This window comes from Anser anser, assembly GCF_964211835.1.
Source record: "Anser anser genome assembly, chromosome: 8".
Taxonomy (NCBI): domain Eukaryota; kingdom Metazoa; phylum Chordata; class Aves; order Anseriformes; family Anatidae; genus Anser; species Anser anser.
In genome coordinates this window covers 31,042,930-31,112,682 of record NC_139728.1, presented here as the reverse complement: position 1 = coordinate 31,112,682, position 69,753 = coordinate 31,042,930, and the positions used below count along the sequence as shown (strand labels likewise).

The window sequence follows — 69,753 nt, the reverse complement described above, 5'->3', positions numbered from 1 at the left end:
TGGAATTACACAGAATTTTAAAATATTTTCAGTAGATTCAGGTTTGCTTCAGTCGTTTGGGATGTGTAATATGAATATAATTAGGTATTTTAACTAATTAAATCTCAGCATAACTGTGGGGTTGTATTATTAACGTCCTTACCTTTGTTTCAGATGTTTTAGCTCTGATTCATCTGTACTATCACTGTCCCCAGCTTGTGGGACTGCGGTCAAATGTCTTGAATCCACAAGAGCAACTCTTGCATTAGGCCACAAGAAGAGAAAATTTGGACTGAATGATCTCCCGCACTACAAAAACAAAAAACAAAACAAACAAACAAAAAAAGCCTCAGTGTAAACTCAATGAATTTTATCACAAAAAATGGCCATAGAATGCTACAACCAAGTTCAAGACAAAATGTAAGAGTTTATTTTGTAAAGTATTAATGATACAGATCCTTCCCATTACAGCTACAGCTCCTGTATCAATACAGATCCCCTGCAGTAGCAACTGCCACAGTTACCACTGCCTTTGGTAGTGGCATTTTATTATTCATCATGTTTAATTCAAAGCAAGCAAAGAGGCCTAGTACACTTACTGGCAGCGTGAGTAGCCCACACAATAACACAACTGGAAAAGACGTGGTTCTTAGTCTTTGAAAACAAATAGCATGTGCTGAACAAAAGGCAGGATTGGACCCTCTGACTGACATCTTCAGACCACGACCAGTTTTTTAGAATTTGTTCTATGTTAGCTGCAGACCAATTTTTCTGCAATCACATCTTGTGATGCATTTTTTCCTTTAAAATTAGTTAATGTAATGAGTCAAGTTAAATGTCTACAAACAGCTTTCATTGTTTTAAAAATGAAAGTGCCATGAAATCTGGGCAAAGTCTCAAGTCTATTACCAAACCCATTAACCTTTATGATACCCTCACCATAACGTAACTTTCGCTCCCGTAACAGCCACCAATTACTACGGTTATTTTGGGAACAGCAGCACAGGCAACGGCAGCCATCATGGAGGCCTGGGCTTTTAATCTGTTGGAGTGAGCCTCTGCCTGAAATGAAAATAAAGATTTTAGTTCTGCAAAGTCTTTCTTCTAGACTCCTTACACTCTCACCAAACTTACAACCTGTTTCTAAAACATATATTACTTTGCAATTCTTTATGATCATTTCTTCCAAAACAGTAGAACAGCATCAATAGGTTAAGCACCACAGACCATTATAACACTTACTTTATGATGTAAATCAGCAAAACAATTATAAACAGTGTGCAGAAAGAAACCTACGATACAGAGCAACTCTAGCTCTCCCAGGCATTAGCAAGCTTAGACACAACACAGTTATGCCAGGCTTTGTCTTAAGCGGTGGTGCCAGCTGGGAGGAACAAAGCTGCAGAAATAGTAAAACCTTTATTAGGTTCTCTCAGCAGAGACTATGAGGCTTTCCAAAGCCCAGGACAAAACATACTGTACTTTAATGCCTTCACTTTTAGAAAAGAGAAATATTTATTTTCTGTGGAGCACAGTGGTATCAGAAGAACCAGTAGGCTGTAGTTCAACGTAAAAAGCACTACAAATTCCAAGTTTTACAGCTTGCATTGCCAGCTTGACAGCACCATTTTAGATAAGTGTACATGCCTGCTTAAAATTAGAATAAAATGAGAAGATTTAAAAGCAAAGTAATTACGAAGCTTCTTGATTTAACTATCAAAAGTGGATCAAATAATAATTTTTCTACTAATTAATAGTTTTCAAAATGTAATGTTAGGCAAAACAAGAACTAGGAAATTGCTTGAATTAAGCACGTCGAACTAAAACGCCATACCTGCGAGATGCTTGTTGGCTCTGCTGCATGGGGAGCAGTGTTTTGGAAAAAGAGGATGGGAATGCTCCTGTGACTGCACAGCTGTACGAAATGGCTGCCCTTGAGAGAAGCATCATGAGTAAGCTCCCCATTGTTAGCCACCACTCCCACCAAGTGCCTACAAAACAGACACAGGAACATTTTCCCCAGAAGTTATGAAAAGACAGGACATAACGTTCAGAAGGGTGGAAACATAAATGGGTGGAAATACACACATAGATGTGCCCTTTTACAGAAATCTAGGCTATAAAGGATGCAATTACGCGTATCACTTCACTCAAGGAACCTGCTATACGTAACAAACAAGAAGTCTTAGAGCAGTCCCTATACATAAAGCGTTGAAGTATTAACACGGAAAACACTCAGGAGGCAGGTAAGGTTACAGATGGCCTGCTACAGTTCACAGTGCCAGACAAGGTGCCAGAACTCTGGATGCTCTCCACTTCCCGTAACATACAATGCAACAGTCATGCTGAGAAGTTTATACTTTCAACCAGAGAGTCTCTAAAATATTTTTTACTTCTTTTTATTTTTAATTAAAGATTTGTCTGGAATGTCGTGTGCTTACGAATGCGTTAGTTAGTCTGCGCTAGTTAATGGTCTGAACTACGCATGGTTTTATCGTATGGCTATTATTCCATCTCCATCATGTGGGAGATGGGATAACTTTTGACTCAGTTCGGGAAGGAACACTCCAAGATGTTGTTTTTTATTTCTTAAAGAATCTGCTGAGACTTCAAAGTCCCAGCTGTTCATTTAGTGACTTGAGTGACCAAACAAATCATTTCAAAGTCATGAAAACCATTCAATTGTAATCACTGTTCTGCTATCAGCCTGAAACACAATGAATACAGAACTCAGAGATAAAAGATCAGGCTTTCTAGAAGTAGTTTATCACCAGTTCTTGACTGGTTCAGAATTCCACAAATACTGTTACTAGAATACTGTAAAACCTGATAACGGTACAAAAGCTATTTAGACAAATATGTCCATGCATATTGATAGTGAAATCTTATAGCCCTACCCTTCCACGTGGCCAAATCCTGTCACTAATGTTGTTCCATAGTCAGCCTTGAATTCCTGGAATCTGCTTCCATCCAGCAGACGGCTCAGAATCTGCAAAGAAACATACAATTTTTCCTACAGAAATCTGAGGGAAAAAAGGATAGTTCTGCTAAAAGATGTGCTCTGTTCCAATAGTAGGGAGACCTGTATTATGCAGGAAGTCAAAGTAAATGATCACAGTGGTCCTTTTATGTCTTACACTTCGCTAAATACTCAATATGCACAAAACATAAAAATTGTGTTTGATTACCAACCATATATTTTGAGCCAAGTTCAACTCCAAGATTATTTCAAAGTTACAGAGCACAGTTGTTCATATGCATAAAAACCTTCTAAAAAATAGCATGTGCAGTTATAGTTTATGTGCCTAAAAATACTCAGCGGCATATTGCTCACACTTTTTTTAAACACAGTTTTAAGTGCTGCCTTTCAAAGCTACACTCTTACTACAGTCAATCCCCTTAACTCCAGGAATTTACCACTGGCGAAGATACTGGATTCGCATCCTTAGAGAAACCAAACCTCTCCAAAAACTACACGATAAAAATAGTGCCATGCAACTCCACATGCTTCTGCAGAGATGTCTGTCTCAGCCTCAAACAAATTCAGTTTGACCTTCGTTGTTTTTTCAGTCTACATTTGCATTAGGCAGTCAAGTTACAACATAAAGCCTTGACCCCTTAAAAAAACAAAGGAGACAGGAGGAAGCCCGTTTCTAAAGGGATGCATGTTCTAAAAGCAGCCAACACAGTACAAGACACACTGATGTAAAAGCATCTCAAACAGTGCATGGAAACAGATGGGGATCAGCTGGCATAATCTGTAATTATCTTATCTCTAGCAGGTTTTCGGTTTAAATATTTTCAACAGCTCTGCAGACTTGTTGCCATTCTGCTTTGCTGCGGCTAAAGACTGCTTGGCAATGATTAGGCAATCGTATGAAAATTTTCAGGTACTTCACTTCTCCAGAAGAGAATAGCCTGTTGCCTGTCAACCTGGAGATACTAGACAAAGCAGACCAAAAGGATGAAAGGATATAGTACCTGCCACCTTACCAATTTCACAGGAAGAGTACACCTATAATCCCGCGGTGCCAGCCCCAAGAGCTCGTCAGAGCTATACAGAGGACCGTCGTGTTCTGTGACCTCGTCTGGCAGAGGCTCGTAATTCAGCGTTGAGATAACATTTCGAACACACTCATAGGCTTCCTTTTCTGAAGATGCAAAATGGTCACTGCAGCCACTGACTCTAAGAGAGAGAACAACATTACATAGTATTGAATTAATGAAATCTGAATTCTGACAGGACCCAAACTGAAGGAAATACCTTCACCTGTACTATGAATCTCTAAACTCCCTGAAACATTGTGCAGTTTTATTCCTGTACGAATGAGCTCAAACCAGTACATCAGTGGAATTTCTGTGCAATCCAAAGTAAAACCAAATTCACAGTAGAGTGAAGTCCTTCCTCATGACTTTTGTCTCTACCTATATGAAAGAAAGGCCTCTACTTTCACGATGATGTTGTTGGAAACAATAAAGGTAAAACAAACTTTAAAAATTACATCACAGTAGCAGCACTTCCGGCTTTGATATAAACACAGTAACTTAATATATAAAACACAGCTGACTGTCACACTAATATTTGCTTTTGTGAGAAAGGTATGGAATTTGTTTCTGCATACAAAGTATTGAATGCCAGAAACAAATAAGCAAATCCACCCTTGTCCCCTGTGTAGAAGGGAATAACTATTTTGACAACTACAGAAATTTCTGACATACAAAAAAATAACATTAAAGAAATAGTTACATAGCTACTACTGTCAGGTTTATTTCCTCCTTGCTCTTCTCCTGCTATGAAGCCCTCATCAACAGCAGTGGCAGACAGGTTTTCTTTTTTCTTCTTTGCTACAGATACTTTTACAAGCATCCAGATTCTTCTCTGCAACGAGTTACTCTAGTGTCTTCAGAAGCAGACAAATGCAAAGAAGTTATGCCACCTCTTCCATGCATTAGTTTAGGGCAGAAAAGAAAAAAAAAAAGAATTTCTTATGCAGTTTCCCATCACCACAGTATCTGAACACTCTTTTTTTTTTTTAACATATGTAGCCTGACAATGTTTCCATGAGGAAAAGAAGTGCTATCATCCCTCTGATATAGCCAGTCCCTCTGAGGCACAGAGGAACTAAGTTGCCTGAAGTTCAGAAAGCATGTGGGAGAACGGGGAGCCAAATCCAGGTTTGTCTAGCTCATGCTTAACCCCATGACATCCCTTCAGTTTTCTTCCATTTGACTGACCTAACAAAAAATGGTAACTGAGAAGGAAAGCAAACAGTGCAGTAACAGATCCCACTTCTGGCCCTGATCCTGACCTCTGTACTTAGGTGAGGTTTCTATCAGAGTCAAATACATTAACAGCCAAGAGCTGGAAGTGGAAAGTTCCTGTCTACAGTATTAAAGCTAAATTACTATGTTGTGTTACCTTCTTCATTTGAAAGAGTTGTATCTAGCCCCACGATATTCCCACATATACAACAGAATATCAACAACTTCTGTAATAATTCGTGTATCATTTCTACCATTTTCCACTGCATGTTTTCCCATCCTTGAGGACCATAGTACATCCAATCACTGGAAACATCAAAAACAGTCACATTAACTTATAACAGAATGATACGTTCTTTAAAGCTAAGTGTGCTGAGCTCTCTACAACTTTTGAGAATGATTTCACATACTTAGAGTGAAGTTTTGCTCCTCCTAGGTCCTCAGGAGAGACATATTCTCCAGTAGCAGCTTTTACCAGGGGTGGGCCAGCAAGGAACAGAGTGCCGATTTTATCTATAATCACAGCTTCTTCGGCCATGGTTGGAACGTAGGCACCTCCAGCTACGCAGGAGCCACACACTACTGCCACCTGAAGGACACAAACAAAAAAAAAAAACACAGTGCTGCAGTGGGAAGAATGGAACAGCAAAGCCATTACCTTTATTTCAGAAATGTTTGAGAGACTAAATTGCAGCCTGGAGAACCACGAAGTAAAGACACAAATACCAGCATGAACAATGTTGCTGTTCTTGACATCACAGAGCTCAACGTTTACCCTGAAACCACCCAATGTTTTGATGCTTTCCATCCAGATCAGTCAGTAAGCACCTGGATGATCCTTAAGGTAGAAGTATTCTTGTCTGTGAGATACCACTCGCATCTCCCCACCCCACAAACAGAAAAGGTCAGCTGTCAGAAATTTCTTGCATGTTTGACAGCTGCTCCTAGAAACTCTATTAAGATAAAACTTTTTTTTTTTCAGAACTCTATTTATCACACGTATTACACTTGTATTCGAAACGACGCTGTACCTGAGGGATTTTCATAGCAGACATTATTGCTTCGTTGTAGAAAACTCTGCCACCGTGTGACTTGTCAGGAAACAGCTCCGACTGCCAGGAGAAAACAAAGTGAGTTTCAGTATTAACTGTAAAAGCCAGCACTTCCTCTTTACTTCATTCATTCACAAAAGCATTGCAACTGATTCTGAGGTCACCACTAACAAGCATTCCAGAAACTTCTACATGCAGCATTCTCCGCTGTATTTGTTACCCTTACACATTGTACAATTCCCCAAAAGCACCCATGGCCATCAATGTTTCAAAAGCAGAGAAAGTCTTCTGATGTTTTGTGAAAACCATTTGTTCTAGACAGGCTTAAATTGTAAACGTGGGGAAGTGGAAGCTCGTGTTCATACTTTATCTGTGAAACGACTTCAGGACAGTTTCCCTTTTTACTCTAGTTTTCGGGTCAGCTCTTGAATTTGTATAAAACCTTTTTCTACGCATTTGGCTTCAGTCTGGAGAGGGAATAACTCTAGTCTCTGTGATAATGTGACCTCTGAGCACTGGAAAGTAACCTGCACAAGTTTTTCCACTACAGCAAAAATTTTAAAAACTACATTTTTAAAGGCCATGGAAGTTTGTGCATTACTGTAAGAGACTTCATAACAAAATACGGAGTCATTTTAAAGGTTCTGAAATTGAAAATGGAAACTTCAAACAATGTTCTAATTTATTAAGCACACCAATGTGTTTCAGCACATTGAGGAGTATCCATGATACCTGCTTGGTCAGCACTTTCTTCCCAACACTGATATTCAAGCTTTTAAACTTTGATCAGATGCTAGATGCAAGATTAGTCAAAGTCATCACTACTGTTACGTATCTTCAAATCATGTTCTGGACTCAGATTTGCAGGCAAAACTCAATTTAAGTATACCTTATATTGAATGAAAATCAGGCAGCCAAGAAAACAAAACATAAATCTGAGATTTATTTCTAGAAAATGCGTATGACTAAAACAAGCAGTAGGTATTTTCCTCTATGAACTGGTTCTGGTGTTACCTGAAGTGGTAGGAACGCTCCCCCGCTGTCAACAAGGTACACAGACAGCAGCCTGTTCTGCATGGCTATTTCCTGAGCTCTCAGCTGTTTCTTCACCCCAATTGGATATATGGTTCCTCCCTTTACAGTTGCATCATTTGCCGTGAAGACGCACCAAACCCCACAGATTTTTCCAATTCCTACAAGTGATACCACAGATGTTTATCAGGACTCTCTAAGATACCAGATATGAAACAAGGAGGCCAAATTTTAGCTAGGATGTCATTTTGGTGATATCAATAAGCTGCAAATTAAATGGCAAATACTACATAGGGAAGAAATCTATAGCTCTTCTCTGGAATAAGAAAATGAAAGCTAACGACACACACACACACAAAAAAAATCTAGATGACAGAAGGCAGAACTTGAAATACAACTTATTCCTGGTATCACTATAAGAGAAAAAATACATAGTTTGACTTCCAGCTCTTGGACTGAGCTAACAGGGAAGGCAATTAAAAATTACGTACATAAAACTGAAAAATGTCTGTGACTGAAGAAAAGACAGGATTTCACAATCCATTCCTCCAGTTGTTTTTTAAACTGGAACTGCTTTTTGAAGTGCAATGAATTGTTCATAATTTGAAAAGCATTACAAAATAAATGTCTTAGTGCCTGTGTCACACACTGACTTGGTCCCCTTTCGTTCAACAGGCATCAGCTTATTTGACACATCGTTCTAAATTTTTGAGACAAAAATCAGTAACTGGTATGTCAAATAAATTACTAAATCAAGAAGAAAATAAAACATTATTTTCTTTAAAGGTTTCCTCCAGATTTCCCAGTGAAGAACAATGGAAAATAATACATCAGTGGCTGAACTCTTCCATGTTGGGAAGAGTCCAAGCTCCTCCATGTTATATTCCATAAACCTGACTACACGTATCCTTCTTCCTTTCCCAGTAAGAACCAACACCTTAACTTCGGAGAGGAAGGCTAGATGCTTTAGGAAGGTGTGCAGCACACGCAGACCACAACCAACATACACTACCTACAACCACGTACTCATCAGTGCACCCAGACAGCACCTCTCAAATTATGTTAAGGATCACATTGGCCCCAAACCCTTCTTCCTTCCAGGCTGCATCTCCAGCGTGGGCTGCTTCAGACAATACCCTCAGCCCATATGCATCTTTAGATCTAACTTGAATCATATTTAAAGATACAAACAATTAAGCAAACGAACTTCGTGAATTTTCCATAACATCTAACATGAAACTTTCCAGCAATTACCAGTAAGGCATCCAGCAGCAGGAACATCACCATAAGGCATATTGAGGCCTGCGAGAGGAGACAGTTCGAGAAAAGACTCATCATCAAGAAGCAACTTCAGGCGTTCACGAACAAACAGCTTCTTGTTTCTCTGAGTATGACGCAAGATGGCATTCTCTCCCCCTCCTTTACTGACCAACTCTAGCAATTCTGAGTATCTGATTTAGAAAAGAAAGTTTCAATTAATGAAAGCCACCTTAATTACAAGTTGATCTTTCATAGATTTAGCACAGGACTTGAATGTATTGCACGGCTTTCATACCAATGACACGAGAACAACATTAATTCACATTTTTGGATTATTGTTTGTGAAAGGAACTTGTTCATGACAGTTAAGGACTGCCTAACAGAGCACACAATTCAAAGGCATAAGTTTTCTTCCAAAGTGTAACAAAAAGCAGAGATACGCCATTTTAGTTTCATTATTCAGAAGTCACATTTCCAAGCCCAACAAAGACACCCCAAGAAGAGTCAAACAATATAATATAAATTAATTATATTAGAATTATACAGAAATAACACACATACAGAAATAATATAATTCTATCTGTAGCTTTTTGATCATAGTTAGGAGACATTATTAAGTCCTGTCCCTCCCAGGTGTTGCCTTCATGCATCCAACGCAGCATCTCACAATATATGACCCTACTTAATCACCGTCAGCAACCCCAGGAATGCAGTACTGAGAAGGGGCTGATCATCAGCTACTGGAGCAGACTTTGAGAGATACTGCTCTACCACAACTTTAGCCTATAAACTTGCAAATATTAATAAGGCTATCATAATTTGCTAGTCCCAATTCAGCACGGACAGTTATTTCCAGGTTCCAACTACTCTAGGGAAGAACCCATTCAATGGTTTCCTCCTCTGCTCCCCCTCAACATGTTATGAAAGCTTTTTTGACAGGCCTTACGTATACTCAACAGCATGGAAGATGAACTTTAACAGAGTGAATACTGCAGTGTCACTACAATCATCAAAAAGAGAAATTGATTACCATTTGCTATTATCAGGGCAGCATAAAATACAGATAATGAACTGAGCAAAACTGGAAACAAATGCGGTACCTTATATAACTTTAGTCTTAAACAACAAGGCTGTACATTTATTTTAAGTCAAATATTTTTCACCAAGATGCATCATCTTTAAATAAAAATACCATCTGATGTAACTATTTACAAACCACTCTGTGCGTGACTCCATTACTTTATTATGGCTTCCTGCAGACTGTGGAGGTTGAAAAACCTCAGGAGAAAAAAGCTAAGGATTTTAATAGTGTTGTAAATGCCACCACAGGAGGGCACAGTGTGTTTTCCATAGCTGTGCTTCCAGCTCCTGTATCATTCCTCTGAACAAAGGCCTTTGAATTTTTGCCATCTGATCCTTAAGGCCAAATGCATAAAGCACATTTTCCCGTTTATCAGCGAACCATGATTAATTTCAGTAACTGTCACCCCCTCTTTCAGGAGCAATCTTTAAAGTGCACGGGTCACCATTTATCTCTTTACATTCAAAATCAAACCTGAATAAATTTTACGAAGGCCTAAAAATAATTCTTGGCAATAGGTGCAGAACAATGTCACACGACAGTATTTTAAATACAGTCTGCACCTAGGTTCAGGCATCTCAGTCAACAGAAACTGACTAGGAAACAGCAAGGAAACTAACTAAAGCTTCAAAGTGGTCAGAAAAAATTACTAACAGGCTTTTTTTTTTTTTCTTTTTATCTCTGGAGTTTTTAATTAGCAATCTTCCTGGGTTAAAAGTTGCTAAAAGCATCTGTAAGTAACGCTCACATCATCTCACACGTACCAACACTTGAAAGCATCACAAAAAACAGTCATTACCTTTTAACAACAGCCTCACTGTTCCTTAAATTTTCTTCAAACACATGTCGATATACGGACAGGACGCGTCCATCTAAAACAGGGTAAGTTTTTGCATACCGTCTATATTTTGCTTTGCTACTTACTAAACGACTGGGAAGCATGCTGCATGTCCTTTTCAGCCCTTCGTTTTGTAGTGTCTGTGTTGATTGTTTACTGTTACTGAAGAAGCCCTTACACTTTCCTTTGAACACATGGTTTAAAGTCAGCAATCTGGGAAGCAGCAATGGTGCGGAGTTAGGGGAGAGTTTGCAAATGGAGCAGAAAGTGATATTGTTCCACATGGCCCTAGGAATTAAAGAGAGAAGAAACAGCATTTACAAATTAAAATTCAGGCTCCCCAGGCTGGAAAAGGCACCGATTAATACGCAGAAATTAGCGAGGTGGCAGTTTTTACAGGAGGGAGACCGCGAATGTCTGAGTTTCCACTTATAACAGCTTGCGTAGCGCCGTTACAGCGGCGGAGGCCACGAGATTCGCTCCCAAATCCTGCGTTACCGCTGCTAACGAGCAAACCGGGAGCTGCAAGCACGACCTTCGTGCTCCGGGACACCCTGCCCGCAGCCCGGCCGGGGCTGCCCTCGGCTCCCTCAGCGGCCTCGCTCGGCCCGGGGCAGCCGCGGGGCCTGCGCGGAGGCCGGGCGGGACGAGCCGCGGGGCCCCGCTCCGCCTGCCCGGCGAGGCGGCTGGGCTCGGCTCGGCTCGTCCCACCGCCTCCTCCTCCTCTTCTCCTCCCTTCTCCTCCCCCGCACCCGCTGCGGCCTCCCCCCCTCCTCCGACCCTTACGCGGGCAGCCGCCGCCGCGCCGTCCGCTCCGGGCCCGCCCCGGGGGCGGCTCCGCCACCGGCACGGCCCCGGCCTCGGTCCCGGCCCCGGCCCCGGCCCTCCTGCCTCCCTGCTGGCCCCGGGCGTCCCTTGCCCCGGCCCCGGCCCCGGCCCCGGCCCTCCTGCCTCCCTGCTTGCCCCGGGCGGCCCCGGCCCCGGCCCAGCCCTGCCTCCCCGCCGCCCCCGGAGGCCTCGGCGCGGCCCCACGCTGTCCTTGAGGAGCGCCCGGGCGAAACGGGGCTAAAACGTTGGGGGTGGACGGCATCTTGGAGTGCCGGTGCCGCAAAAGTAACGGGAACGGCAAAGGAATTGCTAGTGTCGGCCATAAGCACGAGCATACACGCAGCGCGTGCGTTTGATTTGTAAACCGCACGGGGTTTACGGAGTGTTGCCCTACGGTGGCCTCAGAAATAACACGCTGGGGCCTCGCTCTCCATCAAATACAGAATGGTAAAGGAAGGATGGCCGCAAAGTGCCTGGTCTTCCACGTCCCCCCTTCATGCAGCGCGTTACGTGGAACCACAGAATCACCGAATCATCTGGGTTGGAAGAGACCTCCAAGACCATCTAGTCCCACCTCTGACCTACCACCACCAAGTCCTCCACCAAACCATAAAAGGCTGCAGATCGCTGGAAATTCACAGACTTTGTAGTGACATTTGCTGTCCCTAGTTCTCCATCGTTCAATGCCGCAACCGCTCAGCTGAGATGTATAAACGCTTTCTAATTAAGCGTATAATTAAAATATTAAAATGAATTTGATTTCCTTGCCTCCATACCTCACACTGTTTCTGGGCCGCTGTAGTCGGTTTGCTGTTGTTAGTCATGGCATAACCTCCGAGAAATTACAGCTTGTTGCCTTGCAGCGGCTTCATTAAAATGCGCTCCTGCCAGAGCGCTCTCAGCCATACATATTAATAAGGCTTCGCAGGGATAATTAAGCAATGACTAATACATTGGCGAATGTAAGAATCCAGCGTAGGCAGGGGAAAGATTTTGTAGGTAAATACGTTGTATATGTTAATAAAAAATCTTGACAATAATAATTAAGATTCGATGCGCTATAGCAATTTAAAATAGTCCCTGTTTTTCTTTTATGCTGGAAGCGGGTAGGAGCGTCTTTGATGTTCTCCCTCGTATTGAGAGTGGGATTGCAGGAAACCGCTCCCATCGCCCTGCCGGGCTTCAGCAAAGCCGGGGGTGTTCAGGAGGCTCCCTGTGGGGGCCTGCCCCTCTGCAGGTGAATCGGGTGGCCTGGGGACGGCAGGGAGACCCCTCGGGGGCTACGGAGACGTTTCAGGGGTAGAAGAGGCGATGCTAAAAGCGGGGTGGGTGTTATCTGCGCTTCTAGAGAACCCCCCCTAAAGAAATTAGGATCGCAGGTCCGGTTTGCACTTCCCTAAAATGCTCATTAATCGGCCGGTCAGAATGAGGTGAGCGGTGGACGTTTGCTACTGAAACTGTTGAACAAAAATCCCGGTCAGGAAGTTTGTTGTAGGCGCTGGTGCAGCCACGGAGGGGTTCCTGGTATAGCCCACGAAGGAAATGAGCAGCCTGATACGCTCTTCAGGCTGATCTGGGGCATTTCTTGTGGGGAGCTTTGATTATTTCGGTTCACATCATCTCTCTTTCCACGCTATAGCCAGAACTCCCCTCTCCCAACGTTTTGAGAAGCTTCTAAAGCGCCGAAGGTGAGGGACAGAAGACACTTCGCAGCTTTACGTGGGGCTTTTGTGTTTCCTAGGGGATTTTAGGTGAATTTTTGAGCTCTTTGTGGAGCAGGTGCTAATGGGGAAGGAAAGAGTGGTGACAGAAATTTATGTAAAGCAGGAGAATGTATCTGAGGTCAGAACTTCAAAGATGTGTTGATGGTAGTGACAGTGCTGGGTGCTCAGCTTTCTGAAGAGGGAATTGCTCATGGAAATGCCTGAGGATCTATTTAAAGTGAGATCCTTTTCTTTTTTCTTTTTTTTTTTTTTTTTAAGTTGACCCATATATCATTTCCCTGGATTTTTTTAGTACTCTTTTCTGTGAAAGTATTAGAGGGACTACTGTTCAGGTATGATTTTCATGCTTCTTATTTCATTTTCCATAATTAAGTGTTAGACTTTCATTATCTCTAAATGCTGTTGTTGCACAGTAAGTTCATTTTATGTGATTTTAATTTGTGGAGTTTTTTGTTTTTTTTTTTTAAGAACATCATTCTCAGTTAATGTGTTGGCCTATTTCACAGGTTTCCCAGAACCTGTGTTCACAGTCAGAATATATTCTGTATGTAATACAGGTTGCTTTTACTCGGATTTAAAAGGGGATTAAACATTGTCGTGCAAGCCAAACGCTGCTTGCTCAGAGTAACGGATAAAGAAACATTTTCTCTTCATTGCCTTCAGCCTTGACGTGTATCTGAGTGACAGTTTATCATGAAGATATGGCATCAGTCACCCTTTTTTGTACTGGGAGGCAGCCGGGTGTGAATACCAAATCCTGTAATGAGGAGCTGATAGATTCTAACTTATTTTTGCTAGCCCTCAAGCTGAAATCTAGCCTTACTCTATTGTCATAGCGTGGAGCATCCTTTGGTTAATGAACACGGAAGGTAACTTGAGTGAAGTGGTAAAAAATAGCTTTTCTGAATGGGTGCAGCCTTGTGCAAGTGTTTGCAGTTGTTACTTCAAGTGCTTATTTTAGAGACTTTTGAATGATGAAAATTTAGAATATATAGAGCAGCATTTTGGAAAAATGTTAATGTGGTTGCCTACTTTAACATGAACTGCAGCTATGCCAACAGAGAAACATGCCATTTAAGGAACACTAAAGCTTTGAGTTAAGCTTTTACTCAACTTTATTTAGAAACTTGCTGGAGTGCACCGGATGCTGGGGGAAACCAGAACACACTTTTTAGATTGTCAGACCAAAGGCAGGAAGGTTCCCACAGGGCCCTGCTCCTTATGTAGCTTCTGTTTCTTATTTAGATTTTGTTTCTTAATACTGAAAAGCTTTTAGTGGCATTTTGACAATTGCGGCCTGGAAATTCATCTAAATTAAAGCAGGTTTTGTTTGTTTACTTATTACTACTAAAAGACTCAAGACAGCCCCACAGCATTTTTCAGGGCTTACATCATTCTGAAATGGGTTCAACTGATTCAAAACAAATTTGACAAAAAGTAATTTTCTTTGGCCATTTGGAGTATCTGTATATATACAAAAGGAATGGCTGAGCCTTGGCTGGTTTGCTCAGCACGGTATCTGGAATTGATATGAAATATTAAAAAGCTTATTTTGGTTGCTGGAAGATAGGAGAGAACACAGGATTTAAACGAACTGGTCTGAAGGTGTGAGGCTGAATGCAGGAGAAGTTAGAAGCCAGATCCCCAGCTAATGTAAGTACATTTAAGGACATTCGGTCCCTCCCGTTCCACAGAATGCATCAGGTGGATGTATGGCTGGTCCCATGCTGTTTAGCTTTTTATTTTGGATTATTTGGAGTTTTATGAATTCCCACATAGAGAGTGTGACCAAATGTGGAGAGCCAGGTATGCCATCATAAGTCATGTGAAAAGTTGAGGCTGTGGTGATCACTTAGTCATGGATGGGATGTTTTCTTATGGGGCAGCCGTATTAAAACACCTATAAAAGTTACATATTAGCATCATACCCTTATTCACATTTATTTATTACATAAGAAAAAGCAGAATCACTGGTTTTTAACTCCAGTTTGTCCTTCCCAGACTCTCAGTCCGTCCCTAGGAAAAGCCCATGAGCACATAAAGCCAGAAGGAACTGAAAGCTGTGAAGAGAGGAAGGTACTTGGCAGCCCGGGACCACTAGCTGTGGTACTTCTGTCACTGCTGCATTTTTGAGAACAGCTGCATTAGCTCAGGAGGCACAAGATGTCAGCTCTCACAGCCACGTAGGCAAGTGAGCTGGTAAGGAGAGGTCTGGATGCTCCTGGCCTGCTCTGACAGCTCAGGAGGACTAACCTCCCTCCATCTCCTCTGAAGTCCCAGGAGAGGGAGCAGAAAGCAAGGTAGCCAGCGACCGGCATGTGGAAATGTCCGTTTCTGCACTGACTGCAGAGGGAGCGTTGGGAGGTTGTTCTCGTGGAGCTGCAATCAGCTTTTGAAGGTAGCCACCTCTTTGTTTCTCATCTGAGAAATGTCATCTGCTGTTACTGGAACGTCACGTGGCAAAGTGGCAACTCAATTGAAGGAGGAAGACAGCAATTTCGGCAAATGAGAGATTTTAGGAATTTGTTACTTATCTTGCAAGCTAAAAGACTATTATGTAGGACTACATGTGTATTGGGAGCATTTTAAAAAAGAAGTTCCCAAAAGAATGAAGTCCTATGCAACTCAGTTCATACGTGGAAGCTCTTCTGCCTCAAACTGCCCCTCTCATAGAAGTGCTGGGAGACTGAATTCCTGGGGGAGATTAAAAGAGATGAGGGAGAGTTGTGACAGTGGCAGTCAGAGGCACGGCAGTTGGACTGGGTACTTGTTTCTTGCCACAAATTACTTACAAAGCCATGAATAATTACATAATAATTATAATTATAAAAACACAGCTCATGTGGAAAAGACAAGGAGTGTGTGCGCTTGCTGCATTGATGAAAAATGCAAGACACTGATTGTCTTATCCCTGTAAAATGCAGGGAACTAAGGAGGAGAACTGTATATCTAACAGCACATCCAGTCCCAGCTGCAGGACTCGGTTCTGTCCTGAGTGGCGCTGATACAGGCTGATGAGAAGAGAATTCAGTTCTGGGAGTCCACGTAGCTGGTGATAATAGCCAGAGGAAAAATAAATTTGACTTCCGTGGTTTGGATTGGAATGGCAGAGTTGGCAAATCTCTTGCTGATTTTACCCATGTACTTATCTAAAATCATGGAATGGCTTCTGAAAAACTCTTTTATAGTTTCAATATGCAGCAACAACTATGTGAAGATCTACTGCTTCCTCCATTTTAAAAGCCTAATCGAGACTCTTCTGAAGTCATCTGAAAGCTTTTTATTGTTTAGAGGAGACGGAGATTCAGTTCCAGACAGCTAGGTTTCTCACTGGTCTTTTATTCTGGGCAAGAGCTGACTGGTTTATTTTCCTCTGCAAATGTTTGCTGATGAGTGGTGACACCAAAGCCTCAGACCGCGTTGGGCTGTTTACAGTCTCCAGAACATGGTTTTGTAAGGCTCTTTCTAGCTAGTAATTGGTAACTGGATGTGGTTGGGGTAGTCAAAAAAACATACGGAGGAAGAGGATGAATCATTAAGAAAATACAATATGGATGCCGTAGGAAGTGCTGATGTACAGTGCGTGTGCGGCAGATAAGACATACCTGTCTTCTGTTGTCAGGAAAATGTAACCCGAAAGAGGAATTGCATCTAACTGTGTAGTTCCAGTTCTGCATATCCACACCTTCTAGATGCATATGTTGTTCCAGCTTAGACTCCTAACCACTTACCAGTTTTTAACATGCACTACTTCTTCCTACAAACCCCTTAGAATTTGATCCAACAGTCTGAGGGCAGAGTAGAGAAGTATTTACACTGCTGTAAATATCAGTGCAGCTGCATCATCATTAAGAGCCCCTAAAGTAGACGGTCTGCATTATTGTGAAAAGGCATTTATGGCAGTAAAGCAGTATGATATTTGTTAGCGGAGCATATTGGCATTCTCTGTCAGCAGTGTTCGTGCCCACATAACATAGAAAGTGCTAAAAATACCATCTACTGTGATTTGGCGCCACAAAAAGAGAAGAGAGTGATACAGTATAAAAATCGCTGAGAAGACCTTCAAGTAGTTTTCTCATCTCTTTTGCAATATTTCAGGATCTTACTAGGTACCCTAAACCTGCAGAGCCTTACGTTTCTGTCGGCACTTGGCCTGGAGCCGTCCCACAGGGCAGCCTGGTCCCCCCTTCCCTGGCGGAGCCGTCAGCTGCACCGGGAGGGAAGAGGAACCGAGGAAGAATGGCTGATGGCAACATTCGTGTGCACCCCAGTAAAGGGTCTGTCCATTCCTGTTCACAATGTTGAGGATTTAGCCATTAAAAAAAGCCTGATTAGAAGACAAATTAGATGTTTGATTTCCCTGTTGCAACTGAGTTAATAAACATACATATGTGATAAGTACATATATATATATATATGCCAAAATGAGTGCTCCAAGCCCCTGGTGTTTATTTTATGTGCAGTGAAAAATCTTTGTTTAGAAGGAAGATCAAAACTTATTTCATGTGTGATTGGTACACTCCATTCGTGTGTGTCCAGGCACATGCAAGCGTCTCATTCACAGTTTCCAGTCCCAGCTCCCAAATGTCCGGTCCTGCTCTGCCACTGACCGTAGCCATAACGTAATCCTCAAAAACTTGCAAAGTCCTCAGAATTTTCTTTCTTTTCAGAGCCTTAAAAGTAACTCTGTTCATTCTCTCAAAAAGCTAAAATTTAGCTTCTCAGCAAAGTTGGATTGTTTTCAAGTCACTGAAGACGTTTTTCAAAGACAAAGACATGCCTTAGTTTTGAACTCTGCATGTTTTGTAGAATATCTCTAACTTGAGTTTTGGTGCAAAGTGTTGGCAAGGGACTGAATATTAAACAGCAATACATAGAAAATAAGGTAAGATACTGCAGTGATACCATAAAATTCTTCTCCGGTTACTGCTTTCCCAATCCGCATGCCATGAAATGTTATCTTGACTCCTAGTTAGTATTGCCATAAAAACCACAGGGGGTTCTTTTTGCTGCTACTTGTTTTTGTTAAAATCCAGTAATTGGTAACATGTGAATTAACATTTTGAAATAGCAGAAGAACAGAGTGCACAAAAGTCAATACAAAGTGGTGCTCTGAAAAGTCGATTTAACATTTAAATCCATGGCATGCATCAGCACTAGAAAACCACAATCTTTAGGAAGTAATGAACTTACGTATCGAATAGGTCCTGGTGGAAACCACCTGTGTAAACATTTACAAGTAAAATGGAAACATGATAAAAAATTAATAGTCATCTCAGATCTTCTATTTAATGCTTATATTTTGGTAAATCTTCACAGAAAATTATATTGTATCTTCCTAGTAGAAGTGTTTTAGACTTGATTTGAATGCACTCCCCTGCAATATTATACACTGGTACACTGCTTGGTTAGAATTTTATTTGCTGGTAGCAAGTTTAGCTTAGTTTGGTGCACTACAAATTATGTATGTGTTCCATGACATTGATTGTGAAACAGAGCGAGCAACTAGCATTACCAGAAAGAGGTTGGAAAACAGAGTCAGAACAACTTGTGAAATCTTAAAGTGTGTTTAAAAGATCGGTGGAACGGCTTTGAATTCTCCAGCCTCCCGTGGGTTACTGCTGCTGTACGGGTTAGTGACTTGGCTCGTCTTCTGCCTGGCATCCTTGACTCACTGCACTGTGGTGTGAGAAACATTTGTTCAACAACTGCAGGCACCGATGCTGCGGGGGAGCTCTTCGGCTGGGCTGGGAAGAGAGGACTGCAGGATTCACAGAGATTGTTCAATACAGCTGTTAAAGCACAGCAAGGGATAAAGCCTTCTTGAAACCTCTGTGTAAGTCACTGGGTGCGTCTTTTGATCTGGAATCTTTTTGAACTACGGTCACCTGTGGTTCCTTTGCAGCTCTCAGGCTCCCTGTTGCATAAAAAAGGCCTTCAAATGTCACCCATTTTGCCTGACACGATCCCTTCTTCAGCGTTCATCCTTCATGACCACAATTTAAGTGTTCAAGATGACAGAAACACCTAACAGTGTGTTTTCAGTTCTGATGGAGTCTTTTTTTAGGTGTTATTATTGGTAATAAAGTAAAAAAAGAACACAGGCTTTCAAATCAGAAGCACCCTTGTAGTTTTAAGAAGCCATTCTGGATAACTGAATGAGCAGAGCTAAAGAATTTGAAGGAAAACTAAACATTGTCCTTGCAAGACACTTCAATCCAGTCCTCCTAGCAACGCTGTAAAATCAGGATTATAAGAGAAAGAGCTCGGTAACTGGAAGCAGAAACCTGCCGGTTCCAGAGCCGGTCCTTCTTTGTGACCAGAGGCACGTCGCCTCAGCATGGTGTCTTGGCTTACTCTCCGAAGCTGGGGTGAGAAGTACGTATGAGTAAGGCCTAGCCTACCCATGATGCTGAAGAGAAGAGGTGGTTATTCTAGCAGGGAGGATATTCCAGAAAGCCAAGAAATATGCTGTGTACAGCAGAGTGAATTTTTCCACAGAAACTCAAAGATTTCCAGTTATAATGTTTATGGCTTTGAAAATGTAATCCAGCTTTTTTATTTTTAGGTCTCTGACCATTATCCTCTGGTCTCAACAGAAGAACAGCAGTATATTTAACAGCTCTGTTAATGCCAGAGTAATAATTACCTAACACAGGAGTGGCTATCACACTGGGAATTTTTATACCAGAACTCCCGGAGCATTATGATTCTTCAGAACTCGGGAACAATGTTCATTAAAGTACAAAATTAGTGAAAAAGATTCTGTAATCTGAGCCTAAAACTATATCCTTATATTAAAAAAAAAAAAAAAAAGAAAATGAGAGACTGTCAGCCCAGCAAAGTGATCGGGTAGTTCCAGCTGCTCGGGATAAGTCACAGTCCATCCACTCCTGGGAAAGACTAAGGCAGAAGTGAGAGCTGTTGTCTGGTCTGAGGAATTCATCCCCGGGAATGGCTTACCCTGCGAGTCCGCCTTGTCTGCACATAGATCTGAGTTGTAGCAGAATGCTGGTATATTTGAAGCGATGCATTTTCGTTTCTCCCCTCGCTGCAACGTGATTCACAAGGTGAATTTTTTCAATGTGATATTCCGAACTGTTTCATATTTATAATTGGCCAGACAATCCAGATGCTAGTTGCTGTTTTCTCTGTGATTATTTATGACTTATATTTATTACATTTATATACAAAAGCAATATTTATTCTCACAATTATACTAGATTTCAAAACATGTGCATGACATTAGGAAAACTAAACAATTACAGAATCTTGTGGTATTTGCTGCTCTGTTAATGTCTGAGATTACAGTGAATCACAGGTGGGAGAAACAGGCCAGCTGTCACATTTCCGTCCTCCTGAAAGCACAAAGAGGCACTGGTGCGGGGGTGCTCTGCGAGGAAGTTTGCTTTTAGAGAAACTCAACCTGGGGGAGAAGTTAGTGAGAGTGGCAGTGAGAGATGTGAGTCTTTGCACGTACCTAACATCTATTTTCATCTTAATTATAAGCATTTGAAACCTTACCATTTTTTTCAAGCATCAGCATACTGCGATGATGTTATTTTATAGCAAGTCCTGTATAATTATAGTTAGCATTGAACCGCTCATTTTCAAATAATCCCTTGGTGCCTGTTGAATCAGTAGGATCCCTTACTGACTAAGACCGGGGTGAGTCTCTGCAGTGTAGCATTGCAGAGCCTTCCTGCCGGTCTACCTCTGTTAGTTCTCATTTGAAGGAGACATTGTAATGTGGTATCTCGTCCTTATCTCGCACGGCAAGAAGGGTGGGGACAGGGCGCGGGGCTTGGGGCGGCTGCGGTGGGAGCACCCTCACACCCTCACACCCTTGCACCCTTGACCTTTCCCGTCTTCACCCTCCACCCATCTCAGTTTGCAGCCAGCTGGTCTTTGTGCTCCCGAGATCTTGCCTTCAACACCGCGTGTGTGTTTCCCTGCAACCTGACTAATTAGAGCTGCAGTTGTGGACGCAGCGTGAGGTGTTTCTCTGCTCCCCGCCCGTGCAGCACACAGACCAGACCAGTAAACGTGGGCAGAGCAGAGCGGGCTGAGCGGTTTTCACGCCCCTGTCCATTACATCACTTCAGTGCTGCATGCTGGTTATTTGCTCTCTATATCACTTCCCCCCAGGGGGCTCAAAGAAATCAGCAAAGCTCCCCCGGCAGAGCTACGAATACCCAGCGCAATTCATTCAGGCGCAGCAGGAAGGCCGGGGATTAATCGGAGGGGGAATGCTGTGAATTCCAGCGAGCTCTTTCTTTCCCTGGCACAGCTGGTGGCGGGGATAGTGCCACATGAAAGCCGCGCTGTCACCATCCATCATCGTTACTTGTGCGGCTGCATTCCAGGGAACGAATTGGCCTCATTTGGTAGCTCTGGTGCTGCTTCCTTCTGCCAGGTTGTATGCAGGAGGAATCCAAATTCAAGTGCACCTCGGTGTTCCAGTTTTCAATCTATTTTTAGGAATTACCAAATTCTCTAAGACAAAATTAGGGTGGATGTATTTTTGAACGTTAGACCACAGCATCGTAGACACCAGGGATGGGAGAGTTTATTAACAGCCTGTCTTCTTTCCGCTTCAGAGCTGATCTCTTTCTGATCTTAAATTTCCTAAACGAGGTTTCTGTGATGTAGCAGGAAAGCTGTTCTCAAGGAGGTTTTATTTTATGGGAAATTGTTTTCTGTAGGATGTCATTGTTCAGGTACGACTTATTATTGTAGTTCTTGATATTGGTAAAATATCAACTAATAGAGCTGAATTTTTCCTTTTCTTTCTTCACAGAATCCAACTGCACATATTAATCATATTCTTTTCTCCAGTCCCACAGTCTTTGCCCATATGTATTACTGTTACCTAGCTGTGCTGCGATTGTATGTAGGAGTCACTGGGTAGCACCCATGCTGCTAGGAGTTGTTTATTGTAGCATATTTATCATAAGAGTACCCTACTGAAATGCAAACAGTGAACAAGTATCAGAAGTAGTGTGATAAATGAACACTAGAGCAGTGTGACAAGAGGCACTGCCCAGCAGCCTCCCTACTGGGCCTTACCATAGAACCGGGCAGTGGTTAGGCTGCAGTGTTACTGCACGGGAAGTTTTCCTTCCAGGTTTTCAGGCATTAAGGCAGCAATCCCCAGAATTTCCCCGCTGCGCTGGCTGCAAATATTTAAATATTTGGGATTTGGGGAATCGTTTACAGTTTAACATATGTAACTCCAAGAATCTTCATTCTCTTTCAGATTCTTTATTTGCTTTCTGCCCTTCTGCAACTGTATATATGTTTTTTCTTTGATTTCAAAGGATCCTTGGTTCCAAAGGGTTCAAAGCATTTCCTTAAGACTTCGAGGAACCAAAGGCAATCAAACACAGTATGTGACTGCAAGCAGTGCGGGCCACATCTACCATCTTGTTTTTATCAGAAAAAGGCATTAATTTGGATCAGGTTTCCATAACGTTATTATGCCAAGAATAAGGAGAATTAATTTTCCTTCAGATGCTTTGCTAGGTTCACACTTCATAGGATCTAGGTAGACCTTAGGTGCTTGAGAGCAAAGTCTTGTGATTGTCATTTTCCGTCAGGACCGAGAATTGATTCCTAAGATAAGATTGCAGTAAATATTTATTTTTGGTAGCAGTGTTAGCATAAGCAGCTCCTTCCTCTTGCACACACATTCATGCCCTCACGTTCTGCCGCCGGCGAAGCCAGCGCAGCGCTTTGTGTCGGTAGGGGCTGGCTGCAGTCCTGCAGGACGTCGGGGGGGGTTGCAGCCACGGGACCTCCCACATCCAGCTGTGTCTGTATGGCATGGGGCGACGTGGCTGGGGGGGAAGCAGCTGGAGGTGGCAAGGGGATCATACCTCAAGCCAGTGCTGCCACCGAAAGCTCTCACGGAACCGCAACTGGGGGCCTGGAAGAGTGAGCATGGGGATGAAGATTAATGACTCGGGGGAAGAAAATCCTAAATTGGTTTCGCTGCTGGAAAAAAAAAATCATACTTGTCTGCCTTTCTATTGTAACCTCTTGTATGCCTTTCTACTGTAACCTTGTGTCCTCAGGCCTCTGAGCTTTGGCTGTGAAGAGCCGAGCAGGCCTTTTTGCTATTCAGTCGCTTTTCGTGCTTTTCTGTGATTCTCTGAACATACTGATCTTGTACACGCGTATATAAAAATCTCTTATTTTAGTTATTGTTTTCCTTTCTGACCTAAAGCTTGTATTCCTGCCAGTGAATGCTTGCTCGGGACCGAGCAGGCACTGTTTAAACACTTCCTGCCGCGCTCTGCTGGAACGCTTCAATCCGTCTCGGTGAAGAGAAAGAACGGTTAATCATTCCCGGGTTTTTTAAAGAACACCTGACTCTGGCAGTGAAAGCAATTTGTGTGGATTAACTGTGATTAACTGTGATCAACACTTTCCTCCTGTTGATTTGAGTCATACTATCTTATTTTACCCAAGTTCTTAGAAATAACTCTCTGAAAGGTTAACCTTAGTTTAGCAGTTGGGATTTTTTGAGGTTGGTAGGAACAACCCAGTTGCAAATAATGGACTGGGATGGCGTGTCATCCCAGGAAGAAAAAATAACTCTGCCATTTCTCTCCTTTCCTCTAAAATCTCTCCAGGGCCTACCAAGGCCGGAGGTCTCGGCGTGTGCTGCTCCCCCGGTTACCCCGTCCGAGAGGCGAGGGGTGAGCAGCGCTTGCCTGACTTCTTTCCGCGCAGGATGGCTGAGCTGGGGGTAATAATTTACTGCAGATACAGACCAACAATAAATTAGTACGCCCCCAAGAGTCTGGAAGAAACAGAGGAGGAGCAGTGACTCAGAAGTGAGTCACAGAGCCTCCCCGGCCTTACCCGGGGATGAGGTACTGTGCGCACCACTCCTTCATCTGGTCTGCCTCGAAAGGACAGGCGAGCCCTGAGCAGCCCTGAATATAACTGTGGAAAAATAAATGTTAGCTAGCAGCAATCATTCCTTGGCAGCAGCAGACTTTACAACGTTCTGTAAGATCTTCCCTGTAGCTAGTCAGTACTGTTCTGATAAGGGGAAGGGATCAGTCGGAGGCCCCGAGCTGGTGCAGTGGCGGCAGCAGGGCGGCAGGGCAGGAGGCCTTACGGCGCTTTCCTTTCTCCTCTGGGTTTCCTCTGACGGCTCTTACTGCTGAGGCAGTGCCCTTGTATGGCCCAACAGACAAGGAATCTTAGGGCTACTTAATGATTAAAAGATGTTCAAGCTACCTTCTTGTCACGATCCCTGTTCTTTGCCAAAGCACAAGAACGGAGTGGCTGCAAGTGTGGACTTTGGCAAAATCTTCTTACGGGACTGGGACAGCGCTGGTTCATCATAACCTTGTCAGGACTGCTTGTACCGTGTTTCACCACAGGGCTGTGGCTGCATTTGTCTTACTAGGCACCAAAATCAAGATTTGAAACTCTGTTTTTAAAAGTGGGTTGATGGCACTGCAATACCTTTGCAGCGCTGACCACTCCGAGCTGCCGAAATAACTGTGCTAGTTGGACTGGGGCCTATTTGTTGTTAATTCTTACAGATTTTTCTTTTTACAGCTGACAGGCGTGCAGAGACTGTTGTGCGATTTGATGAGCAATCTAAGGAGAGGATGTTGTATTCCTTCTTTTTTCCCCCTTTCCTTTAGTCCAAGCATTCTGCTCCTGCTTTGTCTCTATTGCTCCAAATACAACACTCATTTTACCTTTTGGTGAGCTGATTTAACTTCCAGTCTGGCAAGAAACTGTCGGCTCTGTAAGATAAAAATGTGCTTTCTGCTTGGTTGGCAATTGTAGGGGCCCAACAAGTATGTGTGATAAGCTTGAGGAATGCACGGCTGAGGGAAGGGGGAGCGGTGCCTCCCCCTGCGGTGTCAGGAAGCTACCAGGGCAGCTCGCTCCATCTCCTGTAACTGCACCCAGTGCCTCCCTCCAGGTGCCAAATTGGATCAGTCAGCTGGTTAAGAAAAAGTGAACGGGCTCTCAAAGCCAGAGGCTGGTGCAGGACGAGGGGACCAGCAGGATAAAAACAACAGAATCTCGACTGCTGATGCCAGCGGGTCAGGAGAGTTCCCGTTCCTCCCCGACAGACCCCTCTTGGCTGGTTGTATCTATTTCCCTGTTAAAGTTCCACAAATAATGTGTCTTATGTACATTAAATTTCAGATGTTTTGGCAGGGGGTTTTCATAATGATTGTTCAGTCGTAAAGATGATGAATGTCCACTGTAAAAATTCTTCCCTTCTTCCTGTTGACTGAGATAGGTCCTGATAACAGCCTCAGAAGATAAAGCCTTCGGTCACTAAACGGTTATAAACATTAAAAATATATGTAAAGAAATAATTTTCCCTTAATCCTATTTCTTGCATACACATAAAATGATGGTATAAAATGAGAGGTTTGGATTAAAAACCAGTGCTAAGTTTGATTTGAGAAGAGCTAACGAACTGACTATAATGGACGTGCTGAACCAAGCAGGGTCAACAAAAGTGAACACACCTGGACAGAAATGCAAATTTCTTTAGAAACATCATCGCAAAAGGACTATTTCTTCTCTGTGACCTTTCTGTCTGGTATCGGATGGGCACTGTTCCACGAACAGCTCCTGGCTTCCCGCTGCGCGAGCAGCATTCCTTGATGCAGGGGCGTGGGCAGTTCTCATCGTCCCAGCAGGATGGGGCAGTAAGAAGCTCTCAGAAACAACCCAGGAATCTAACTGAGCATCACGTGTGTACACGTATTCACATAATTTTATTAACCACAGCTGAGGAGGCCTGCCTGCCTTTTTTTTTTTTTTTTAAAAAAAAAAAAAAAGTGAATCCAAAAGAAGTTTTGCCGCACCTATAAAAAGCAGCAGTTACAGACAGACTTTTAGATCAGACCGTTAGGTGCGACGTTAGACTTGTGATCAATATCTGCGAGAGAGTGTTGCTACAAATAGTCCTGCCATGGTGAGTGTACGCGGCGCTCGCTTCCTGCTAGCTCAGAATAGTTCGTGCCCCAGTCGTTCTGCAACGTTTGTGTTGGATTTTGTTTTCAAATACATATAAAAGAAGCAAAGTCACTCAACTCAAAGAACAAGAAGGAAAGAAAAAAAAAAAGCTCCAAGTTCATAGATTGCATAGCAGCGTCGTTTACTCTCTAGAAGGAAATGACCTTTAACTCTGCCTTCGCCTTATGAAGCAATTTTCATTCCAAGAATGCTTGTGTTTATGCAACTATAAATCAGCAGATTAAAAACAGGGGGAAACTTTGCCTGTGTAACTGCTCCACAAAACGTATGGGTTTTCTTTGTTTGTTTTGGTTTTGTTTTTGTCGTTTGTTTGTTTGTTTGTTGTTTTGTTTTTTTGGTAAATCTACAAACTGATAGTCCAGATGCGGATCTCTTGGAACCAGCTGTAGGGTTTGTATGCGGACCTCATGCTGCCACCTGGTGTCCAGGTGATGCTCGGGGCCGACCCCAGCTGGGTGAGGGCCATCCCTGGACGCAAAGCTGTGTCCGTCCTGCATCATGCGAGGGCCTCAGGTAAGAGGAACAGGGATAAAACAGGCTCGTAAGCCCAGCTACACCTAGGGATCAGCTGCTTTAGGGATCCGTGAAAAACTGCTTCCATCTGCCATGTCTGCAGCAGCCAGGGAGGAGGAACTTGGGCTAGGAAAGAACCTGGCACTGGCCTCGGCAGGGGGAACAAGAATTTTTGTGCCTAGGCCACTCTGGCAAATTCTTATTTCTTATATCTTCATGTTCCCAGCATCGGCTGTCAGAGAGCGACCCCGGAGGCAGAGCGGGGCCGTTTGCTGCCGGCTGAAGTCGGTGCGAACCCCGGTAGGGAGCTGCCGTGCCCTGGGGCGGGTGCGTGCCAAACTCCAGCGGTAAGGGGCACTTTTTAGGAAGCAGAACTGCAGGAGTTCACAGTAGCTTCCATTTAGGAAAACACAAAGTGAGCGGGACAGGAGGGAGCCAGGCTCTGCAGGGTGTGCCGGCTTGGCCGAGGTCCGCGGGGTGGTTCTGCAGCCGCGGCCGCGCTGCAGGGCCGTTTCCTTTGAGGACAGCGCCCGATGAAGCACCCTGCTGCTCTGCTTTGCGTCACGCTGCGATCTTGGTGAAACTGTTTGTGTAGCTGGGCTGAGAATTAGGTTGGAAGTACTGACATCTCCTACGCCATCCTCCCCTTCTTTATCTTTAACGTGGATGAATTCTTCATCCAGTTCACCCCACAAAACACTTTTACAGGAATTTGCACAGCCTCTTTGTGGCCCAGATGGGACAACAATACAGCAGGAAAAACAAAAATCCACATCGCATCCCAACAAAACAACTGTCTTCCAGCCAGATCAGTTCCTCAGGCCATCTCATGCTGTGCTTGTACGAGAAGCTGTGCAGGGACAGGATGGGGTGGCTGCGGGAGCTGCACCCTGAGAAACCCAGACACTGAACGTCAAACAGTCCGGGGCTGCACCTGGAAGTGATTTTCTCTACAGCTCTATTCTCTTTCCTTCTTTCTTTCTTTTTCTTTTTCTTTTTCTTTTTCTTTTTCTTTTTCTTTTTCTTTTTCTTTTTCTTTTTCTTTTTCTTTTTCTTTTTCTTTTTCTTTTTCTTTTTCTTTTTCTTTTTCTTTTTCTTTTTCTTTTTCTTTTTCTTTTTCTTTTTCTTTTTCTTTTTCTTTTTCTTTTTCTTTTTCTTTTTCTTTTTCTTTTTCTTTTTCTTTTTCTTTTTCTTTTTCTTTTTCTTTCTTTCTTTCTTCCTTTCTTCCCTCCTTTCTTCCTTTCTTTCCTTCCTTTCTTCCTTTCTTCCTTTCCTTCCTTCCTTCCTTTCTTTCTTTCTTTCTTTCTTTCTTTCTTTCTTTCTTTCTTTCTTTCTTTTTCTTTCTTTCATTATGTCCTTCTTTCTCTCTTTCTCTCTTTCTTTTCCTCTCTGCAGCTTTCTTTCTGTCGGGTTTCTCTGTATGGCACCACAACCTGCTTTACCAGCACGGAGCAAGGATAATTCATACAGCCGTGGCTGGGGAGAGGAGAGGCTGTCTGAGCTGATACTGCTGCCAAAAGAAATGTCTTTGGAAACGGAGCCAAGTAATCAGGTAAAATGCTTACTGCCTGCTGATGCCAAGCAGTGTCTTTTGCTATACTCCAAATATTTATGTCTCTGCAAAAGACATAAACATTTCAACAGCGGTCTCTTTAGCACTTATTGCCAGCACTTAATGTGAAGTTGCTGTGTTCCGTGGTCCCAAACCTCCCTAAAGATGACTAATTCCTGCTGGGCGAACTCCTGACCCGGCCAGCCAGAGGCACGTAGCCCCTCAGCAGGAGAAACGAGCTCCGAGAAGCGGCCGGACGTGGTGGCGGTGACGGCTGCGGGGCTGCAGGTCCAGGGCTGACATTCTCATCTCCTTATTTCTCTTTTCCCTTTATTTTTCCTCTTTTCTCCATTCCCACAGTGCTTAACATAAGAATTTGGGATTGAAAAGGTGCCTGTCTCTGTGCTTTCCAGAAGTAACAGAAGTCGAGGAGCAGTCTGAGCCCCGGAGCTGGGAGAGCAGCGTCGGACCCTCCTCTGCCTCCTTATATGCTCTCCTGTGCCTCACCCTCAGACACGGTTAATGTTAAAAGCTCCGTCCAGCTGGCATGTTAGAGCTCAGTGCTTCCTCTATTATTTATTAACAATATACACATTTAACGTATTTTTTTCATCTTGATATGCAGAATTACTCACTTCTATATGCTAGCAAACTAACTGTCCCATAAGAATTTCCCCAGTTAGCGTGAGCGATCGAGGAGCTGAATTCATCGACGTTATGGCAGCCAGAAGATAAAATTCCCACGCCCATGTTACTGCCTTTACTTTCTGTAAAAAGTCTTCCTCCTGCGTTTTCAGAGCTTAGTGGATGGCATGTACATGGCAGGTTACATCTAAGTAGTACGCTCTCCAAAAAGTTTGCTCTTTTCTTAATGTTCGTGAATATTTCAGGAACTTGTGCTAAGAGGTTTCAGCGCATTCCAGGACAATGATTTCAGGTTTCTGTTTTGCCTTAGGAGGAAACGTGGTCTTCTGTGACACACTCTGCATGGTTTGCATTATTCTTCTAGACAGGGCTTATTACGGTTACAAAATCAGATGGCCTGAAAATACACCACCTCTTTATGTAGGCTGAAGGAGTGTATGTTCTTAGAACTTTCTCTGTGATTTTCCATTCTTGTCAGTCCTTGACATGAGATGGGCATCGTATGTGGCTGTCTCTTTACAAATTCATTCATTCTCTAAAGCCATGAGCAATGATGGAGCTAAGGAACTGCGTTTACTTTTCCCACCCTTTTGTCTTGTTATTTACTGTTGCTTGAATGGGTGAATACACTTTGATAAAATTTTGCAACGACAGCAATACACAGGGTAACCAAATTAGTCTTTTCCAGCTGAAATGGCTGTGATTCTGTTATAAAATAACTATAGTGATTTGCATCAGAATATACTGCAGCATTTGGTAAACATCAGCTTAATCACAGTACAAATTAGATTTAAATGCTGGAATGTGTCATTTTGTTAGTGATGTGCTTCCTTGGCTTAGAGTGATGCATTTTAATATAACTTAAGACCTCTTAAAAATAATACCGTTTAACAGGTATGTTTGCTCCCTGCCAGGTGTGTGTTCTCAGAAAAGTGAATGAGAATTTAAATAAAATCCATGTCAGAGTTTAAGATATGTGCTTACACTAATTGTTTTTACTTTAAAGACATGCCTGACAGGGAACTGCGGAAATTACTCTAATTAAAACAACAACAGCAACAACAAAAAGCCAACTTCGGAATGTGAGAAAAGTCAATATTCAGAAGTATCTGGGTCAGTCCTTCCTGTAGTTGGAGCAGAGAACTCAAGGAATGCCGACGGACGAGCTCCAGCAAGTCCACCCCTCGCAATGTAACAGGATGCTGCCTTCCAGCTGACTGAGGTGGGTCTGCACAGGAACACCCAGCTGTTAACTGGGGCAGCGGAGACGTTTCTCCAACTTGCGTTTGGGATCAGAGGAGATAGCTGGGCTGGCTAAGAGCTCACACTGCTGCGTATGGAAGTGAATTACTGCATTAAGACTAGAGACTGCTTTTTTTTTTGCTTTTTTCTTTTTTTTTTCTTCCTTGCTAGCTGTATCATTTGTTTATTTTACAGTCTGAGTAAAATGAGGATAACAAGATTCAGCAACACAAATTCCATTGGCTCTTTTGCTTATATGCACATTAACTGTTTTTGTTAGTTAGCAGAGCTGAATGATGCTGAAAAAGGCAGTGACACAGAGACAGCAACGTGCTACTCCCATTACAAGACACTTCCCTGCCCTGGGACATAGAGCTCTAACTCGTAATTACAGGTGGATTAATTGGTGACAACTGGGGCAGGTATTACTGAGCTGCACGCTGCGCTCTGCTGCCGTGGATCACCTCCTAGCAGGAGTGGGATCTGCCAGTGGTTTTTGGGCAGCTCCATTTGCAGCCCTGTGTAGTGATGTAACGTGACATCAGTGACAGTTCGCATGAACGTGCTGGGTCATGAACTGGGACAGCTGGGGAACAGCAGGTTGCTTGACTGGGATGTGTGTCCGCAGGGACGGAAACCTCCGAGGAGCACAGCTAGCAGCAATATTGCTCTGGGCACACCACCTCTCATCATCTGCTCTTGGAATCGGAGCCTACACTTGGCTCAGACGGAAAATAAGATTAAAAAGAAAACCATTTTCTTTCTAAATATTTCCCCATATACTGCACACACTTGTATTTTAAAGGACAAAAAAACCCTGTCTTACTCAGTCTAATTCAGTCCCTAGTCTGGAGCAGCTTGCCTTGATTACATTGTACTAAATTACTCATCTTGGATATATGATTCTCTTTATTTTCTCTGCCAAGAGCAAAAATATGAGATTATTTGGCAAGAGGAATGTGTATCTAAAATGTCAAATTACAGCTCATAACTATTACGGGATAGTTTTGGCGTTAGCCCTTTGTGGTTGTTCCAAAACAGATGTCTCTTTCTAGGAGATCTTTAAAACTAATACATACTTTATGTTTGCTTTTAGCTGGTATTTCGAGAATGTCTCATAAGGACACTAGCTGGGTGCATATGTTGGTTTAGTCTAACATTAAATTTCTAATTTCTCAAGACTTCCAAGTCTTCAACTTGCATTAACTGATAATTCTGCGTACAGAGAATGCAAACATTGAGAGTTGGGATCTTTTTTTTTCCTTTTTTTTTCCTTTTTCTTTTTTTCTTTTTTTTTCTTTTTTCTTTTTTTTTTCAACAACCAATATAGCCAAACTACCTAACTGTATCTTATTTGATAGAGGAATAAAATGGCACAGCTAGTTCATATTTGTCAGCTTTTTCATCTACAGTAATGTTGCCACTGGAATATGATTAAATCTCTCTTGCTTTTGCCTTGTTGATTAACTAATATCAGCTTCTGCTAAAACTGAATTAAGGTCTGTTCCCTGGTGTTGTAACTCTGAAGCAGGTACCACAACTGCACATGTTCAGCACGTGTGCATTTGTTCACTTCTCATGGGACTATGAAAAATGGCTGTGGTCTAAATTTAGTTGCATCTGCTAATTTGGTCCTCAGTGCTGAGCTTGGAAAGGATTGGATTTGTGGGAATGTAAAGGCTTAATAGAAAAATGGTAAGAGGCTGTCCAAAAACTCTGAAATTTGTTCTTTTTATTCTGAACACAGGAGGGATGGAAGCGTGAAGGTTTTAGTATAAACAACTGTGCAGCTCAGCTAGTAGAAGGAATTTACTAACGGTAAGCTTACTGTCCTAGGATGGCAAACTGGACTTCATTTTGTGATATTAAAGTGTCTGTATCTCGTAGAAAAAACATTTTGCTTGCTGCTGAGGAGGACACAAACCCGGGAGAAAGCCTCCTCGCACGCCGCGGGTGCACCTTGTGGATGTACAACTGCTCCTGCCCGCGGCGCCTCCCCGGACGTGCAGCTCCCTCGGGGTCCGTCAGCCGGCTGTGCGGCTTTCCATCAGGTGCCAGCGGTGCCCATCGCTGCAGAGAGAGAACTCACTGACGTGCAGGTCGGGAAATGCTGGGCTGGAGCGGTCTTTGTAAGGGAAGGTCAGTTGTGGCGAGTGAGCACAGCTTTGGCTGCTGATGCACGGCCCTCTGCAAAGTCTGCTCGCGCGGAATTGCTCTTGTCCAAAACGTCGGTGATGCCGTTTTGACTAGTACGACACATTCGGACCACATTCAGACCATTTTCAGCCCCCCAGCTGTGGATTAGCAACACCTTCCGAGTGACCTGGCTCTTGTGGCTTTGGAACCACGGCTTTCTTGAAATGTGTCTTGGGGAGGTGGGGGGCGGTGACACAGGGCTGGGTGAGGGCGCTTTGCATGAGGGAAAACTTCGGGGCCTCCGGCTGATTGCTTAGTGAATCAAGCTGAAGGATTCAAGTAGAGCTGTACGTACTGCCAGATGATCATTATGTCATGGAAGGGGCTTGGAAGGAAGAACTTGGAAGTTTGGTGACAGACTGATGATGGATCTGCCCTAGACTTGTTCAGATATCCTGCTGCAGAAGCTTTGCTTCCTGCTGATTGGATTAATGGTCAAAAGAGAGAGCTTGGCAGACTCCAAAAAATGCTGAAAATTCAGGCTTTCCACAGATTCGCTTTTGATGGCTTGAGCCTTTTAACCACATGGCAATTGTAAAGACTATAAACAAGATTGAATAATCCGGTTTAAGCAATCTTTAATAAAATATAAATTATTTTAATACACTGTTATTGGCCCCTCCTTCAGGATATCACAAGTCTGCACTTTCAGCCTGACAAGCTAAAACGTGCTCTGTCAAATTACAAGCTCTGTTTTGGCTTACATGCAGCCTGGAGGCCCCAACGCCCCCGCCGAAGCCCCGTTCTGGGGCATTTCGGGCACCGCACTACGCGAGGGAGGCGTTGCCAACCGCCCAGAGCACATCAGAGAAAAGCCACCAGGAAGGGGAGTTACCTCTTACCTGCCCCGCACCCAGTGAATAGTGGGGTCCCTTTGCTCAGCCGCCTGCCAGGCACAAGGGACGCAGTGGGGCGCGCTGGACGGAGAGAGGCTGAGCAGCGAGAGGGGCTGGGGGGACACCGGGGGACCCCAGCACCGCTGCGGGGCTCAGCACCCGCAGGACGGGCAGAGCAGGCAATGGGAGCGTCCTGCACGGGTCTTTTGTCCTCGGTGTTTGAGGTCCCGTGTGCTTTAGGGTTGCATTCGCGGCGGCTGGGCAATTCCCCTGCCAAGTTTGTGTTCCTTTCTGTCTTGCTGTGTTGTCATCAGAGAAATCGTGCCAGGAGGCCGGGCTCCGGCAGGGATGGAGCTCCGGGTCGGGCGGGTAAAGGGCTGAGGAGCAGCATGGGATCTCAGATCAGCAGGCTGGGGGCACTCCAGTAAAAGGTGCCGTAATAATAAATAAATAAATACATAATAATAATAATAATAATAATAATAATAATAATAAACAACTCACTTTGTGGATCGAGGGCTACAAACAGTGGCAAGGTTCTACTTAAGCCAAACTGGCTGAAGAGAAATGGACTCAGGAGCTGAGTACACTCACATCTGCCTGGTTTTTAAGATGAAACACTGCATATTTGTCAATTTTCTTCCTAATCCTGACTGCAATGGGCAGTTATGAGCCATGGGTCTCCATCTGGTCACCGCCTCTCCCCCCCCCACCTTTCTTTTTTGATGGATGCCACACCAAGTTTGACATTTGAGTATCATTACACACCACAGAAAAGGATTTTCTCACAGAGATAAATTTTTCCTCTCCATCTGTGCTCTGGAAACGACACAAAACGCCCTTTTCCTGTTCTCTGAGAAAACGTTCCCTGCTACCAGCACTTGTACGAGACCAGGAAGGTGAAGTCACCGATGCGAGCAGCGAGCAGTGAGAAGTGAGCAGTGTTTGCGAAGGCTTTCCATCGTCTTTTCCCTGTAGCAGCAAACTCCCGGCTGTTTATTTCTAGGAGTAACTCAGCGCTGTGTGCGAGGTGTTCCCAACAACCCAGGCAGCTGCAGTGCTGCTGTCCAGCAGCGCCGATGCCCCCCCGGGAGGTGCCGCGGAGCCGAGGGGCAGCTGGCACACGGGGCAGCCTCACGTGGGGCAGCAGAGTGTATCTGGCCGCGGATGGCTGTAATTTAACCAGATTTTTGGCTGCTGCTACTCTGTAAAATACCTACGGAGTCAGCCCAGTGCTGGGCTGGCGGGCTGCTACTAATGTTTAAAAAACTTGCTCTTGTAAAGCAAAAATGAAGCAGCTCAATACAAAACTTCTATGCAGCAAGACAGGTCCAAATAATTTCAGCAGGGAGTTGGTTGGCTTTTTAGCTTTCTAAAGACAGAAATTATCGCTACGGTCATGCCATTTGACCTCCACATCCTGGTCACAGACACTCCTCTGCCCAGCCTGCACGTTGCATTTGCAGCGCGTGTCCTTCTACCATTGGGTTTGACAAATACCCCTAAATTCTAGCATTTCTTTCTATTTCTTTCTTTCAATTTCTACTAACTATCCAACTGAAATGAGACAACGGATGAAAAAGAAGATACTGAAACTTTCAGCAAGTTTGATCTCTTTGAAAACTGCGCATCCAAAGACAGTTTTCTTAAAACTTTTGCAGTCACTTTTAGCATGGACATGTAGCACCGAAGATTAGGAGCCTGTGAAAATCCCACTAAGCACTTACCTGCAGCTTTAAACCCCTAAATCCTTTGAAAGCCTGGGCTCTAGGCACAGTGCTGCAAGGAGCTCTCTGTGGAAAGACTCCTTCCCCTGCCCCGAGCTGACTGTCAGACAGGTCTTTTGCAGCTGAGGCTTTCAAAACAGCCTGGAGCAGTAAGGAAAAAGTAATTTAATAACCGGCAGGTAGGAGGTGATTGATTCTGGAGACCTTACGGAGGTAGAATCGTTATCTGTAAATAGCTGGAAAGGAAAAGCGATGGCTAGGGGTGTGCTTTCTGCTACACCTTGGGCCGGTTTCTCTTTTGTGAGAGTTTTGTGGGGTCACTTTTTGGTAAAAGAGAGACCCCAGTTCACTATGGTATTTGCTCTGCCCCCTTTGGACTCGTGTCTAAAGTCACACGTGATTAATATGCCCAAATTTTGTGGCTTTAAAGATGTAGGAATGTGGTACACATAGAAAGTGCCTTATAATGCCAAGTGTTTTTTCCAGTGTTGTTGTTATTTTACTTTTTTTTTCACTAAAGGTGCTTTTATCATGGCAGGGTCTTAGCTCTACCTCTTACATTTTTGTACAAAGTATTTGGTATTGGTCTTGGCAAAAATCCACTGACAGGCTTTGATTTTGCAAGCACATCATGGGAATGATCCTGTTGGGTTCACAATGGGTACAAAGGGCTTGGCCATCAGGAGCCGTTTTTAAAAATGAAGTCATAACTGTAATGTAAAAAATAATAATAATAAATAAGGAAAAAAAAAATGACCAAAAGCATTTGCTGTCACCGCTGCCTGCAATTCATAGCTCAAAAAGCTGCCGTTGTGCTGGGCAATATAACAGCACGGAGATGTCTGCATCCCAAGCAAACGTGGTGCTGGAACCTGCTGGTTTGGGTGCGTAGCTACCACCCATACCGTGCTGCCAGCACTTACACAGCTTTACCGTCTTTGATTACTGTAGATTTTTTTTTTGCATATTTCTTCTATTTTTTCTCGTTATTGACCACTTGCTTTAGATTATTATTTGTTTGCGCCTCTAAATAGTTGACCCATCTTTCATTTTGCTGCTTCCCGCGCACACGTTTGCCACCGGCTGTCTCCCTCCGTGGCACGTTCCCGAGGAGCGTTTGCAGCTGCCCCCATCCAGCATCAGCTGTAGCTGGTGGGATTTGCTGCAAGCCCCGAGGGCAGGCGCCAGAGCTGGGCTCCCACGCTGGGCTGCAGGGCACGAGCCCACGAGCAGTGCCTGGGACCAGGGGGGTGAGGAGCTGGTGAGGGGAGTGCTTGGCTGCTGGCCCCATCCTCATCCCCATCCCAGTCCCCTTCCCTAGTCTCATCCCCAGCCCATCCCCGCTCATCCCATATCCCCAACCCATCCCCATCCCATCCCCATCCCCTATCCCCATCCCATCCCCTATCCCCATCCCATCCCCATCCCATCCTATCCCATCCCCATCCCATTCCCATCCCCATCCCCTTCCCCATCCCCATCCCCATCCCATCCCATACGCCCCTCCTATCCCATATCCCCATCCCCATCCCATCCCCATCCACCATCCCCATCCCCATCCCATATCCCCATCCCCTATCCCCATCCCCTATCCCCATCCCCATCCCATATCCCCATCCCCTATCCCCATCCCCGTCCCCATCCCCATCCCCATCCCCGTCCCCATCCCCATCCCCATCCCCATCCCCATCCACATCCACATCCCCTATCCCCCTCCCATCCCATCCATCCCCCTCCCATCTCATATCCCCATCCCCATCCCATCCCCATCCCCATCCCCATCCCATCCCCATCCCCGTCCCCGTCCCCATCCCCGTCCCCATCCCATCCATCCCCCTCCCATCCCATATCCCCATCTTATATCCCCATCCCATATCCCCATCCTATATCCCCATCCTATATCCCCATCCCATATCCCCATCCTATATCCCCATCCTATATCCCCATCCTATATCCCCATCCTATATCCCCATCCTATATCCCCATCCTATATCCCCATCCTATATCCCCATCCTATATCCCCATGCATCCCATCCACCCCCCTCCCATCCCATATCCCTATCCCCATCCCCGTCGCCATCCCCATCCCCGTCCCCTATCCCCCTCCCATCCCATCCATCCCCCTCCCATCCTATATCCCCATCCCCGATCCCCATCCCCGTCCCCGTCCCCATCCCCATCCCCTATCCCCATCCCCTATCCCCATCCCATCCCCATCCCATCCCCATCCCATCCCCATCCCCATCCCCATCCCATCCCCATCCCCATCCCCATCCCATCCCCATCCCCATCCCCTATCCCCATCCCATCCCCATCCCATCCCCATCCCATCCCCATCCCATCCCCATCCCCATCCCCATCCCATCCCCATCCCATCCCCATCCCATCCCCATCCCCATCCCCATCCCATCCCCATCCCCATCCCCTATCCCCATCCCATCCCCATCCCATCCCCATCCCATCCCATATCCCCATCCCCATCCCATCCCATCCCATCCCCATCCCATCCCCACCCCACCCCATCCCGTCTCCCCCCCATCCCCCCGGGGCGGGGCTCCGTCCCTCCCTCCCCCTGACGCCCGCTCTCCCTAAAGCCGCCCCCCGCGGCGGCCCCGCCCCTCCCACCCCATCCCGGCGCGGGCGCGGAGCCGGGGCCGGGGCCGGGGCCGGAGCCGCGCGGCGGGTGCCGGGTGCCTGCGGGCGGTGGGTGCGGGCGGGCGGGCGGGCGGTGCCCGGCGCCCCGCGGCCCCTGCGGCGGCCGAAGATGGCCGGGGCGATCATCGAGAACATGAGCACGAGGAAGCTGTGCATCGTCGGCGGCGTGCTGCTGGTCTTCCAGGTCATCGCCTTCCTCGTGGGGGGGCTCATCGGTGAGTCCGGGGCCCTCCCGCCCGCTGCCGGGAGCCGCGGAGCCCGGCCCCCCCGCAGCCTGCCCGGCCCGGAGGGGGCAGAGAAAAGTTTTTTGGCCTGCTCTCCGGGCACGGGCTGGGAGCGGGAGGCAGGGAGGCGCTCGGCATGGCGGCCGGGCCGCGGGGAGCCCTGCGCTGGGAACTTGGCCGCGTTTCGGGATTGCCTTCGGATCCCCCCCCCCCCGCCCTCCGCCGCCCCCTCCCCAGCTCCCGGCCGCGGGAGGAGGAGGAACCCCCCCCCCCCAGATTGCATGGAGGAGGAACCCCCCCCCCCCTCCGCTTGCAGCAGCGCTCCCGAGACGGAAAAATAAGATGAATAAATTGAAATAAAATAATAAAGGCGGGGGAAGGGGGAGATGCCGCTCGGTGCGGCCGGCAGCGCTCCCATTGTCTCGGCTGCAGCGGAGCCGCCCCCCCCCCCTTCCACCCCCCCCCCCCCCGGCTTTTGTCCGGCTTCGCCCCGGGGCCGGGCCGGGGGCGCTGCTCGGGGCCGGGGGGACTGGGGCCGGGCCGCGGGGAGCTCCGGGACCCCGCGGGGGCTGCAGCTGGGGGCGGCCCGGGGAGCGGGGCCGTGCTGCCGGGCTGTGCTCCGGGGGTCGTGCGGTCCCTGCCGGGCTCCTCGGCCCTGCAGCCGGCCCCGGGGGGGTGCTGAGCCCGAGGGTCCCGGCCCCGGGGGTCCCGGCTGGGTGCCGTGCCCGCTGTGCTGCCCCCGCGGCCCCCCCAGCCCCGCGGCTGAAGGAGCTGCGTGACTGCCTCGCACCCGAAATCACCAAAACTTGAGTTTCCCTCGTTCTCCTGCTCCCGCTCCCCGCCTCGATCCCCAAGGCGTCGGTGGCGAGCTCTGGGCTAAAACCCGGCTTTTTCTGGTCTTGCGGGCCTGAACCCACGCTGAGTACCATCAGGACTGGCTTTTTTTCGTTCCCTTCCTTTCTGAAAGATCTGGTTCAGGCGCAGGTTACCGAACTCTGTGCTGATTCACTAGGTAAAATTTCTTGGCCTGTGCAGAGAAGCCGTGCTCAGTGCTCATAAGGGTATCCTTCATCTTAGAGCACCACTAGAAAAACCACTTAAACTTTATAAAATGCTAAATCCTTGCACAAAAGGAACATACTGACTAGAAAGCCCTGTTTCTGTTTTTGTTTGGGGACAGGCGTGATAAGCCTGGTGTTTGGGGGGGGGTCTAAACAGACCTCTGGTTCGTCTCTCAGTCCCTACAGACCCGAGCAGAGCTGCCTCCTGTTCGCTCGTTCTCCCGCCGGCCACGTTTCCTGCGCTACGGCCGCTGCTGCTGCTGGCCCTCCGGGGCTGGGGCCGTGTCCCCGGCAGGCGCTGGGCTCCGAGAGCCACGGGGCTGGGCTCGGGGCCACGCAAACCCAGGGCGGCTCCACGTGGGTTGGGTAAGGGCATCTTCCCCCCCGGCAGCGAGCCCCAGGGGGCTGTTCGGGGCAGGCTTCCTTTAATTGCTGCAAAACCCCCGCTGCTAGGCTTTCAAAGTGCTCTTCCCCTCCTCGCCTAGGGGCTCCTGTGGCTCCTGCCAGGGACGGGGCACGGTGACTGTTGTCCCTGAACAACTGGAAGCCTTTGTGCAAGCCGCCGGGCTCCCCGGCCTCCGGTGCATGGCGTGCAAGCGGGCATGGCTGCCTGAAATGCTTCTCGGGGGAGCAACCGCAGCTCTTGCCTCGCTCCCCGGGTCCCCAGCCCTGGGTGCTGCAGGCTGGTGGCTGGCGGCGCGTCCCTTGGGCCGCCGCAGGGTGCCCGGCCCTCGTGGCCAGCCCCAGCCCCGTGCCCCTTTCCAAGAGGAGCCCGGTGAGAGACGTGTCGGCGGCAGGCGTCCTCCTGCGGCGTGCCCGCGGGCACCGCCGGTGCTGCGGGCGGCGGGGAGGCAGGAGGGCTGCTCTCCCGAGGCGAGCACAAGGTGGGATGCGAGCCGAGGTGTCACTGAAATAGTCCTGGGCTGGTTTGATCCAGCGCACCGCACAGACACCGAGAATCCAGTTATTTTAGTTTATCCAGGTCTAGACAAACCAAAATATGTACACAACTGGGACGCAGCTACAAAGCTAAACCAGCCGTTCCTTTAGCAGTCAGTTAGGTCATGTTTCAAAACAATGACTAAGTGCTCTATTTTAACAGATTATTTTGCCAGTTGAAAATACACAAATGCAGCGCATTGGTACCTGATACGGCAGCAAAGCTTCATTTTCCTGAAATCATGTTTTCTGCCAGGGGTAACTGTATTAATGTCTGAGCTTTAATAAGGCTTGCAGGTTTCCACCAGCTCTCTCATTCAGACGCAGGACTTTTATCAGCACTCCCTGGGATTTTTGCTTGAAGTGCCTATTGGCAGCACGTGGGGTGTACGCGTACAGGAGTCGTCGCTTGGGGGTGAAGCTCCTGTGGCAGCCCAAGGGAGCTCGGCAAAGCTTAAGGAGCGAGAAACCCCTTGCAGGGTCGTGTCACTGAGCTGCCACCCCGCTGCTGGAGGAGCCTTGGGCTCCAGGCAGCTGGGGCTGCACCAGTGGCCCGGAGCACCCGGCTGCCTGCCCTGCACTGATGCGGCCCCTGCAAGGCTCCGTGGTGAGCCTTGTGCTTAAAGGCTCTGCTCTGGGTCCCGTGCTGTGCCTGCTGCTAGGGCGTATCAGCACGAGGTAATATGGGATCCATAAAAACAGGCACAATGAGACCTCCTCCTTGCATTCCTGCTATAAACGACAGGGTGTATGTATTACAGGAGAGGAGGATCAAACAGGGATGGTTCCCGCTATCAGCTGAGGCAGCGTGAATGTGTGAGAAATCAGGCTAGGCCTGCTTTGCATTCGGCGTTCCCGCAGCCCTCGCACGCCACGCATCTGCGTGCTCTGCCCTCGCAGAGTCTGGCCTGGGGTCAGCCACCTGCCTGCGCCCCGGCTGTCCCCGGGGTGCCCCCAGGGTGACGCGGGTGCTGCTTGTGCAGAGCAGTTCGTGGAGGGCTGGGGCTCGGTTTGAGGACAGGGCTTCTCCTGCTGAACCAGCAGCAGCGTTGGTCTGGTCCTGCCGCTTTGGAAAGTTTTGAGTGGGGCAAAGACGAGCGAGAACAGCCGTGTCCTGCCCGAGTGCCAGCCAGGTGCTGGAGCCCGTCTGTGGAAGGCTGACCTCGATGCCTTTTGGCTTTCTTTAAACCAAAGCTCTGGATTACAAATCCTGGTCCTCTGTGTGCCATGTGGGAGCTGCTGGCGGAGTCCTTGCATCCTGGAGTTCCTTCATGTGTGCAGTTTGTTTATTTATTTATTTTTTTACTTAAAGATAAGAATACTACTGCTCAAATCTGTCTGGAGTTCATGGACGTAGCAGGGAACTCTGTGTTGTTCTGAAGCCTGCTGTAGGCTGGCTTCATCCAGGTGCCTGCAGGCAGTGATTTGCACGTCCCGTCGGGCTGTGAGCTGCTGCCTGACCCCGTGAGAGCTGGGCACAGACCTGCTGCATCAGGCATCGCACACGCTTGGACCCGATCTGACAGTCTGGGACAGGGACCCACCTCTTCTTCCCAGGCCTTTGGGCTGCCCCTTATGTCCAAGAGGGGCCCTAAAGGGATGGAGGGCTCGGGGTGAGCCCAGCCGCATGCACACCTTGGAGCTGGAACTCCTGGGCTCTGTAACCCCTCCTTGGGCAACTCCTCAGTTACTTCTAGGACCACAGGGATGCCTCGTGGTGATTCAGATTACCTTGTTTTCCGTTCAAATGAGCTGGCTTTGGGTGTAAGAGGACTTTTCTGTAGCAAAGCCAGAGAGCAGGCACACACACAGCGAAGTACCGGCAGTCCCGTACCCAACCGTGCGTTTTACAAACTAACTGCTTGGAAAGGCGGAGGTGTCTGTTTTAGCACGAGTCCTCTGGGACGAGGGGGCTGCATTTGTGATCAAGCAGGTTCACTGCCTCCTTGCCTTGGTTTAAGGTCGAAAAAAAATGGAATTGTTTTGACTGGAGCAAATAAAACTCCTGCTTGTGTGTCTCGCCCAGAGAGATAATGAGTCATGAGTATAAATGGCTGAGCAGCTATCAACAATCCCGGGTCATTATCTAAATGTCTGACTTGGCTCCCGAGCAGTGAGTTTCCAGGATTTAATTTCCTTTCCCGGGATTTCATTACCTCCTCGGGCCGGGCGGCTGTGGCGGAGCAGGGCCCGGTGCCCCGGCCTCCCCCGCCGGCCCCTCCGGCTGCGCCGCGGGCACCGGTGCCAAGAGCGGCCCCTGCGCAGGCACATTCCTCCGGTGCTGCGGCCTTGGCAGCGGCCCTGGGAGCTGATGAAAAAGCAGACGTGAAAGGTCGCGTCTGTTTAGCTCGGGTCCGCTCGATTCTTCTTGCTAAGAGCTGTAACTGTGGCTGAATGGGCAAACGTACCCGAAATGGACGGTTCCCGGACATAGACTTCTGTGCTCGGGGCTTTGAGGAGCAGGCAGTAAGGGCTGTAAATCCTGTGAGGTCATTTTTTTTTTTACTTCACGCTTCTCGCAGTTGCATCACCTTCGAGCTACAGCTAATTCGGGGCAGTTGCGTCAGGGAGATGCAGGCCCCGCAGCTGATGCGAAGCGGAAACAGCTACTGCACCACTCCTCTTCTTTGTGTCGCCACGCTGACTGAATAGGCCCGGATAAGGATTTAACAGGAAGTCTTTTCTACAGCACATAAAGCTTCTGGCCTTTGAAGTCAAGGCAGCTGTCTTCCCCGCCTGCTCGGGGGCCCTTTGAAGGAGGAAGGTGTGGGTCTGCCTCCCCATGCCAGCCCCTGCCTGCGAGGGGCCGCAGGGACCGCGCTGGGATGTCGTGGTGCCGGCTGTGTCCCGCCGGCCGTGTCCCGCTGGTGGTTGGGGCACCCTTGGACAGGTGGTGCTGTGGCACCGCTGGGTGACGTGGGGTCTCTGTGGCTGTTCGGGGGCCGTTTCCACGGGGTTTGCATTTTGGCCGGGCGTAGCAGGAAACGCCTTTGGTCCTGATTGAAAACTGACAAAGGATGGCTTGGAGGGAGATCAAAGTGCCTTTGTGGCAATTAGTTAATCAGTTCTACCTTACTTTTCTTTTAAATGAAATGTCTTCGGATGTATACCTTTGAATTTATGGAACTCACGCTACTAGTGCTTGCTTTGTTTTTGCCCCTGCTGCTACGTACATGTCTCGCAGAGGACACTCACTGCGTTCTCCTGACAAATACTCTGGCACTCCTCAGCCTCGGAGGTTTTCTTGCTTTGTTCCTTGCCGGGGCTGAGGGGAACGAGCCCTGCCCCGTGCCAGCGGCTCCTTCTCGGGGCTCTTGGAGGCTGCCCAGCGGCAGCAGCCCCCCGAGGGTCCCCAGCTGCGCGTTCCCTTGTGAAGGGTCCTGGCGTGGCCGCCGCTGCTGTGGCTCTCTGAGAACTAACCCCCCGAAGAAGTCTCCAGCTTGCCTTGCTCTGGGAGGCTCTGCTCCTTCTTTCCACGGCCTCTTTCTGCAGGAAGATGCAGCAGTGGCGTCCAAGAACAAACCTCGGGCAGAAAGCTGCCGCTCCCCAGCGCGCGGGCGCATGCGAACTTATCTCTGTGGTCGTGCCGCATGGTGTTAACGAGCACGGTCAGTCCCAGCGACCGCAGTCAGGCCGTTCTGCTGGCTTTAGTGGTTGTCCCGGGACCTCGGAGATCCAGCAGCTCGTCTCCCACCCCGATCTGCCCAGCCCGTGGGTTTTAGCCAAGGAGCTGGATGCAGGGCGTGAGCTTGGGTCAGAAATCTCGCAGCCAGGCTTCCTTCGTTTGCGTGGACAGGTTTGTTTCTGTGACCCGACACAAAGCGGAGCGAGAAGCTCGTAGCGCTGGCAAACGTACCAGAGAAGACAGCCAGCCACGCTCAGCTGTAGTGCTGCGTCTGGCAACTCGCTGTGACCGTGGATGGAAGCGGTGCCCTTCTGGCACAAATCCATTCCCTCTTTACTGGGAGTGAAACTGCTTCTCCGGTTGTAAGCCCTGTTTGTGCTTTGTTTGAAAGAGGAGTAGTTACAGGTTCGGCAAGAGCAGAATAAAAGGTGATGAACACGGCGGGATGGGATGCCTTCTCCGCTTCTGGCCCCGAAGCTCGGAGGGTGAGGCACCAGGAGCTGGCACCTCTGCGTGTCCGTGGCTCAGTTTCTGACTTGCCGTGTGGCTGCGGGCCTTGTGGTAAACCTCTGCCGCGCTCTGATGTGTCTGGTGAGGCCCCGGCAGGGCTGAACTCCCGCTATCTTTGTCGAAAATCACTTGCAGGGCTTTGATAAATCCTGGGGCTTGAAAGGACTTTGATCTTAAAGTCTGGAGTCAAATAGTACAAAAAAGAAAGACGTTTCACAAGGGGAATGGGCTTCTACTAGATAGGGTTTGTTTGTTTTGAAAATAAACTAGATTATTTTAAGGGGACAGCAATTCTGTATGTAAAAGCTGCTGTTGGCCTTCAGAAAAAGACATGTAGGCTTGTAAAACAGTAACTAGCAATTAAAAAATAGGATTTTAAAGTTTGTTCGAGTGATCACTGTCGCTAACATTAAACTGGTAGCAGCAAGGTCGGCAAAGAGGGAGGCAGAAAAGAAGACTTTTATGCTGCAGTAAACATACGTAAGTGTATATAACACGATTCGGGTTCTCACCGCTCTAGCTGGAAAACCTCAGTCCGTGGGATGATAAATTAGCTTGTTTATTCCTACCCTGCTGTTGGTTAGTGTAATGAAGCAGAAGTCCATTGTGTGTGCTCATTGGGTAGTGATGGCTCTGCACAGAAGGGGGTAATTGAGTAGAAAAGCAGAATGCTCCTGGTGCATGGGAGAAGTTAACACCACATGAGGTCAGTAGGATTCAGGCTTTAATCAATGTAGACACAATGCAATTGAGATTTTGTAAAGGGCCTGTTTATAGTGCGAGAGCAAGGGTCAGTAGTTAATTTGAAATGCTGTAGGTGTTCGAGAGGAGAAGGTACAAAATATATATCATAGAGGTGGGTACACGCGGGGGAGAGGAGTGGATGTTGTTCTTGCGAGTGGGCTGAACGCCTTGTTTGCATGAGTGAGGAGGAGGAATTTGAGAATTTATTGCAGGAACTTTTAAAAGATCTGCTTAATTTACTGAAACTAATAAATTGAGTGACGGTGACTCAAAAAATAGGCATATGTAATATTGTAAAATTCACAAAGGCTCGAGCTCGTTTATCTCATAGTAAATCCGTTTAATTTTTTTCTACTTAAAGAGCTAAGCTAAGTCTAAATACAGATTTTTTTTCTTCTCTGAGGACTGGTCCCTGAGGTAAGCCCGCTTACAGTCAGGATCTTATTTTCTGCTTTTCGTCCCAGAAGAGAGCAGGGCAGGTGGCTGCTCGCACACACGTTGGAGGAGACGGATTGCTGCGGGGACGGGTCGGCTGGAACCCAGCGGGAGGCACCCGTCGCTGTGCTGGAGAGGTTACGTGCTTACTGTCCTAACCCCTGTCCAAGTCTGAGCTGGGGCTTTGGGAATTAAACACCAAACGAGTTCTGCAGCTGATCAGCGCTGTTTGTTGACATCGGCTGTGATGTCTGCGCGGGATCCCAAGAGCAGACAAAGGGGTTGTTTGTATTCCCCCATCGTGCCCGAGGCGTGCCCTGGCCGGGCGTCATTCCGCTGCTCTGAGCTGCGACAAGGAGCCTGCGGGCTGCAGAATTGCCGGAGATTTGATGCTGCTTCAGGCTTTTTCCAGCCTTCGTTTGGGCCACAAATGGAGCTGGAGTTTGATGGAGAGTTTTCTGTTTCGCTTGCCCGTCCCGCATACCAGCCCCAGGCTGCTTTGCAGGGCAGGTCAGCCTGAGAGAGACAGGGTCAAGTTTGGCTTGTGGAACAAAGGTGTGGAGGGGTGTTTATGGGAAAAAGTGGCATCCATTTGGAAAAGGGTTTCATTTTCTTCTGTCTCTCTTAAAGACCTAATGGTTTTAACATTTCCTCTCGGAAATCTGAAGGAGAAATGTCACGTTCCCACGCTCGACAACTCCTTAAGGGTTCCTTGCCACCAAAAGGCCCCCTCTGCTGCTGTGTGCTCTCAGCATCCTCGTCCCACCGCCCACAAACTCGGGGCCCTGCAGCTCTCCGAGCGCAGCTGGGCGCCAGCTGCCGGCGCTCCCTGCTGCCACGGATCCGCCCGGCTGGGACGAGCAAGGAGCATCCGTGGAGCGAGAGCCGGGGCTGAGCACCGAGCTGCCACCGCTGCAGCTGCTCCCCACCGTCCCCAAATACCCGCGTTGTACGTGCTGCTGCCTCTTGGCTTTGCCCCTGCAGGCGAGCGCCTGACTGCTCACCGCCGGTCCCAGTGCGGTGTCAGGCTTGGCAGAACGGCAGTGCCTTGCTGGTCTGGTCTCTTTGCTTGTAGAAACACCATAAAAGCTGCTTTGAGGAGTAAATGTGGTTATGTGATAGAGGGCGAAGACTGGGGGCATGCAGAGGAGAGAGCTAGGAACGTAGCAACTGGAAATCTGAAGTGGAAGGTGCGCTCGTTGTGACTGGTGTCACTGGTACAACTGGAGGCTGGGCTGGAGGCCTCCCGGGCTATCTCCCACCTGGGACAACGTAGAATGGCTCGGGTTGGAAGGGCATGCAAGTTTTCCATGGAATTAGGGGGTATTTGTTCCTTAGCATCGAGCAGGATGCCTCTCATTGAAGGGGTTCATCTTTGACGTGCCGGCCAAGGAAGCACAGTTCTGTAATACACAGTGTTGGCTAGTGTTTAAAAACGTACGCAAACAGAATCGAGGATTTTGTTGTTAACTAATTGTGCTTGTGTTGGCTGGGGAGCGGACGTTTACTTGCCTTTTTAAGCAGCCGAGCTGGGAGGGTTAAGTCTGTACTAAAACTTTTGCCAAAAAAAATCCCAAACTCACTCTGTTTGTTTCCCTTAATTGGCCGCAGTGCTCCACTCATCTCAAACTGAATTAAAACTTTCCGTTCTGAGATTTCCGACAGCCGGATCCGGGAGGGTGGTGGTGACCGAGATCCACCCCTGGGGCTCAGGAGCACAGGGCACCTGTGCAGGACAGGCCGGGGGCCCGCGGGTCCCTGTCCCTTCAGGGTCACTGCTGCTGGCCGATTCCTGGGGTGTTTGGGCTGGGGTGCCCCATTCCTTCAGCCCGCGCTGCAGTACTTCCCCCAGGAACACAGGGGTGGAAGCAGTGCTGGCGAGCCCGGCGGTGCCCCAGCTGTGCAATGAGTCGCTCTTGCTGTTTGCCTCAGCTCTCGCTCTGTTTAGTCTATGGGAAGTGAAAGAATTTTGATTCCAGTTGAGATGGAGGAGGAAAATCCTCGGTGTCTGGCAGTCGGAACGGTGAGCAGCGCCGAGAAAACAAATGGCGAAGTCCTTTGCTGAATCAGCTCAGAGGATCTTGGACTTCTCTGACCACTGCTGTCCGTAGATACAAAGCACGCTGAGATGTTTCCTGCAGCTCCTCTTCGGAGTCGCTCTGCAGCCTTGGCATCGTCTACCTTTCAGTCAAATCGCAGCTCCTGATTCACATGAGGGCGAGCAGTTCGGGATCATTCAGGGCTGAAAGCACTTCCACTTCTGATTTCCACCTGCCCCCTCCGGTCCAGCGCTATGTCTCTCTGTTCCTTAACTAGTTCCTTTAACTGCTGCCCTTTCCTGGGGGCACAGCTTGAGAAATTTCATATGCTCGAGCCCACGTATGTATGGTACTTAATAGAAAAGAGAGAAAAGCCTCGCTGGAAATCGCGAGCACTTCTTCAGTCCGTAGCTCCGCATGAAGCAGCGGTGTGGATGGCTCATCAGAAGCCTTCCCGGGATGTGGCAGGGGCTGGCCCCGGCACTGGGTGCTCGGTGGTGCCCTTGGGGTGCCCGTGGCGAGTGAGGGGTCCGGGTGGGCTGCGGCAGGAGGAGGGGAAGGCGGCTGCCTCCTGCCCTGCCGGCAGCGCGGGCAGGCCGTCCCAGCTGGCTGCGGCAGCCTTTAGGACGAAGGTGTTTGTAGCATGCGTGCAAACGAGCTTCAAAGCCGGTAAATGCTATTCACTGCCCAAACTAGCATGAGAAGCAGAGAGCTACGAAAGGCAGGCTGCTCCGACTCTGTTGGCTGCATTTTCGTGTACGTGCTTGCCCGGGTGGTTGGGAAGGGTTGGGTGAGGATGCTTCTGTCGGGCTGAGGAGGGCTTGGTGGGGACAGCCCTGCCTGCGCCCCGCGGGCATGTGCGTGCTGGCTCCATGGAGATCCGCGCCTCTGCCCTGAAAGCCTTTGCAGCCAGTAATTGTGTCTGTGAGCTCGTCCCCCGAAGCTTTTTCTCTTAAGCCTTGGGAAGGCATCCATGGGCAGCATGGCTCCTCCGAGCGGCCCTGCCGAGAGCCCCGTCCTCGCTCCTGCAGCACACCCCAGCGCTCCCTGCAGCGTTACTTCTCCGAGCGAGCAGGTTGGGGACATGGGCTGAGGCTCCTCCACTCCCTTATGCAAAAGCTGCTATTTAATTATTTACAGGCAGATACATATCACTGCATGCGTAAAACTGAGCCATCTAGCAGCCCACAGCCAGAATGGTTGAAAGCAGCCTGCTTGGCACCAGTGTGTAGCTGAAATCCCTTGATGCTAGCTTTGTTTTGCATAGCACTTTGTAATACTGTTAGTTGACTTGGCTGCAGCTTCACAAAGCATTTTTTTTCCACTTGGTTCAACACTCGCTCGAATTTAATGGGAACGGAGCCAAACAAGTAATGCAAGCCAAGTGCCGACGTTTGTTTGGTGTGCAGTTCCTGACAAGAAATATATATATAGCGATTGTCTCCTGCTCCTCGGAGCTGTAGCTTTGGCAGAGGGGCTGTGGGTGTCAGCACGCCAAGGCTTTAAAATCATAATCAGTCAGCGATGAAAACGTGTATTTATGGCTGTAATGAGTTGCATCAAAGCAAGAACCGTGAGCCTTCCCTGCAGGGGCAACAACGTCTCTTAATTCAGGGATGCCTACTTTCAAATCGCACAAAGATCTTTCAGGGTTCGCAGAGCCCTGAGAGCGCCCAGCCTGCACGCCTGCCGTATTTCTCAGCGGTATTCGTAACGGGCATGTGGGGCTGCAGTTTTAGCCTCTGTCACCGGGTTCTGCATCGAGAAACAGTGTAAGAACGTGGCACCGTGAGCCGTGTTAAATGTGCCTGTGGTACGTCACGGAAGCGTTCTGTAACCACGGGCTTGCAGTTAGGATGGGTTTTTTTTTTTTTGAATACTCATTATATTTTTCTGCTGCTTTCTGGCATATCAAGGGTTAGCTCTTTTTTTTGGAGCTGCCGTAACCTGCGAGCTCTCCGTGGCTCCCAGGGGACGGCAGGGCCTTCAAAATGCTCTGAAATGCAGCAGTGCTGCGGATCCGTGACGTGCGGGTGGCGCCGCGCTGAGCTGACCCGACGTGAGCTGGCTCTGTCCGGGACGGAGCCGGGCAGCTGGGGCTGGGTGGGCGCCGCTTTTTGTTCTGCTCTTCTCATTGAAGGGCTCAAAGTTTGCACGTAGGTGTCACCGCGTGCTGTGGTGTTGTGCGGGAGGCTCTGGTCTGCTGGGAAGCCCCCACCGCCTGTTGCAATGCCGATGGTGACAGCACGGCAGTGGCTTGCCTGGTTTTCTACATGCTCCCTCTTTCAGTTCACGGTACAGGAACGTTTCAATGCTTCTCATTTGCATTAGAGCATTTTAACATTATTAAATTTGTCCTGAACTTTTTAATTGCACACTGCTTTCACTTAAAAAAAAAAAAAAAAAAGGACGGGGTTGTTTTCTTTAATAACTGTCGTTCCACAAGAAAATGGTGTCACATAACTTTAATTTTTCCAAATTCCAGTGAAAACAGAAGTAAATAAAACTCTTCAGTATCTTAAAAAGAAAGAGTTAACCTGCTTCTTCTGCTTTCCAAAACCCGTGAAGCTGGAATAAATTAATTAAAGCACATCCAGTGGTACTCACAGATCGTACTTCAGAAATAAGACACTTCTGTTTTAATCGCAGCAAAACACATACCGGGTCTTTAAAAAGTACTGAGCTGGCTGTTGTGCAGAACAGTGCTCCTTTTTGTGACAAAGAGGGAGCAGGTCCATCAGGGATGGGAGAATTGTTACCGAGCTTCTGCCCCTCGGCTCCCCGACCCATGGGCACCCCCAGGTCGCACCGGCTCCGTCAGAGCTCCCGGTCCTTGATGCATGCAGATAACATTAAAATATTTATGTCCCTAATGATGGCAGAAACAAAGCAGAGCTGCTTTCACCAGAGGGCTTTGCAGGGCAGAACTGCGTGAGAAATACTTCTGAGTTTAAAAGCCTCTTCTTTCTAAAAGCCTCTTCTTTCTCTAAGAGAGATTTGGAGGCGTTTCGTGTTGACGTTGGGTACTGTAAGACTGGCTGCAGCTGAATGCATTTCTCGTCTGCTTCCATCCCCGGTTGTGCTTCGGTTTCTGTTTCCTCATGGATGTAAAGCCAGAGCAGGATAATTCCCAATAGTTTTAATTAGCTGATCTGGGATGTTTTACATCCCTGATATAATGCAAACGGGTGTCTCGTGCCCATGCATTCAGCTCGGTTCTCCGATCACGCCTTGACTCAGTAAAGAAAAATGCAGCATTATTCAGCTTGTCGGTGCTGGGAGCTTTTTGCTTCCTTTGGCGTTTTCCAGAAGACACGTTATCCTAGGACTCTCACCCTTCCAGGAGGAACTTTGATTCAGCAGGGAGCAAAGCCTTCCTGCTGAGTTGTTCGGCTACGTGTGGTTCAGATCACTGCAGTCTCTCCCTGCGCTGCAGGATGAGATTTCGGATGGGTTCAGCTGTCTGGGTTTGTGATATGGCTATGGGCTTTGCATATGGGGTTGCTTGAGTGAGCCAGCTGGAAGGGTGCATGCCCAGAGGAAGGTGCCGGTAACTTCCAGTCTGCTGCTGGTGTAACTGAGGAGTCAGAGACTGAGTCGGCGGGTTCCTGCTGCTTCAGCTAATTCTCACTTGATCCCACTACAAAGTCAGTAATACGGCTGTAGACGTAATAAACTTAATTACTTAACTACGGGATCATGGAGCTGTGAAGGAGCATCATTTGATGCATTTGTTTTGTATTGCCTTCAAATAGCTGAATGGGGAGCTGCATACTTCGGTGGGGAACCCACTAAGTGCGATATTTCCAGATTCTAAAAATGTGGTTCTCTTTCATTTACAGCTCCCAGCCCCACGACAGCTGTTCCTTACATGTCAGTGAAGTGCATTGATGTAAGAAAAAACCACCACAAAACCAAGTGGCTGATGCCCTGGGGACCCAACCACTGTGAGAAGCTCAAAGACTTCGACGAAGCGGTGAGCAGGCAGATCGAGGCCAACGACATCGTGTTTGCCGTGCACATCCCTCTCCCCAGCAAGGAGATGAGCCCCTGGTTCCAGTTCATGCTTTTCATCATGCAGCTGGACATCGCCTTCAAGATGGACAACGACCTGAGTAAGTCGCACTGCCCTTTATTACATGCGGACTGTGGGCTGTTCTTTTCCCCAGTGTCTGTTTTCATCCATCTGCTTTTATCCAGCACCACGTGCTAGCTGGTGACGTGCCCGCACGCAGCGAGGCGATGCAGCAACCCGTGCCAAGGCTGGGGGTTAGGAATGAGGCATTGCAATGTGGGCGTCTCCAGGGAAAGCTGCTTGCGCTGCGTTAGCGGGTGGCTAAGCAAATGGCGAACAGGTTCCGCGCTAAAGTACGCAGAATATCAGGACCTGCACTGGCTTAAATCCAGCAACTTGCTTTCATAGCATGCGCTGCTGGGTTTCGTAAAGTTTTCCAAAATATCTCAAGTTGCTGAGCACGCAGCAACAGTTTCCAGTAGATAATACCACTGAACCCTGAAAAGCTGAAAGGGACCTGTCCCACTTCTGAGCATCTCCATCCCGCTCCTTGCACTGGATCGGCACACGTGCAACTGCTTGGTGAGCTGAGTCCTGCATCCTCCACGGGGTGAGCTTGGCTCTGGCTGGAGGAGCTTGGCTTGCAAGGAGGTGCCGGAGCCACCACGGTGACCTGCTGGAGGCGGTGGCAGTGGGGACACCCCTGCGGAGGCTGCTCGCCTGCTGCTGCGCCACCTCGCTGGGCTCTACTTCCCCTGCTTCAGTCTGCGTGGAGGTGGTGAAAAGCAGTCTCAGGACGTAATTTAAACAATTTTATATCTCTGCCCCAAAACTTCTTTGTATGGATACTTCAGCTGGTTGGTTGTTTCCCAGTGCTGCAGATTTTAAGCCGTGCTGTCTTGCTCCGTGTTCACCAAGCACTTTTGTGTGGTCAGTTTCTAAACTGTGAGCTGAAGTAGTCAGTAAATGAAATCATCCATCCGCACACGTACACAAGGAAGGAGCTCGTAAGAAGGAATTCTCACTCTGAGACTGCCTGTAAATGCACACTCTCCATCGGGTAGCAGATAGATTATTTATTTACTGAGGCTTTGCCATAGTTATTACTTTAATTTCTTCTGCAATTTGAGTTTGTTCACTGGTGAACTGCAGTAGTTGCCCTGCCCTCCATCACATGCTGCGTTACAGGCTTGCTTGGGTTTGATAAGTGCAGATGGAAAATACTTCTTGGCCTTGAAAGGACAGAGTTCAAATTAAACGTAAGAACTGTACAGGTACAGGAACCGTGGAAGAAGCTGTCTTACTGGGATTCAACCTCAGTACCTGAAGAAGATGAAATTTGCAAAAACCCCTACAAAAGCCTGCAAGATGAAGTCAGGAGCAGCAAGGGCAGGCTGCTCTGCCCCTTACTGAAAGAACAGCTGTAGGCGTGTTTGCACATTGTAGAGTGTTTTGGAAAATCCCTCTCTCTAACAGCCATAACCTAACAACAAATAAACAATTTACTTCTCAAACTGGTCCAACCTGGGGCTTTGGCAGCTCTCTGCCTGCTGCCGTCTGCCTCTTCGTGGGCCTGGCTCGAGTGCCCGGGTGCCCGCGGGGAGCGAAGCGTCTGCGGCTCCTTCACCGCCCTGCCTGGTCAAAGGGGCCTGCTCCTCCCCGGCTGTGTGCTGCATCGTCATCGAGGGAAGCTAAAAATGAGGTCTTCTAAAGCTTGCGTGCACGTTCTTAACCCTGTAATTATCTAACATATGGAGAGCAGCTCTGTAACTTCACCAGGGCCTCGGCTCCTTGGCTCCGCCAGGCCGCTGTGCCTGGAGAGGCTGTTGGGGTGCCAAACAGCAACTCAAATTTTCTTCGAGATGAAAAAAACAGAAAAACTCATCTCTGGTTAATAAAAGCAAGGTCTGGGGGATGAGCTGTACCAGCTCTGCGGTCCGGGGGGCTTGGTTTCTGGTCGTGGCTGCCGGTGTTCTTAGTTTGTAAGAAGTGTTGGGAGACGTGGCACGCTAATACTTTGTTTTCAGTGAGCTTATTTGGCACATCTTCAGGGTTTTCTTTCATTGACTGAGGAAAGCTTAAAAACGCTGTTTTCCTACACTTTATGCCAAGCTGAAGTCAGATGTAAATTAAGTGTGAAATCTAAGCAACCAGTGAATAACACTCTTCTTGCTTGCTAAATTGTGTCGTAATAAATTAAAAAAAAAAGGTAGCAGGAAACTTGTTAACCTAAAATAATTACGTATGCGCGTCTGTATCTTGCTGCTAACTCTGCATTAGTTTTACGAGCTTCATTTACCAGACAGTTGGAATCGGCTCCCCAGAGGTGAGATCGCCGGATTTCTTCTCTCAAAGCAGCGTTGGGAAGACGCCTCTGTGCCCACGGGGGACATCTGTGTGCTCAGTGCACCCCGGGAGCAGCCGGGGGCCCCCAGGCTCCGTCACCCGTCAGGAAGGAGTTTCCCTGCCGTGGGCTGCTCTGAGTGCTGGGGGACACCCGAAGCACCATCTGAAATGCCATCCGAAACACCCTGCTGGGATCCTGCCCTGCAGAGGAGCTGCCCTGCTGCATTCGACTGCTTGGGACCTAGCTCAGCTGTTAAACAGCTGAATTTTATTTCCCTCATGTTTATCCCTCGTGCAGAGCTGCCAGCGACTTGGACTTAATCTCGCCTCCAAGTTGTCTTTGTCCTTTCTCAATGCGCTGTGCATTCGGTCATCGAAAAACGGACCCTCTCCAGAAGAGGGGGGGGAGGCACAAAGAGAAACTAGGCACGCTGCCCATCACGAAAGCTGTGGCGGGGGGGGGTCCGTGCTGCCCCCACAGCCAGAGGGGCTGTGGGTTAGGGTTAGGGTGACACGGAGCTGTGGGAGGGCCGGGCTGCAGGGTGCAGCAGCAGTGTGACACCGTGCTGGCTGACCACCAGCAGCCCCGCGTGCCCAGCTCGCATAAAGGCTGCTTGTGAAAGTTGGAGTGTTTCTCTCGTACCCTGCAATTAGGTCTCATTCCCGTCGCTGGAACCAGCAGGCCCTTCCAGGGGAGGGATGGGGGACCGGAGGGTCCCACGGGTCCCCTGCCAGCACTCCCTCCTGCTTTGCTTCGCTTCCTGCTGCTGCGTGCCCCCGTGGATGGGGTACTGCAGGGACACACTGCGGGGTGTGCTGTGATCCTGGAGGGGTGTTATTTTTTTTATTACCACTGTTTTTTGGCCTGGCATACTGCCACGGGCCCGGGCCCTTCACACTTGGCAAGCAGTAGTGTTCTGAACAGGGAACATGGGCCCTGCTCCCCGGGCTGTGCTGCAGCGTGGCCGTGTGTACGTGCCGAGCCATAGCTCCTGTACCTCCATCCCTCGCCGAGCAGGGACCTGCCGCAGGCGTGCAGGCACCGCAGAGCCTGCTGCCCTGCCCCGGTGTCACCTCAGGGAAAAATAAACATGAAATGGTTTAATAGCGGTTTGGCATCGATGAATGAGCCGTCCCTCAGGAGTACAAAGTGACGGCTGCGCTGGGCTGGGCGTTAGATAATGGCGCCTTTATTTATCGGAGGGCGTAGCAGTACGGAGGGGCCTCTGCAAGTCTTCTGTTTAAAAAAACGTGCTTTCCTCTCTTTTTATATCCAGTGAACTTAAAATATTAATACGTGAGAGACTTCTTGCTGCTTTGCTCTTAGAAAGAAATGGTGTACAGCATGGCTGTGCTGCGTGCTCCTGTTCGGATTCTTGTAATTTGTGTCTCTTCGGAGGTTTTTGTAACTTCAGAGAGCTAGTGAAGCACAGAGGCATATTGTGAATAATTCTAACACCTCTGTTTGCTAGCACACGCTTCTTCCCAGATAGCCGTATTAGCATGCAGCTGGCACGGAGCCATCCCCGAAACTACTTCTCTATTTTTAGACTATTGTTGTGCGAGTGAAGATCCCCTGTGCGAATAACGCGCTGTAAAGTGAATCATGGAAAAGATCTTGGGTACTGAATAATCAGCAGTAAAATACTAGGGAAAAAAGGGTAGGGTGTGGGGGCGGTCAGTGCTGAGAGCACGAGAGGCACCGAGCAGCCCCTTCCTCCCCGCAGCCTTCTGTAGCCCTGTGGCTGGGGCGTCGTTGAGAAATCTGAGCTGGAAGCACCACCGGGATCATCTCTTACTGTGGTTGGTCATCCACGGGACATGCAGTTAGCTAAACAAACTTGTCTTTTTTAATTATTTTTTTTTTATTAAGATAAACCTGTGACACTAGCGAGATTGTCGCTCTGCGCTGGAGCTGCTAGTAGCAGAGGTAATTACACAGGCCTTATCTACGAGGTCTGTGTGGCCAGGTTTGCTGAGGCATCGCTCTGCCACAGGCCCTGCACGCACAACTCCATCTCTTGGTGCTGGGTAAGACAGATTTCTATCTATGTATTTGTACCTTTTGTCGTCAGGAAATTCTGGAGAATCTTGTTTAGCATGCGTGGAGGAACTGAGTAATGACTTTCCCTGAGTACGGCAGCATCTGAAAAGCTGAGTGCAGGTAGATGCCAGCTTGTCCTCTTCCTTCCTCCCTTGTATTTTTCCTCTTCTGCTGTGGCTCAGCCTTGAATAATTAAAGTACTCTGCTCTCTGTCCCCGCTCCTCTGAACCTGGCCTCAGCCTGCATTTGCTTCTTTATAGAAAATTAGGAAGCTGTTTGCTTATCTCTTGGCTTCAGCTGGTGCCATCGACCCGAGACCCCGCTAGGATTTGGCTGCTGTAATGCTTCCCGGTCCCCAGACAGCCCGCGTTCCCCCGCAGGGCTGTGTCGCTCCTGCAGCCAGCTGGCCACGGGCTGCTTCGTCCTGGTCCCAGGTCCAGCACTGGGGACGAGGAGCCTGAGCTGCCGGGAGAGTGCTCGGAGGGCACGGAGGTGTCCCGGAGGGAGGGCATCCCCTCATAGCAATGAGAAAATGGTCCTTGTGCAGCTCGTGCGGGTGCTGCGTGACTTTCCCCCGCTGTTGATTTTTATCTTTGGCAGCATGCCGTTCCCAGGGCACGGCTGAGTGTGTCTGGGGGGAAAAAAAAAAAGAAGAAAGCAGAAGTAAAAACCAACTTGACTGTCAGTCTCCTGCCTCCTGCGCGTTCCTCCCATGCACTGTTTTGACAGTAAATAGCTCTGCTCTGAAACACCTCTCCTTTATCTCGAGGCTAGGCCTGGCAGCACGTCAGCTGCTGCCTCTCTCCCCCTTGCTGCGGGCAGGCGGAGGCACGAGAGCTGCTGCTGGGCCGGGGGAGGCCGGGCACCCCCCCTTTGTCTGTGCACCACCCTCCGTTTTAGTATTAATGCGGATGAGTTGCAAACCTTCAGATTCATTTCTTGCCGAACTGCGTGTCCCTGTCCTTGGCTGTTCCCCCTACGATGATTTATGTATCTGGTGTTGATGGCCCTGGAGGGCCTTCGTCCAGACTCTGCTCTAATGGGAGAGGTTACCCTGATCCAGAGCATGATGGAAATTCAAAGGGAGATTATAACGCCTTGCTTTGAAGAGGTACGCTGGTATATATTTTCTGCCGTCTGGTTTTCATCCTCAATGGCAGCAGCAGCGTTTGGATTACCAAGATGAAATAATGAAAGCTGTTTTCGTTGGATTTACTCCCAAGCATTCCAGTTGGTTTTATGGCTTCTGAAATGAAGTTTGCAGTTCTTTTTAATTGGGCCAAGTTTAACCTTATGTTCCCATTTATCTGGTTTTGCTGGTCTCCTAAATAGCGGATCTCAGACGGCAAATGCCTATTTCGTGGAAACCCGACGAACGGCTGCTGCGGGGAGGAACCCGGTATCAATCTGGATGGTATAGATCACGTGTGCGTGAAAAAATGCTCGGACAAATCTTGTTGCATCCACATTAAGGCAGAACAGAGCCACCTCCAAACGCCGTATAAATAGCAAGTCTGAACCGCAGATCCCATCCACGCCCCTTCCCACCAGTTGGGATGAGTGTGCCACCACATGTCCCCCACGCAAATAAAACCGAAGGAGATGACAAATATGTGGGACACGCGGCGCTTCAGAGGCTCCCGCTCGCTGGCAGACACGGAACAGTCTCCTTCGGAGTTACGAGGACCAGATTGCTTTCGGCGCGGCGCAGCGCGCTGTGCTGAACTTCAAAGCTCGTCGAGCGTCGATGTTTTTCCTCGCAGCCCCCTCCCGTGCGCAGGGTGCTGCCCCGACGGCCCCTTTTCCGCGGGGTCCCTGGTGCGGAGCCGTGGGCTGTGACATTTTGCAGGCCTCCACGTCTTCCCCTGCCCAGGATGCGGGCGGTGATGGAGCCCTGCGGGGAGGTGTGTGTGTGTGTCAGCTTGCCCACGGGGGCGTCGCTGACCTCGTGCCAGCCACCGCACCCTGCGCGGGGACCCGCCGGCACAAGCGGTCTGCGGCGGGAGCGCGGCACCGGCACAGCGAATAACGCGCGGAGCTGGCACGGCCTTCAGCGGCTCGCCCGGGGTTTGGTGGCTGAGGGAAGCAGGCGAGGCTGTAGCGTGCACATGCTGCAGGGCGCGTGGCTCCGTCGGAGCCTCGCCTTGGAGCTGTGCCTGGTAATTGGGGAGGATTTCACATCTGGCGGAGCCGGTGCGGGCTTGCCGTGGGTTTTTAAGCTGTGTTTATGTGTTGCTGCTTGGCAGACTTGGACTGTAACTCGTTCGGTCTCATGAGCTGGCTCGCTTATGGTACCTCAATGAGACTGTTCTAGCCCTGTTTCCTCCTCGCAGCAGCGACCTCCTGGCCGCACCCCAGCAAGAGCGTGTTTAAAGGCAGGTACACCCCGTGCCCGTCCTGTGAACAGGCCCAGGAGAGGATGGGTCGGCTCTTCCCACAGGAACAGCGGTGCTCTGAGAACTGAAAACACCGACATACACGCTGGAGCTGCGGGTCTCCGTGTGACGTTTGCACGCCTCCTGCCCCGCGGTTCAGGGTGGAGTTGCTGGCCTACTGCAGCGCCCGAAGCCCAGGAACCCCCCACCTCACCTCTCCTAATCTATGATTTGCCCCTCTCGTTTTTCCTCCAGGTGTGGGAGAATGCGAAACTGCTGAGCCAAGCTTGGTGTGGCTGCCTTACCTGGGTGCATATTAGTTCTGTGTGTGCTTGCCGGCGCGCAAGTTGGTGCAGCCGTGCGGGTGGAAACCAGCCAGTGCTGGGAGGTGCAGGGGGAGGACCCCAAAGCCCCGGTGTAGAATTGCCTAGGTTAAACAATACGTATAGGAGACTTCAGTTCCTTCATGTGGAGTTGTTTATCAGGCCTTTCCTTTTTCCAGCAGGGCCACCTTCAATTTTTCTTTTTTTTTTTTTGTTTTTAAAAGGAACTGGGTATTGTTTTGCTATCACTCTGGGAGCACTGGTTTGTCTTTTAGGAGCAGTTCTGGGCAGTTCTGCAGCAATCTGTGCTTTTGATGAGGCATTTTTGACCCTCCAGTAGTGTCACTGTGCCCCCCTCCCCACCTCACTCAGGGATCTCTGTGATCCTTTTTGTTTCTTCCATTTAAAATCTCTCTGCTAGAAAACCCCTGTGTTAAGGGGATTATTCTAGACCTCTTTATTCAGGGTGTTGGGCCTCAATGCTTATGGATGATGAGCCAGAAGAACCCTGAGGTTACATTGATAGACGACGAACGTGACCCTGTCTGAACGAACAAAGTGTCCCACTAGGTGCATAGATCTTCTTTATACATCTGACCATATGCAGCATATACTGTTGTATAGTTCTTTTTTGTGTGTGTGTGGTTTTCTGTAAATCAAAGCTATTTCAATGTCAATATAAGGTAAATCCTGCGATGCAATGTCGTTGCTTCCCGAAGCAGAAGGACCTATTGCTTACCCTTGCGGTACCTGCAGAAAGTCTGGGTAACGGCGTGTCTGCTTGCTCCTCTGCCAACCCACAGTGAAGTCTGCTGCACTGCTTTTTGGTCGACCGTCTGTCTCTGCAACTGTCTCTGCTCCAGATTTATATGAATTATTGTTTCTAATGCTATATGAATAAGTAATGCTCTTCACCCCCGACCATAGTACAGCAGCACACCATGGTATGTTAGCAAGACATCAGTCCTCCGTGACCAGGAAGAATTAGGTTCTTTCTTCTCTACCAGAGGGGAAAGAAATGTTTTGAAAAATGTAATTTGAAACATTCAGAATGCAAAAATTTCCATTCGTCTCCGTAACTGTGTGCCTCTCATAGGTCCTTTCTGTATACAGAGGCTCTCCTCCCTTTCTGTACCATCTGTGTCTAACGAGCTCCATGTTTCCTTCCTCTTGCAGAAGAAAACGCAGAAATTACCCTGGATGTGTCATTAGCGTATCGCGATAACATGTTTGATGAATGGGAAGAAATAGCACACGCGATAGAGATCAGGAAGCTGAAATGCACCTTTGGCTCTCCAAAAGTAAGGTGTTCTGATGCGGGGGGTGGGAGTTGTTCTTTTCCTTTCCTTTGTGGTGCTTCATAGAATTGTTCAGTTGTATCTTGCAGACTTGTCACCTTTCTCTTGGCTCAAAATCTTTGAAAATCTAATGAGCTCCGCATGCAGCTTAGTTCTGTTTGTGGCACAAGAGAAAGGGTGAAGCCAGGTGGTAAGGAAGAAAAGGTGGGAGGTCAATGCACAGGTCCAGGTGCAGGCAGAATTGTTGTGGCCTCTAACGTTGTGGTCTGGCTGAAACTTGAAGGCTTTGGGATCTGTTTACCCAAAACCATTCCGGAGAACTTGGAGCTTTCCATCTTGTGCTTCTGTGATGGACAAAGCCTCGTTCTTCAGGAGTAGCAAGGAAATAGCCCATCGGGGACACTGCAGCACTCGCAGAACTGGGAGAGGTGGGGTGGGAGTTTCTTAAAATGACTTCTTAATGCCTCAAGCTGCAATCTTACAAGCGACAAGCACAGCTAGCAATGAGAACAGAGTACCTTGACCCAAAACAATCAGAAACTTCAGGAAAAAGGTCCCCAACCCACTGGTGAGTCTCCAGACTTGCACAGATTCTCCCCAGGCCTTCAGAGAAGGTGGGGATGAGCAGATGGTCTCTCAGTGCCAATAATGCTCTTAGGCAAGTTCAGCGTTAGGGCCTGTGCAGCCGCGCACCATGCAGGACGTGGCTGACCACAGTCTTGCCACTTGGTGCCCTTTTGCTAGACCCTGGAGTCCGAAGGCCGTCACTACGACTGCGACTTCCTTCCCTTCATGGAGATCGGCAGCGTGGCTCACAAGTACTACCTCATCAACATCCGTCTGCCCGTGAACGAGAGGAAAGGCATTAATGTGGGCATTGGGGAAATCAAGGACATCCGCCTCGTGGTGAGTGTCTGCCTGGCTGCCCCTCTTCAGAGGGACTGCGCCCCGCGGTGCCGCAGCCAGCCGGGGCACCTGCAGCCCATCTGGTTCTCCTCCTCGATCCGCAGCAAAAGTCCTGCTCTTCTTCCTGGGTAGCTTCTGCCTGAAAACATGCACGGCACCCCAACTTCCCTCCCTCGCGAGGGATCCGTCCCTCCGTGGGATGGTGCAGGGACCTGTCTGCCTGTCACGGACGAGAGCACGGGGAAATGAGAGGCACAGAGCAGCAGGGCTCGGAGGGGACCGGGTCTCTCTCAGGGCTGGCTGTCGCCAAGCAGATGCTCGAGATGGCAGTCTGCTGTCCTTGCTCCTGCCCTCCCATGAGACGTGGTGGCCACGGGTGCTGCCGGCTGGAAAACCTCCTCCCGCTGTCCCTTTCAGCAGCGGTCAGCCAGCAGGCTGTGGTGGCTGCAGACGGCGGTGGGAGGGCATGTGTCTGGAGAAATGCATTAATTTGGTCACTGCTTTGCCCACCAGCGGTGACTTAGCTCCATGAGTATCTTGTTACTTGTCTGAGCAGTGCTGTCAGTTTTTTCCACGCTGTGTCAGAAGTGCCGCTCTCTCAGACCGCTTCCCACCTCGCGATGGAAGCTGCGGGTTTTGGCATTTGTTTCCAACGGGACTTTTGAAGCCTGCTCAGATGGCCTGGGTGCTGTGTAGGCAGCTGCTCCCTTCCCTGTGTTGGCCAGACCGCGTCTTTCAAAGAGCGGTTGAGTCTACATCTGCTTACATGTCAAACGCTGCAACGTGTGTGCCTCTCCTGCCAGCCCCTGTAAGCACAGGCACAGAGGTAACGATGTTAAAAACCTGTACAGCTGTCACGTTCCACCTTGTTTCTCCCTAGGGTATCCATCAAAACGGAGGCTTTACAAAAGTGTGGTTTGCCATGAAAACCTTCCTCACCCCCAGCATTCTGATCATCATGATCTGGTACTGGAGGCGGATCACGCTGATGACGCGCGCTCCCGTCCTGCTGGAGAAGTGAGTCGGGGCGCGGGTGCCTGGGTGAGGTGACCCTGGCCGAGGTGGGCTGCTCCCAGGCAGGGCATGTGTTTTGGGGACAGGATTCGTCTCTTCTCCCTCTCCTGTCCATTCCCTCTACCCAGGGGCACCCAGAAACCTCAATAGCGTCTCTCTGCTTCCCCGCTAACCTCCCAGAGAAGATGTTGCGTTTACCCGTGGCTGCTTGGAGGAGCTTAGTGCCAGGGGGTTTGCTGGCAGGAGGTGCCACCTCCTGGCCCTGGTGACAATCTGCTGCCCCTGCCTGAACAGTGCCGGGTTTTCTTGTCACCCACTGGGCACACCTCTGGCTGCTGCGGCTCTGTGTTTTCTCCCTGCAAACTGGAAAGAGACAGAGATAGTGTTTCTCCCTCTCCAGGGTGATCTTTGCTCTGGGAATTTCCATGACGTTCATTAACATCCCAGTGGAGTGGTTTTCCATCGGCTTTGACTGGACGTGGATGCTGCTCTTCGGAGACATTCGACAAGGCATTTTCTATGCCATGCTCCTGTCATTTTGGATCATCTTCTGCGGAGAGCACATGATGGTGGGTGTGACAGAAAGGAAGGTGGTTTCCATGCCCCCCTGGCCCTCGCAGCAGTAACTGACAGCTCCCTTTTCCTCGCTTGTTGGGATTTGGAAACAGTGCTGTGGGTCTCGTTCCTGGTGAGAGGACTGCTGGCTAACTTGCTCTTCCTCATCTCTCCTCCTCCTCCCCACCTCCTGACCCTTCGATTAGGACCAGAACGAGCGGAACCGCCTCTCGGGGTACTGGAAGCAGGTTGGACCCATAGCTGTCGGCTCCTTCTGCCTCTTCATCTTCGACATGTGCGAGAGGTGGGTTCCGCGCTGCCCTGAGCTGGTGGGCACCAGGCAGGCCTCCCCCGAGCGGCGGGCTGAGGCTGGGACCTCTGAGCACGGGGCTCGAGGTGCCTTGGGGAGCGAGCGCTTCGATCCTTGGGGCTGGATGCGCAGGCCTGCCTAGTGAGGAAGGGAGCAGGCTCCCAGTGAAGATGCTGAGGCCTTCAGGCACTTCACAGCAGCACATCTTGTTCCGGAGGGCCAGGAAGACATGTGTCCACCTCGTGTCCTCCTCGCCCACAAGGGAAAGCAGCATGGGGCTCTCTGTCAGCCTCGTGGCCTGTGTCGCAGCTCTGTTTTTTCTCCTCTTTGCAGGGGAGTGCAGCTGAAAAACCCCTTCTACAGCATCTGGACCACCGAGGTCGGCACGGAGCTGGCTGTATCCTTGTCCGGGCTCAGGCAGGCCCGCGCGCTCGGTGTCGGTAGCTGAGGGAGATGGTCCCGTCCTGCGGGTGCTCCTGCCTGATATCCGTGGGCTGTGGGAGACCTTCCTTCTCCTGGCCAGGCTGTGTGGTGGGGCTCGGACATTGTAGGGGACCCTGGCGGTGACTGGAAGAGGTGGTCGTGGTAGGTTTAGTGCCAGGTACCTCCAGCACCGGTGCTGTGCTCCGGGACGTCGAGGCAACACGGGGGATCTAGGTCAAGGGTGCCATCATGGCCATCCCATAGGGAGGTTATTAATGACCTTCCTGATCGTATTAGAAGTGAATCGCCTGAATGATGTTTTCTATTACTTCATGTCACTTTCTTTTAACTTACACTGCTCAGATGGCCTTTATTATAGTTGCAGGAATTTGCTTGTGCCTTTATTTTCTCTTCCTGTGTTTTATGGTCTTCCAAGTTTTCAGAAACATCAGTGGAAAGCAGTCAAGCCTGCCGGCAATGAGCAAGGTTCGCTGTCTTCATTATGAGGTAGGCACTCCTTGTTGTACTGTCTTTATTTTCAAAATGCATTTTCACCCTTAAGGATTACACTGAAACCTTCGCTGTCAATACAGGCCCGAACTGGAAGGCCTGATCCTCATCAGCTGCTCTCAAGTCCCCCAGCTGCCTTTTTGTTCCTTTCAACTGCTGTTACGTTTTTTTCTTTATTTGGGTCTTTGGTCCCGATACAACATTTTAATCCCTCAGGAGGGTGTGTAAGCCAGCTCTCTTTTTGCCTTTTTTTTTTGAGTGGTTGTCATCTCCGGGTTTACTGATGTGTGTTGGGGGATAGAATAAAATTGCCCAGACTGCCATTTAAATTACTACGGGGAGAAAGTGCTCCCTGTACCTCAGTTTCTCCTTCTCTAATATTAATGATTGTGTTTAATGGCAAGTATTACCAAAACCACCTAGTTTTTCCATGGCACAAATTCAGATTTATGGGGTAGTCCTAACCAAATCGCAGGACAGAAACTGTCACACAAAGGTCAAAACCCAACGTGCTCAGCTCATTTTCCCCTTTTTTAGCCTGTAATTTTGTATGCTGTTTCTGCCCTAGCTGTCTTTAGCTGCTGCAGAACATGAGGAGTTCTCTTTCGCTGCTTGAGCCGGGAGAGCCTCTTGTTTTCGTGGTTGTGTAAATATTTATAACCAGCATTGTTGTGTATAACGATGGTCAACTTGTGGTTTCAACAGGCTGGTTATCACCCATCAGGGGTGCACATGAAAAATAGAAGATCAGACTTGAGAGAATTTGCACAAGATATTCAGCTTTTTTTTTTTTCCATCTTTCCCTTTAGCAAGAGGCACGGGATGTTAGCTTGTGTTGTAGAGCTGTTGCAGCCGTGCTGTAACTGCAACCATCTGGCAAGCACGAATCTGGTCTGGAAGAGTTAAACTAATGGTCATTTGTTGTCACTGTGGAGCCCAGTAATGACGCACACACAGACGTTTCCATCAAAATTCCCCAAATGGTTTTTAAAAAAAAAAAAAGAAGAAAAAAACAAAACCAAAACAATTTTAAAGTAAAAACTTAAAACTATCAAGAGCAAATACAGTACATGGTAGGATTCCCAGCCAAGAGATTTTGAGCCATAAAGTTTCTTATAATTTACATTCTTTTGTAGTGCACAAAGTAATTTTGACAAGCGTTCAGAATTGCTGCAGTTCCCTGCCAGAGGGACTCTGGAGGTGGGCGTTAGCCCATACAGACCCCTGCTATCACCGTACAAGTGTCCCGTTGTCTTGCTAAAACCCGAAATCTCTCCACAGATGTTTGTTTAACAAAAGCTGTGAGCTATCAGGTAGGCTGTCCCTTGGATGAAACCCATAGCTCAGACTGACCTGCCTCCCCTCTCACATTAACTCTTCGTAAATCAGTCACAAAAGCAGCTGTAATGGAAAGCAAGAGCTGTCCAGACACGCACACCCTGCTCGGAGCATCGGGGAGGAATGCAGACGTGTGTGGGGAACGGAGAATATTGGCTGTCATGAATGCAGCACGAAGGAGTGGGTGGAGGTTGTTTTGGTTTGGGGTTTCGTGGGTTGGACCCTTTTTTTCCTTTTTCTTTTTTTTTTTTTTATACTCGTGTCTTGTACATGCTAAAAACAAAAATGGGTTTTTGTGGATTCTGTTAATGTGACCAGTGACATTTCTTTCTAAACAGGGGCTGATTTTTAGGTTCAAGTTCCTGATGCTCATCACCCTGGCTTGTGCAGCAATGACAGTCATCTTCTTCATCGTGAGCCAGGTGAGCGTGACAAAATTCAGCTGCGTTTGAAAACATCAGCCGTAAATTCCCCACGTGCTAGGAAGGCTGGGCTACCTGCAGCTCAGAGAGACCAGGCCTGTGTCTTATAGGTAGATTTGATAATAAGTTGCTTTTTAAGAAGTTGTTTTCATGTATTTGAAACACTGAAACTTCCACAAAGGCCTTTGGCTCACAGGGTCTGTGTTTTTTGAAATATCAGCCAAAACAGTTTAGTCATTTCTGAGAACTCAGCAAGAGCAAAAATGTTCTGTTCACATTAAAAGAATCTGGTGGCTTTTATGCCCACAAAGAAATACCAGAATTCAGTCTGCCCTGGTTTTGACTTTGCAACCCTGTTGTTTCTCGCAGGATATATACCTATTTATTCCGAGCTATGGTGCAGTCTCTCTGTACGCATGAGCTTATACAGCTGTTTAAATATACTTTGATGGTTTACTTCAAGTAACAGTCTACTGTTAAGTGACATCTTTGAAACAGATGCTGTCTTATGGCAGTTCCTAAGCATAAGCAGCGTGTAGTTTCAGGAGAACGGTTGTACAGCCTTGCAAATCCTGCATTACAGAACTACATCTGCAGGGTCTCACTCCCTGCATCACTTATGCTTTGGGGTATGTGGTGGGTCCCAATGGAAAACACAGCAGCAGATGATTTTGCTCTTAAAAATCTGTTAGGCTGAAGCAATGGTATGAGAAATGCCACTTGGCAATTCAATTAATCACTGAGTATTAATGACTGTAGCTGTCACTGCGAATGGGCGTAACACAAACGATCTTGTCCAGCTACTCTTTTCAAGCTAAGCTTTTGCCTTCCCCTGAAGGCAAGGTTGTGCTGCCGTGGCTCCTCTTCAGAGCAGAACGTCCTGGTGTTTTCACGGGAAAGCTCTTCCTATCGGGAAAAGGCATGCTGCTGCCTTGTGTCTCTCCCTTTAATGGAAAGGCAGCACTTCACTGTGAACAGTGTGTGTGTCTTCAAGTCGTATTAATATTGATGATATTTTGGTAAATCTTGACAGATCTCTATGTCTAAGGCTGATGCAGTCAGCCTGGGCCTCTCTCGTAAGGCAGAAGCAGCAAGAAGGCATTCAGCACATTCACTTTTCACATTATTCGTGCTGCTTTCCCTTGTATAGGAGGCCTATTTATGGAAGTCTGATGTTTTCAGATGTAAGTAGTTGTCTCTGAGGTACTGCCCTTTGTGTGACAGCCTTTGCTGAACACGCCAGCTTTGACAGCCGTCTATTGCAGAATGTGAAAGACTGTGCCACGGTTAAGAATGATAGATCAAAGTTATAGGAATCCTGGTGCAGTCACTGTAAGTACCATTTTTTCCTGCATGCTGAAGAAGAAAAGAGTGCTTCCCTGACGGGGTGACTGATGCTGTTGTACATGCGTTGTCTTCCTCCTGGGGAACCGAGGCTTTTCTCGTGGATTTGTTCCAAGCCCAGAGCCGCGGGGGTCACATCTGTGTGTGACTCTGGCCTCACTGACCGTCCGCTTTCTCTCGGGCAGGTGACGGAAGGCCACTGGAAGTGGGGGGACATCACGATCCAGGTGAACAGCGCCTTCTTCACCGGCATCTACGGGATGTGGAACCTCTACGTCTTCGCACTCATGTTCCTGTACGCGCCGTCACACAAGAATTATGGGGAAGATCAGTCAAACGGTAAATGGCTCCAAGTCATCTACGTGTGAAGGTTACCACAGGAAGGCAGCAACATAAAGTGGGGGGTATTTCTGTGTATCTTTTTTGCCAAAGTGCACATGCAGCACACTGAAATGTTATGCAAACGAGGGTTTGTTCTTCAAAGCACTTGTTCCAGCAGACATTTTAATTATTGACTAGGCTAGACGGGTTTGAATATTCAGCCACGGCTGTCTGAAACGTTTTAGCTTGTTTTTTGTAATTTTTTGGTATTGCCCAGTCGTGACTGCATAGCTCAAACATAAGGGTGGGAAAAGGATTGGAACTGGGGCAAGGGGAGAATGGCAGTGCTGTTGGTTTCCTTCCGGTGGCCTCCAGTAGCACGGAAATCTTCATCTGACGATATGTTCACATCTAAATGACTTCAAATAAAAGCATTCATAGAAACTGCATGGAACATAGTTCAGGTAGCTCCTGAGAGCCTGGGCTGAACAAAACAGATCTTTTTGCCTTTTAATTGCACAGTACTGTATCGTGAGGGCAGTCTGATGGCGTTATTGTTTCCCAGGTGACCTGGGAGTGGGCAGCGGCGAGGAGCTCCAGCTCACCACCACCATCACCCACGTGGACGGCCCCACAGAGGTTTACAAGCTGGCTCGCAAGGAGGCTCAGGAGTAAGGCCGAGATCCCGGCGGCTGAGACGCGAGACAAAGTGGAGTACACAGGACGACACAACGCCCTCCTGCAGGAGATGTGTCCGACGTAACTTGCTTTCTGGGCACCCAGCATCTAGTGTATTTTCACAGAGCAGTGACGCCGAGCATAACATTTGTAAACTCTTTAATATGTTGTAGTTATTTCTGGGGGGAGGGATATGTATATTGTGTTACACTTGAGCACGTAAAAATCTACTAGAAAAGCATTAATGTTGCAAAGTCGCACGTTCAGGCGGTACAAGTGGCAGACCTGGCCTTGGGCCATTTTTGCTGGGCTGTGTGTGTGTGCCTGCGCATGAGGATGGGGGGGACGGAGCAGAACTAAGGCTTCATTTTGAAAGCATTTAATTCACTCATCTATAATTGCATCAAACAGTGTTTGAGGTCTTTGGTATAGCTCTGTAGCCCCACAGCAAACCTGTCACTTGAATGAAATAGAGCTGGGGAAGGGGGTAGACTGTTCGTCGTATTTAAGATGTAAGTAGTAAAAGAAGCAGCTACACGCTTTTTCGGCAGGCTTCACAGCTGTTTGTTAAATACAGGGGAATGTAAAAACTGGATTGCAGGAGGTGTGTGTGCTCCTGTCCCAGTGCCCAGAGGTACTGATCTCACAGCCAGCTCCTGCCTGTTCTCAGCCCCATTTGGCTCCCCTCGCTCTAGTCTTCCTCTGTCTTGCCTTTTTGATACATCTCCTTCATTTTTCTGCTGCTTACATGCCAGGGGCAGAAGAGCAGGGCCCCAGGGTGGGCAGGAGATGGGCCCTTCCCAGGGGAAATCCACGTGGCGCACACTCATGCAGACGTCTGCTTTTCAGACGAGGACGCTCACCCCGTGCTGTGGCTGCTGGTCTGACTCAGACGGCTACCAGTGCCAGGGGAGTGCGAACTCGCATGGGGTGGAGGCGTAAACTGGGCTGTGCTGGGGGCAAGTTACGAGCCGTGTTGGTGGCTTGGACACAGCCAGAAGGGTCGGTGCTACTCAGGACCCACCTTGTTGTAAGGCCTGGGAGAGAACTTGAGGACACAGCTGGCCTTGGTACCTGGCACTAGTACGTCTGATAACCCCTAGTAACATGCAGCCCAACCTCCCCACCCCACTTCTATCCCCACAAGGTAATCTACTGCTGCTCTCGGTTGCATTTCCCACTGGGACCACTGCACCAAATGCATTGTGCCAGGAGGTGCTGCCCTGCTGCGGCCCCAGTAAGAACGGCACTCTGAAGTGGCATTAATGTGCCGTTTATTGGAGCTGCTGCTCTGAAGGAGAGGATAGCACAGACAATTTTACAGCCCCTCAGCTGCTGGGAGCCCCAGGCTGTGCACCATCAAACGGGGCTCGGCACAGCGTGCCCGGCAGACCCCGTCCGCAGAAGGGTTTCCCTGGCTTTGTTAACGGGAGCGATGAGGGACACCGAATGCCACACGCCACGTGAAGTCCCTCGTGCTGCTATGTCTGAACGTGTGAGATCGCCGTAGCACAGAAAAAGTGCTAAATGCTCCTTGAAGAAGGAGCTTTGGACGGTTTGGGATACTTGAACTGGAACACCAACCATTTGGGGTAAGTTTATATTTTTGTGAAGTGGGACACTGATGCCCCTGTACTCAAAGGAAATGGTTAAAGGAAATGAAAAAAAGAAGGGGGCGTGCTTGCTGTAGCGTAAGCAGTAACTCCTGGGACCACACCTTCAGCACGGATGGCGACGTGCAACCCGTATGCCATCTACCTACAGGAACGAGTTGTGGGGAGAGCAGGCACGATGTACAGCAGCAGTTGTCCTGTTGCAAAGTGGGTTAGACGAATGCTCGCAATCATAACTCCGTCATTCCCCTGGCTGAGTGCTCGACTTTGCAACGTTAACGTTCTTTTTAGGTTGGGTTCTTACGTGATATTTATGTTGTTCCCATAGATGTGTCCATGGTTTCTTTTACAGCTTAGGATAGCATTGCATTTTGTAAAGGCTCTTTACAAACGGGGCATTGCAGCTTTAAAACCAAATTTTGTGTCAAACACTAACAATTTGTTTACGGGGTGTGTGTATGTGTGAGCGTGCGCGCGCGTGTGTGTACTTTTTTTATTTCTTAATTCCTAAGCCCTACTCATCTGTCTCGGAAATAGTCCCTGGGTCTTATTAAAATATATTCTTTTTTTTTGTTTAGGTTGAGTTCACTTTTTACAGAATGCTTTTAAGCAACCTGGAAAAACGTGTAGATTTGTTAATTTAAATAAAATATACCATATTGTGGACTTGTCATTGGCCTGGCTCACCGACTGAGCAACCGGGGCCCTTCTGCTGGGACCTTGGCTGCCTGCGTTTGGCTCTCGGCGCAGGCAGCAGCCGGCTGGCAGCCGCGGGCCCCGCAGCTCGGTGCTGAGCAGAGCTCGCACTGACACTTTTCCCTCTCATCTCTCTTCAAACCCTTTGCGGTGCAGCAGCGCGGGGCTTTGGCACCGAGGGCTGCTTGTCC

At 48.4% G+C, this 69,753-nt stretch overlaps 2 protein-coding genes and 2 long non-coding RNA genes across 14 annotated transcripts in view; 3 read left to right on the top strand and 1 right to left on the bottom strand.

Annotated features, from left to right (window-relative positions):
* Positions 1-12,244, bottom strand: part of LOC310903298 (methylcrotonoyl-CoA carboxylase beta chain, mitochondrial-like) — a 14,567-nt gene extending 2,323 nt beyond the window's left edge. Inside the window, exons 1-11 of one of the 10 annotated variants that reach the window (XM_083846232.1) lie at positions 11,291-11,447; positions 10,466-10,792; positions 8,580-8,776; positions 7,308-7,486; positions 6,273-6,353; positions 5,652-5,830; positions 3,973-4,165; positions 2,877-2,968; positions 1,814-1,970; positions 919-1,041; positions 143-288 (exon numbers count right to left, since the gene is read on the bottom strand). In XM_083846232.1, coding sequence (XP_083702358.1) covers positions 143-288; positions 919-1,041; positions 1,814-1,970; positions 2,877-2,968; positions 3,973-4,165; positions 5,652-5,830; positions 6,273-6,353; positions 7,308-7,486; positions 8,580-8,776; positions 10,466-10,788 — 1,670 coding nt within the window. In that variant the 5' untranslated portion in view covers positions 10,789-10,792; positions 11,291-11,447. Of the gene's footprint in view, positions 1-142; positions 289-918; positions 1,042-1,813; positions 1,971-2,876; positions 2,969-3,972; positions 4,166-4,726; positions 4,919-5,398; positions 5,548-5,651; positions 5,831-6,272; positions 6,354-7,307; positions 7,487-8,579; positions 8,777-10,465; positions 11,266-11,290 lie in introns of those variants that run through there. The other 9 variants (XM_083846233.1, XM_083846239.1, XM_083846235.1 and 6 more) reach the window with 9 other exon arrangements.
* Positions 12,245-12,531: 287 nt separating this feature from the next.
* LOC310903267 lies at positions 12,532-16,134 on the top strand. Its single transcript, XR_014587407.1, has 2 exons — positions 12,532-14,709; positions 15,058-16,134. It is a non-coding gene; the product is annotated as an uncharacterized lncRNA (long non-coding RNA).
* A 9,898-nt stretch (positions 16,135-26,032) lies between these two features.
* Positions 26,033-36,161, top strand: LOC310903178. Of its 2 annotated transcripts, XR_014587335.1 has the most exons (4): positions 26,033-26,601; positions 27,310-30,020; positions 31,788-31,858; positions 31,928-36,161. It is a non-coding gene; the product is annotated as an uncharacterized lncRNA (long non-coding RNA). The 2 variants fall into 2 exon arrangements; XR_014587336.1 differs by having other exon boundaries at positions 26,033-30,020.
* Positions 36,162-37,435: 1,274 nt separating this feature from the next.
* On the top strand, positions 37,436-69,532 carry WLS (Wnt ligand secretion mediator). Its single transcript, XM_083845753.1, has 12 exons — positions 37,436-37,669; positions 50,874-51,146; positions 59,311-59,435; positions 60,177-60,338; positions 61,219-61,355; positions 61,753-61,921; positions 62,114-62,211; positions 62,551-62,614; positions 63,004-63,147; positions 64,827-64,910; positions 66,440-66,593; positions 67,141-69,532. Exons 1-12 carry the CDS (start codon positions 37,564-37,566, stop codon positions 67,248-67,250), a joined length of 1,626 nt encoding a protein of 541 aa, XP_083701879.1. The 5' UTR covers positions 37,436-37,563; the 3' UTR covers positions 67,251-69,532.
* Positions 69,533-69,753: the final 221 nt, after the last annotated feature.

Bases quoted from the DNA above. Each gene is read 5' to 3' on its own strand.
- WLS (XM_083845753.1), top strand. From the start codon at position 37,564: ATGGCCGGGGCGATCATCGAGAACATGAGCACGAGGAAGCTGTGCATC. The intron at 51,147-59,310 runs GTAAGTCGCACT...TTCCTCTTGCAG, and splicing joins CAAGATGGACAACGACCTGA to AAGAAAACGCAGAAATTACC. The intron at 66,594-67,140 runs GTAAATGGCTCC...ATTGTTTCCCAG, and splicing joins TGGGGAAGATCAGTCAAACG to GTGACCTGGGAGTGGGCAGC.